General features: G+C 38.9%; 5 protein-coding genes across 5 annotated transcripts in view; 3 read left to right on the top strand and 2 right to left on the bottom strand.

Moving 5' to 3' along the window:
• LOC115750045 (coiled-coil domain-containing protein 93) overlaps positions 1–5,815 on the top strand; it is a 16,766-nt gene extending 10,951 nt beyond the window's left edge. Inside the window, exon 9 of the mRNA XM_048277905.1 lies at positions 5,398–5,815. Within this exon, the coding sequence (XP_048133862.1) occupies positions 5,398–5,505 (108 nt within the window). The 3' untranslated portion in view covers positions 5,506–5,815. The remainder of the gene's footprint in view (positions 1–5,397) is intronic.
• Positions 5,816–12,645: 6,830 nt separating this feature from the next.
• LOC115750076 (gibberellin 3-beta-dioxygenase 1-like) lies at positions 12,646–38,487 on the bottom strand. The gene is made up of 3 exons (XM_048277902.1): positions 37,973–38,487; positions 36,663–37,317; positions 12,646–12,737 (listed from the first exon to the last, which is right to left on the bottom strand). The coding sequence occupies exons 1-2, from the start codon at positions 38,458–38,460 to the stop codon at positions 36,738–36,740; spliced, it is 1,068 nt and encodes a 355-aa protein (XP_048133859.1). The 5' UTR covers positions 38,461–38,487; the 3' UTR covers positions 12,646–12,737; positions 36,663–36,737.
• Positions 12,774–14,664, bottom strand: LOC115732516 (gibberellin 3-beta-dioxygenase 1-like). Its single transcript, XM_048277903.1, has 2 exons — positions 14,117–14,664; positions 12,774–13,416 (listed from the first exon to the last, which is right to left on the bottom strand). Exons 1-2 carry the CDS (start codon positions 14,602–14,604, stop codon positions 12,837–12,839), a joined length of 1,068 nt encoding a protein of 355 aa, XP_048133860.1. The 5' UTR covers positions 14,605–14,664; the 3' UTR covers positions 12,774–12,836.
• Positions 26,217–46,286, top strand: LOC115750044 (photosynthetic NDH subunit of subcomplex B 3, chloroplastic). Its single transcript, XM_030687180.2, has 7 exons — positions 26,217–26,253; positions 44,023–44,246; positions 44,378–44,491; positions 44,694–44,747; positions 45,221–45,283; positions 45,382–45,444; positions 45,863–46,286. Exons 2-7 carry the CDS (start codon positions 44,058–44,060, stop codon positions 45,896–45,898), a joined length of 519 nt encoding a protein of 172 aa, XP_030543040.1. The 5' UTR covers positions 26,217–26,253; positions 44,023–44,057; the 3' UTR covers positions 45,899–46,286.
• Positions 46,287–52,464: 6,178 nt separating this feature from the next.
• The window catches only part of LOC115750074, a 23,584-nt gene continuing 3,959 nt past the window's right edge, over positions 52,465–72,089 (top strand). Inside the window, exons 1-3 of the mRNA XM_030687223.2 lie at positions 52,465–52,470; positions 53,112–53,393; positions 59,794–60,699. Of these exons, the coding sequence (XP_030543083.2) occupies positions 52,465–52,470; positions 53,112–53,393; positions 59,794–60,699 (1,194 nt within the window). The remainder of the gene's footprint in view (positions 52,471–53,111; positions 53,394–59,793; positions 60,700–72,089) is intronic.

A 72,089-nucleotide genomic window follows, 5' to 3' on the forward strand; every position in this document is an offset into this window, starting at 1 on the left:
CCTCACGGGCTGTCGCACAATCCATGATAAGATGGCGGATAGATTCAGTCATATTTCCCCATAAAAGTGTACGCAACGCAACATTAGTGACATTCCATTCTAGATTAGTTGGATCTATAGGTGGTTCTTCTTCAAGCCATCTAGACTGACGATTAGCATAAATAAAAGTAGAAAGAGCCATTAACCTAGTAGGATAATAAGTACCATCCAACTTGGTCAAAGTAGTCTGCCATACCACCATGATAGGTACTAAAAGATCCTGAATTAGGAGTAGCATTAGGGGGAATCACCCCCGAAACAACAGAAGAAGAGCTTGTCGGATTAGTAGACATATCCACAAAAAGAGAAAAAAACATCACAAGCTACCACAATATCATTGAGAGCACTGTAGGGCAAGATTTAAGATTCAAAGAAACTTTTGCTTTGCAAACTTACTGTTAATATACTATAAGTGTCTAGTCGACAACGTGGAATATAGTTGACTAATCGGGAACCACAAGACCAAAAACACCACGAACATAAACGAATGTCATCCAAACCACCACAACTTTGTGATTCAATTATCGCATCACTGCATACAACTCAACACCAATTAAGACACACCTTGAAGAAACAAACTCAAGGGAACGGTGACCGAGGCTAGATAAATCGCTTGGAGGTTGTGGACGCGATTGCAAGAGTAATAGCTATGGGAGACAGCACGGTTCGAGACGTGAGATAAAATCATGATCGAGCCAAAATACTCTCTTCTTACTTGCCGGCGATTGCAACAAGGGAAGGAACCCTAGTGGCGATGATGTGGTCATACGTCTTCTCTCACATAGCAATGTTGTGTTGGTAAAAGAGAATTATTACTATTGAGATCAAAAGAAGTATTTATAGGATTAAGGTTAAGCCTTTTACAATTACATAAATAACCCCAACTTTCTAACACTATAGAGTAATAAGCTTAAACCCAACGGGAAGATTAGAAGCAACCTCACCTAGAACGGTAGAATCGGGATTCGGAGTTGATGACCGAATAAGCAATATGAGTGGTCCTAACGTGCATGTTGGTAGTGGGATCCCTACACGATTTGTTTTCGATGTCTTACTACTATCAATAGTTTGCGTAATAGGTGTGGGAGTGGTCTCCCCTTGAGGTGGTTGCTTTGTTATCTTCCCTATAATGTGCTATCTTCGTGTTGCATTTTTCTCCTCTTGGGAAGGAGGAGAACCATTAGAGACTATCGGTGAGTAATATCATCAAGAACATCTAGAATGGGCAACACTTCTACACTAGGACACTCCTCCCGAGAGGTGGAGCATAATAATAGGAATTAGACTCCTGAAAAACCACATTCATAGATACGGTGCGCCTAGGAGAATGATAACACTTACAACATTTTTGAGCAACCGAACATCCAAGAAAAATGCAGCATATATCACAAGGTTCTAACTTACTCTTAGAAATGATGTTATGAACATAACAAACACAACAAAAATTTTTTGGAGGAAGAGTAAAAGTCAATCCCTCTAAAACATCAATAGATGTGCAAAAATCAAGAATTCTAGTTAGCATCCGATTGATTAAATAGGTAGTGGTTAAGATAGCATCACTCCAATGCTGAAATGGGACATGACGGGCAAACATAAGAGACCTAGTGACCTCTAACTAATATCAGTTTTTTGTTTTGGCAACACCCTTTTGTCTTGAGTATCAACACAACCGGTCCGATGAATAATGCCATGATGAGAGAGATCTTGTTGAAACTAATCATTGCTCGGTGCCATTATCATTACGAAGAATTTTCACGTTGGTGTTGAATCGAGTCCGAACCATTTTGTGAAAGATTAGCAAATGGTGAAAAACGTCACTTTTATGTATAAAACCAAGTTGTACAAAAATGACAATTGATAAAAGTGGCAAACCTTCGATCAGTGAAATAGAAGTATGTTGAGAGGGACCCTACACATCGGTATGAATCACGGGAAAATGGAAACGACTTTTGTTATTTGAAGATGGATATGTTGAACGAGTTTGTGTCGCCAAAGCACAGGCATCACAAAAAAAAAAAAAAAAAAAATTCATCTTCATTACAAGTTGAAACGAGATTAGGAAAAACTTTTTTTAAAGTTTCTAAAGGGGATGACCTAATCTGTGCCATTGATGGAGATCCGTAAATGTCGAATTAACTTGATGAGGTGTAGAAGACAAAATAGAAGTAGAAACCCCACTACTCTCACATAGATAAATACCACCATTTAATTTGCCACATCCAATCTCCTCTGTTACCGGATCTTGGATAAGGCTTATGTTATAGAGTATATACCTTCTATCATAGGGATCAATCTCTGGTCGCATAACTTCATAATAATTACGTAAAGCTGCCGCATAATTTTCTTCGAATTGAGGTGACATCCATTATGGTATAGTTTAAGTCTCAAGTCGGACTACTGATAGAAAGGAGATTGGTAGACTGTAAAAAAGAAGACAAGGGAAGAGTGGAGGAACAATTGATAGATGCTTTTTCAGTAATGGAACAAAGGGTTCAATCGGCTACATGAATTTTGTCTCTGCCGAAAGTAGGGGTATATTGATGAAAGAGACTAGAAGAACCTGTCTTGTGATTAGTAGCCCCTATATCAATGATCCAAGGGCTAGAAACAACAAGTGTTCAAACACCCTAAACTACCCGAAGTGGCTAGGTTTGAAGCAAAATAGAAGACGAATTGGCAACCGTGGAGGAGACAATATCAGTAGAAGCTTTGAATAACCGTTGAAATGCCTGAAGTTCTTCCTGGGATAAACCCATATCGGTAGTGGGTGTAGCGAGAACAGTTTTAATAAGGTTTGCCTTGTTTTTTTTTCCCTTTCTTTGTCCCTTTTTCCCGCAAAATTTGTTGATTTTCTATGTAATTTCTAGCAGGTAGATTTAGTATGGTACTCAATGTTCGCACTTCACAACCTCCTTAGAGGTATCATCGGATCAAAAGGACAAATCAGATTTGGCAACAATGCCAGCATGGGTTTGTAGAGGAGATCAATCAATAGTAGAGGGATGAAGCATTGTTGTCCTATGTCTTTCTTCAGAGTGAACTAGGGCATAGGCTGTTCCAGAGTAGGGAATGAAGATTGGCTAAGGATTTGAACACATATTTGATCATATTCAACGTTTAATCCTATTAAGAAATCATTAACACCGATCTTGTCCACATGCCTCTTGTAGACAGCAGTATCTGCATCATTGGTTGAGTGATAAGGCATAATGATCTAGCTCTTGCCACAAACTTCGAAGCTTGGCATAGTAGTGAGATATTGTCATCTCCTTTTGAGTGATGTCAATGACCTTTTTTCGAAGTTCATTCACTTGTGCATCATTCCTGAGTTGATCGTAAGTATATCTTGTAGCTGACCAAATCTATGACGCAGTATCAAGAAGAAGAGATCCTTTTGAAATATGTGGCTGCATTGAGTAAAGCAAAAAAGACATTATCAAAGTCATTCTAGATTAATTTGTCTTGAGTAGTACTTGATGTAATCGGCGTCGGAGAAGTGCCGTTGCTATGTCCTATAAGCCCATGGCCTACAATGGTCAATAATGCATATCGAGACCATATCAAATAATTTGTGCTGTCAAGCATCACAAGAATCATAGCAAAAGGAACATAATCTTTACGACCATCTCTTTCGGGTGTACGGTTCACGGATGAAACCTATACATTGTGTGTTAGAAATCGGCTCAAAAGTGTGAAAGTAGCGATCGAACCACCCAAACTTGCCGGAAAAGGCCAAAAATTGGCTGTAAGTCCTTTGGTAGTAGGCTGAAGTTGTCCTCCAAAAAATTAGCCAATTCAGATCAAGAGAAGGCAAAAATCGTTTTTTTGTCGGGTTTTGAAAACCTAAGTATCGGGTAATTCTGTTTTTTCCCAAAGAATCTGAAAGAAAAATATAGTGGTCCATGAACTGCAGTACTTTGGTCTTCACACATGAGAGAATTGTAGGTTAGCGGTAAGACGGAAACAATCTCAAACAAGAAGATCCAAACAATCGCAGAAGAGGTCGAACCACCTATCATAGACTGCAAAGAAGCTTTAATTTATCTCATACATGTGAGGTTTAGGGTAGGCGATGGATTCAAAGAATCATCTCATTAGTGCTGCTCTACACTATGAAAGAGAGCAAAGAAAAAGGTGAGACACACTGTGGTGGGGGGGAGAGGGGGGGATGATTTGGCAAAGAAGAGACTGCGATTAGGGTTATGATTTCAGTTCAATCCTTGCTCTAATACCATATTGACAGACAAACAAAATAAATTGAATGCTTGGTTAGGTCAATGTCATCCCAAGCTATCTATTTATATGAAGTCAAGATGCCAAAATTACAATATCATTTTTGTTGCTGCCAACGTAAAATAATAAAGGAATTTGGTCAAATACTCTCAACATTTATCATTGCCTTTTAGTTTTTATGAGGTCTTTGTCTATGGTGGCAGAAATTATAAATGAACCCTCTTTCTACGGATGGACCCTTTTATACCATGGTTTTGCCCTATCTTGGGACCTCTTTGTGAAATTGACATCATAAAATCACTTAGTCCTTCCTTGTAGTTAACAATAAAATAAGAAAAGGGTCTTGGCCTAGTGGCGGTTGAGGATAATTTGATTTGTATATAGGAAAGAGCTTTTCATTTGAAAAGAGGGATGCAGATCCTCCGTTTTCTAGGGAGTGTTAGTTGAGGAACGAATGTTCAGGGCGCAATTAAGTTATGTATTAACACTTGTTTGGTAATCCTCTAGCAATCAGGTAATTTTTGGCATTGACTAATTTAAGTAAGGGCCAAAGCCACCAGAAATCTCAAACTATGCTCACTGTCACACATTTATCATTCGTTAAGTTTCTGTCATAAGCAAATGGTATTGACATGGCACCCATGTGGCATAAATAATATAAAAATGACGTTTTGGTTGAAAATCATCCGGCGAAGCCTACATGTGGGGTAAATGTGTCACATAGGCACAAGTTTGGGGTTTTTTATGTTACAAGAAAAATTTAGGATAAATGTGTCACAATAGATATAGTTTGGGATTTTTGGTGGCTTCTTCCCTTTAAATAGCAATCTGATCTCTTACTTCTTATTGCTGTTTTAGAGAAACCATAGAAGAAATGGCATATGTTAGAAAAAATAGTAGTATCTTTCTGCAGGGAGCAATGACAAGCAACCTAACGGCTATGAGGAAATTTCATATCTTGTATGAGTGTTACTATTTAAAGTATTATAGCCAATCAATGACAATCCATTGTGCATGTCTTGTTTATGTTAGTTATGTTCCATTCTAGTTCCTTAATCCTTAGCTATACATTAGCTTAGTTTATTACATTCCTTCAAGATCTTGCGATGGTTGGTTCACTTGAAGCTTAAATTAAGACATCCAATTTCCAGGAGGAAATCACGAGAAACCAGAGACTTAAAAGTGAACTTATGTCCAGAACTGCTGCTCCACTATATGAAGCTGAGGCGATAGGAAGTTTGTGAAGTTGTGGAACTATGAGGGTGCATCTTTGGTAAAGATGATTCACATAACCCATGTACCACATGCCTGTGTACAAAACTTGTCTATATGCAGTGCGGGATCGAGGCTACATGAATTTGGTCATCCTGATAATCCTGAATGTAGGGGCATCGTGGAACGAGTTTCCTAGTTAGAATATTCAGGTAAACGATTGCAGATTATATGGAGTGACATATCCTTTAGTTACTTTTGATGTTTCCTGATGGTCTTGAATTGTTTTTTTTATGATTTTCAGAGCCAATACAAATGTCAATTATCTGAGTCTGATTGTCTTGAATTGTTTTTTTTTAATGATTTTCAGAGCCAATACAAATGTCAATTATTTGAGTCTGATTGATGTAAAATCATCTTGATACAACCTTTCTTACCTTCGATAATAATAATATGATTATTTTAAGACATTTTTATTTTCTTTTCCTAATTTTTATGTTATAATTCGTCGAAGATGATAAGCTATGGGTCATCATTTTCCCAGTCATCCCTTCAACCATTGGTCAACATGAATCTTTCGGGTCTTTCCAATAGTCATATCTTAAATTCCAAACTGAACTAGAAGATAAGAATATCTTTACTTGTGACCTCTTTTATGAATCTTCCAGGTCTTTCCATTTGTCAGTTTATGCATGACCCAAGAGAATCACACTTAAACCGTCAATCGAGTGCTGCATTACTTAAAAGGAAGTCCCAGAAAAAGGAGTTTTATTCAGAAGAAATAAAACATTAGTGCTACAAGCTTATACCGATTCTGACTATGTAGGATCCACGGTGGACAGAAGGTCATTATTTGGTTATTGCACATTTCTTGGTGGACATTTAGTGACTTGGAGGAGTGGACACAGAATGTAGTTGCAAGATCAAGTGCTGAATCAGAATTTCGAGCAATGGCCTAAGGAATATGCGAGCTATTATAGCTCAAAATCTTCCAAGAAGATTTGAAAATTGAGTGGAGGGTCCTATGAAGCTATATTGTGATAATAAATCAGCAATTAACATTGCTCATAACCCTGTGCAGAATGATAGGATGAAGCATATTGAAATTGACAGATACTTCATCAAAGAAAAGCTAGAAGAGGGGTTGATCTGCATGTCCTACATACTTTCTGGAAATCAACTCGAGGATGTGTTGATCAAATGACTTAATGGTAGGATTTTTCATCAAATAATTTCCAAGCTGGGGAATAGATGAGGGGGAGTGTTGAATTATCCTGATTTTAGGTTCTGATTATTAAGAAAATAGCTGTAAATAATTAGTTAGGAAATGATTTTTTAGTATCCATTAATTTTTGGGATTGGGCCCTTAATTTGTGGGCTTATAGCTGTATTTTTAAGATCTTTTTTTCTTAGTTTGTACTTAAAATAATCCTTTAAATAGCTTTGTAATTGTGTTACATGATAAAATGAGAATTATCACATTTCTTTTCTTTAAATTCCTCATTCCTCATTACATGCCTACACTGAAATGTGTTCGTAGAGAAACCACTTCACATCTTATATGTAAAGAAGCCAAATCTGTTCTGTTTTCATATGTATAGAGTCAGATCCCGCCCTCGGTGGTTCTTGTGATGATGCTGTGAAAGGTTATCACTGCCTTTTAGTCTTCATGGTCATGGTCTACAGTGGCAGAAACTAACCATCTTTCTGCGTACGGATGCTTTTATACCATGGTTTAGCCCTATATTGGGACCTCTTGGTGAAGTTGACATCATAAAATCACTTAGTTCCTTCCTCGTGGTTAATTCACCTGTTTTTAGTGAGACTAAGTAACATTGTAGCCCCAAATAAACTAGGAATCTAGTGGCGGTCGAGGATAATTTGATTTGTATATAGGAAAGAACTTTAATGTATAGAAAGAGGGATGTAGATCCTCCGTTTTGAGAGACTAATGTTCAAGGCACAATCAAGTTATATTACCATTTGTTTAATAATCCTCTATCGATTGGGTAAATTGGCATTGACTAATTTATATAACGGCAAAAGCAATCAAAATTCCTAAATTATAGCCACCGTGACACATTTATCTTCCGTCAATGCGCATCGTTAAAAGTCTGCCTATATGGACGCCATAAAACAAATGGTATTGACATGGCGCTCGGTGATGTAAGTGAAATAAAAACGACGTTTTGGCTGAAAAATGATATGAAGAAACCTTGATGGGAGTAAATGTGTCACATAGGTAGAAGTTTGGGGTTCTTTTTATCACAAGAAAAAGTTTAAGGCAAATATTTCACAATAGGCATAATTTGGGATTTTTCATATCACAAAAAGAAGTTTAGGGCAAAATATTACAATAGGCATAGTTTGAGATTTTGATGTCACAAAAAGAAGTCGAGGGTTAAATGTCACAGTGGGCATAGTTTGGGATTTTTGATGCCACAAAAAGAAGTTAAGGGCAAAATAGCATAGTGAGCATAATTTGAAATTTTGATGGCTTTTTCCCTTTGAATAGCAATCTGATCTGTTATTTCTTACTGCTTACTCAGAGAAACCATAGAAGAAATGGCAAATGTTGGAAAAAATAGTAATATCTTTATGGAGGGAGCAATGACAAACAACCCAATGGCCACGAGGAAATTTCATTTCTCGTACGAGTTTACTATTTAAACTACTACAATCAATCAATACCAATCCATTGTATCTTGTCTATATTTGTTTTGTTCCGTTCTGGTTTCCTAGTCCTTAGCTATACATTAGCTTAGTTTATTACATTGCTTCATCTTGCGATGGTTCTTTCACTTGAAACCTAAATTATGACATCCAATTTTCAGGAGGAAATCACGAGAAACCGGAGACTTAAAAGTGAACTCCGGTCCGAAAATGCTGCTACACCACGTGAAGTTGAGGTGATAGGAGGTTTGTGAAGTTGTGGAACTGATACGAGGGTGCAACTTTGGTAAACATGATTCACGTAACCTATTATGTACCACATGCCTGCGTACAAAATTAGTCTCTATGCAGTGCGGGACATGCTTGCATTCAAAACTAGTCTCTATGCGGTGCGGGATCGAGGTTACATGAAGATGATTCACATAACTTGTGTACCACATGCCTGCATACAAAACTAGTCTCTATGCAATGCAGGATCAAGGCTACATGAATCTAGTTATCCTGAGAATCCTGAATATTCAGGTAAATGAATGCAGATGGTATGGAGTGACATAGCCTTTAGTTACTCTTGATGTTCCCTGAAGGTCTTAAATTGTTTTTTTATGGTTTTGAGAGCCAAAAATTATCTGGATACAACATTTCTTACCTTAGATTACAATAATATGATTATTTTAGGATTTTTTTTTTCGCTTCTTGTAATCTTTATGTTACAATTCGTCCAAGATGATTAGCTTTGGATCATCATTTTCCTAGTGACCCCTTCAATCATTGGTCAACATGAATATTCGGACTCTTTCCAATACTCATATCTTAAATTCCAAATAGAGCTAGATGATAAGAATATCTTTACTTGTGACCTCCTCTTTTAGTTTATGGGTTTTCAATCTTCGTGGATAAGCATTAATCTGACATTATATGATTGAATTTCTCATGTCAAGATGGGGTGATTTGTCCTATTCTGAAAAGAAAAATACCTAACTGCAAAAGGGTTAAAGAGGTTGTCGTTCACTTGTCTTTGTACTAGAATATTTTAAGCCTGTTACATCTGTCACCTTTTGGCATCAGGACAAAAGGGGCAACACTAACGACACTTAGCCTGACATCCCATCATACACCTGTGTTTTCTTCTGTGGACACACTTGCGACTTGTGTGAGGGGACTTGCAAGTGCCATGTTGTACACCCAGCAAGACAAATGGAAAGAGAGCTTTCCTTTGCATTGTTAATTTACTTCTTTTGGCTGCATGTTATTTACTTAATTCCGCTCAGAAGAACCGCAATCCCTGTCGAGATTGGTTCTTTTATTTGCACATCGTCCTTTGCAATGGTCCTTGATTGAAGGAGCAAAGTGTTTTGTCCATCATGTACCAATCAAGACATTAAGACATTAGAATCCACCGTGCTCAACACTAATGGAGGTGGTATTAGGGACAATGAAATCATCCATATCTGAGCATGCCAATCATGGGTGAAAGGATTGCACCTTCTGTAGATGCTGCCTTTTGATGCTCTTGGAACTCTTTTTACAAAGGACAAAATTTTGGTGGGCCACAGAATTAGGCGAAAAGAAATATTTATGGCATTTTCCCCTGTCTTAGGGCGGACACATGGCCAACTGGAGTCCTTTTCTTAATGACATGGCCTTTTTTAAGGTCTCCTTAGTTGTCAGAAGTTAAAACTTTGGAAATCCCCAGAAGAGGACAAAATACTATCACCTCTCATTCCCACATTAAAATAAATGACATGTAGAAGGGGGCACAGAGTCACTGTCCCTTCCAAACTCCCCAGGAAGGACAAGAAAGAGGAAAGTACAAAGAAGAGCAAACCTCTCAGGTCTTGGAAGGGGGGCTAGTAAACAAGAACAGTGCTAAGACAAAAGAATGAGGAGTTAGTCGTCTTTACCTGACAATAGTTTATTACATCACTTAGTATATCGATTCACGAATCTGTGCTGATATGCTTGGGTGTTATTCTTGTCCTAATGGTTTTTCTGATCAAGAAAGAGTGATGTTGTGGTTTCACAGGATAGTCTCAATTTCGGTATTACTTGATTAAAGGATATCTTTGAATTTACTCGCTTGAGATGGAGCAAAAGGCACGGTTGAGGAATAAACACACGCAATCATAGAATGAAGAGAAAAGAGTCATGATTTTGAATCTCATTTCATTTCTTATTCCACTCAATAGGAGTGCTTAGTCCATCTCCTAAAGATTAGATTAAGGCAATGATATTGTTAATTAATTTTCTCTGTCATACTTCATTAAAAACACAGTTTCAGAGTTTTGGCCCAAGTTCCAAACTCTTCCATGGTGCAAATGGTCCGGTCATCAAACACAACATTAAGATACCAATCATTCTATTCACACAATACACATGCTTCTCTTTTCATTCAGCGTACCAAAAACTTGTCACTTTAATTCTTGAACTTGCACGAAATTCAGCCAAGAGATAAGCTTGCCATAGCATGGAATTCCATATAAAGTGAGAAACTCCATTTTTTTGAATATTCGTTTGGACTGATGCTAAAGTTGGTCTATTTTGGATGTATTCTACTTTCTGATTCAAGCCTTCGGGGTGTTCATGGAGCCCTGAACCCAATTATTAGTGTTTAGCTATCAAAGACATGTCAAGAAAAATAAGATAAGGTCATAAAAACTACTACTATCTTCATCATTACTTCCCAAAGAAGATTGGACTGCCTTACTGTTCAATGAACTTCACGCAAACCCTTGTACATTAGATATATAGTAAGACTCACTTTGATCCGCTAATACGATCATTAGAAGAGAGCTTTTGGTATGAAATTTAATCGAATTATTTTGATTTATTTGTCATAATCTTTTGCCTCTGGAAATTGAATCAAACATCGACTAGAGACTTATCTTTCTCATTAGCTTTTTACATTATTAACTATTATAACCATCGAATGCTAATCATATACATTAAGTTGAAGTGCATATTTAATCTTTGTATGATTATCTAAGTAAATACTTGTTAGAAAGTTAGGTAGATTTCACGTTGAAATTTTGGTTGTTTCACCATACATAATTCATTTAACCAAACAAAAGAAGAATTATACCTTGCGTAAGTTGACCCATGATCGCTACAAAGTCGTATGAAAGGACTTGTAGCCAGAGGACGGTGAAGACAAGTTTGACTCTGCACTCTTGTCTGGTTTCAAATTTAATGATTTTGACTTGTTCGTGACAACTTATTCTCCTCCTTTCTATGCCCCTCGTATGTTATCCTCTCTCTTTTCTTTTTCAGAATAAAAAGGTACTTTGGCCGCTAAATTTGAAGGTTAATAAATAATTTACTATAACAAATAGAAGTCTTGAACCTTAATTAACCTCGACTAATTCTAATAAAATATAGCACACCATAGCGTCATGCACCATTGACTAAGGTTAGTTCATAGAAATGCTGGGACAGACCCAAAATTCCTCTGGTTGAGGATAAACCGATTTGAATATATGTCATTCTTGATTTTAGTTAATCTTGTTGTTTTTTTTTTTTTTTTGGTAAGGAGTTAATCTTGTTGTTTGTCTTTCATAAGATCAAGAAAAAGATGTGTGTGATATGGGTGAGCGCCGGATCCAATTCAACCGGACTAACCAGATCGAACCGACATGGAACCACCTGTTCAAGGCCTAATCTAGGGCGAACCGGTTCCATTCCACTCCGTGAACCTAGAACCAACCTAGGACAGGTTTGGTTTTCGGTCCCAAGGAGGGAATTATCGGTTCTACAGGAAACCAGTTCAACCAGTCGGGTTTCTGGGTTGAACCAATTCTAAACCAATTTTAAAGTTTCTTCTAGAAAAAAGAAAGTACACGAAACCCATCTCGAATTGAGTCATGGTTTTTAACATGAACAAACAAGATAACCACTTCGACCAATGCATGCTTTGTAATAAAATGGTACAACTTGTATATTTATCATACGAATTTTCTTTTTTACGTTAAATGGGTCGGTTCCCAGATAGGAACTGGGAATCGGACCGGGAACCAGACCTTAAAGGGCGGTTCAATCTGATTGGAACAAACACACGTTTGTCTGAAAATATCTAAGGTGTGGCAATCGCATTCTGTCATCATAAGCTTGTGCTCGAGAACACAAAAATGTGCTGGTAACAGTGACGTTGGAGAAATTCCTATCGGTGAACAAGAGGCTCTTTTTGTCCCATCTTCACATGGGTAAGGAAAGATCCAAGCCCCAGCATTTTATCAAAACGTGTCTAACTGTTTCTTCTTTGTCCTGACCTTTCCCCTTTCATTTGTAAATGCTGGGCGGACATAGTTGACAAAAGAGTTTTTCTATCGGATCGTTTAGATAATCATAATTCCAACAAGCAGTCTCAGGACAAGAATTCACACCTTAATTGCTTCATTTAGGTTACGGCAACTTTGATCTCCACCTGTTGAAGCTTTGCAAATTAACTTTGATATATACGCAATCATTAGTTTTAATTTCGGACCTTCTTAAATGCACAAACATAGAACTTTTGTCTTTTCACAAGCGGCTTTTCCTCAAGACCCGTGTGCGTTTAAAAAGTTATGGAATAATCCTGCGTCATGCACCTGACTAGGAAGTAGGAACTAATAACAAAGACCAAACCTTACAAAGAAGACGACGGGAGGGAAAAAAAAGAAAGAGCAAAAACAAGAGCTGATTCTACATTATCTTATTCTAATCATCGAGAGTGCCTTGTCAAGATTCTTGGCCTTCATCTGAACGTAATCCTTCACCGTGATGGACCGGAACCGAGCGGCGACCTCCTGGCCTGAGGTCTGCATGAGTCTGTGAATCGGGCCAACACGAAAATCCATCGGGGGTCCGTAAAAGTAACCCATGGATAGCCGGTGCCTTTTCTCGTTCGTGATGACCCGGTGAACAACACTGGGGAACATGGCATTAGACATGATGTGGAGCATGTCACCCACGTTCACCACAAGTGCACCGTCCATGGGAAACACGGGTACCCAACCTCGGCCTTCCCTGTGGAATTGGAGCCCATGTGCGCTGTCTTTTTGGTGAAGTATTGTCAAGAAGAAGGTGTCGGTGTGCGGCGCGAGCCCCATGACCTGGCCCGGATCAGGACACTGCGGGTATGAGTTCAGCTGCAGCGCCGAGCATGGGTTGCTCCGGAGTCGCGGCCAGTCGATGTCGTGCTCGGATATGCCGAGGTACTTCAGGATCATGGCGAGTAGTCGCTCGGAGAGCGCCTTCATTTTGTCCTGATAGTCTTCCATGGCTTCACTGATGTACGTGACCACAAACAAACACGAGAGGACAAAAACATTAATTATGCCCAGTATAGGAAAGATCAATAATGATAACGATACGAAGACAAGTTTTAAAAATTTTACTTACCGATGGCACATATTCAAGTCGTCAAAAGAGTCTTTTCTATCACTTTAAAACCAAAATTTGTAAATACATTTTTGTGCTTCCATTATTCATCATCGGAAATCACTCTTTCCCCTAAGAAGTGATTACATGCGATGGAGTTTTTCAGCTTCACTTACTAGTAAGCTCGAATAACAAGTTTCAATGTCTCTAATCTTTACTAAATATGCAGCTCTCTCCTCTCTTTTAGCTCTTTGATATTGATGTTCACTACAATCTCAAAGGGACTGTTCAAATGAGTAATCATGCAAGTAATAATCTAGTGAAAAAGGGAAGATAATCTTTTTAATTTGCCTTTGGTCCCAATATGGTATTGAACTGGGGTGGGGAGTGAAGTAGAAACACCATATTCCTCACACTCAAAGAAAAGTACTTTCATCTATTAACTGTTTATGTATTTATATGGACTTTCTTAATTATTAACAAACTTTAATGAAAGATTTCTCCAGCCAAACCCTAGCTCTACCTAGTCATGCCTAAATACACCATCTACCTAATCATCACCTTCTCTACGTGCATGAATTGTCCATGCATGGAAGTTATCACTCACCAAAACTTGCCATACCCATGAGGCCAAACCTCCCTAGCATGCTCCAGTGGCGATCCCATCATGGTAAACCCTTCATGCCACATGAACTTGTTGAAGAACGGTGTCATCCGAGCGACGCCATAGCCCGTAGCTCCGCCGGGGGACCTTACGGCCCTTACCTTGGCTATCGCAGGGAGCGAGAAAAACTGCCAAGCTTGCGACTCCACCTCCCTCAGAAGACTTGAAGGGATTCCGTGATTAGTAACCTGGAATATGCCCATAACTTTGCATGCATGACCCACCATTTTGATCGCGTCTGGGCTATCGAGATCGATGGCGGGAAGTGAGAAGTGATCGCCATCTAAACTGAGAATCCTCCTCGGAGACTCATCACCGGATCGAGGCCACGAATGCGATTCCGGCACTTCTTTAACAGAATCAAAGTCTATGGGGATGATGTGCTGAAGATGGAGAGGTGTTTCTGTGTAGGCTTCAGAGAGAGTAGCCATGAAAAGCTGGAATTTGAAAGGACAATAGAAGCTAACAAGGAAAGATAGGGGTTCTTTATATGTATATATCTACACACACTAATTAAGCGAGTACATTAACGTAAAACATCTGGCTTAAATTTTAATAGGGTGGAGATGGGGCCGGCTGGCGGACAGAAGTGGTGTCTGGATATGGTTTGGGAAGGATGTTGGGGATGGTTGAGTAAGACAAAACAGGGAACAACAAAATCTGTAGAAATTTTGGCATCTCAATAAGACTCCAAACTTGACCAAAAAAGAAAAAGAAAAAAATAAGACTCCAAACAGTTTTTAGTGATTACATGACAAGGCTGTTTTTTCCTTTCTTTCCCTTCTTCTTTCTTCGTGCTCTCGTGTGGACAATAAACACATACTTTGTCCTCTAGTGGGAAAATGAAAGTGGACCCACTTAAAGGGGCAAATTGGATAGAAATATAGTATGAACTTGTTATCTGGATGGTATGTGGTGGAAATTGGTAAGAACTAATCATACTACATAAACTAACGTATTGGACAGTGCACTTTCCCTAACAAAATCCAACACTGACTTGATTGCTATATATTGACTTGTGATTGGAATTAATTCAGTGAAATTGAATTTAGGTAATGATTTTTTTTCATATGTAGAGACATAGCGTATGCATAAGATTGTAATTGCTATGGGTGACATGCAACTTTGTGAGAGTAGCATCGGAGTGTTCGTGTTAGGGATTTAGGGATGGAATACCTACTATTTTAGAGGATCTTTGAAGGCAGAGTTAGTTCCTATGCACAATTGATCGGAAGTTGATGTTGTTATCCTAATGATGGGTACAATAGGTTGACACCACTTATTATACTTAAGTGATATGTATATCTCGCTTATGCCCAAGCTAAATTGTGCAAGGGACGGTGAATTATGAGGATGTTATTCGACCTATTGTTCTTGAAAATGATCTATTGAGGGAAGGTTGACCTGGAAATCCAAGTCACCAAGCACTGCGCGGGCTCGTCATCGACTAGGAAACTTTCGGCCCGACCGATGGTATTAGAGCAGGTTTCCCAAATTATACGAGTGGATTTCAGATAAATAGTATTTTGTCATTTTTCCACCAAGAGGAGAAACTTCTTTTGGTTTGCTAAGATAAAGAGAAACCTAATAGGCGAAAGAAAGCATTGCCGAAAGAGTGGTGATGGCTTGAGATGCCACTGTATTCAAAGAGAGAACAAGTGGCTGGAGATTCAGGAATAACTTTGATCGAGGGAAGCGACTAATGTAGTGGAGTAGCCGGTTTTATTGCGCAAGCATTTACCATTCACATAAGTTTCAAGGAAGTGGCAGTGATGGTTGAAGAATGTAAGGAGGTGACTGAATAGCTTGCAATGTGGATGTTGTAAAAATTAAGTGGGGAAGAGTGCCACGTCCCGAAGTCTCCCATACCCCGTGTGAGATGAAAGAGGGGTTTTGTAGCATTAGGTTGAAGTATGAGAAATGCAGAAGGGTTGATACAATTGGTTTGCGGGAGTGGGATCAGATTGTTTGTTTTTGGAACCCAAGGATGTGATGGCCATCATCTTAGAGGATCTCCAAAGGTGGAGTCTCCCCTCGTTCTCAAACTGGTATAAGCTAATGTCACGCTCGTGATGATGGCCATGGCAAGTTGAAACAATATTGTGTTGAAGTGTTCTGTATCTCGCTTGAGAGACTGGATACCCAATGTAAATTAGCACGGTACAGTCAATTATCAGGATGTGATTTGCCAAATTATCCTTGACAACGATATGTTGAGGGAACATTGACCTGGTGTTCCCGCTCATCGGGCATTGCACGGGCTTGTCCTCAACCATGATACTTTGGCTAGGGGTGAGCATGGTTGCAAGGTCGAACCTAAAACAAAACTGATCGGGGATCAATTCAATTCCAGGTTTCAAGATAGGCAAGATAGGTTTCGGGTTTCAAAAAGTGGGATCTTGGTTCCTACAAAAAAGCTCCAAGTAAGTGAAACCTGGAAGCTAAATCAGGAGCATGTGTTTTGTTGTTCTCGGTATATGTCTTCGTGCGATTTTGCGGTATTCCATGGCATCCGATGATGAGTGTGTAATCTAGAACCACTAGTCTAAGCTTCCTTTCCAGCAATATTTATAACTAATATTTTTGCTTCGTTAATGTTTCATATTTATTTGCGTGTCTAAATATGAGTCATGGTTAGTAAGTTATAGCAGCAAGTGGTAGTCATTAAATATGATTATTCACTGCAATCGTTTAATTAAGAATATAGATGGAACCTGGATAGACCTTAAAACCGATCATAGGACCTATGATGGGTAGGTTTTAGGTTCCGGGGTATGCATGGTAGGTTCTAAGTTTTAAAAAATGAGGAATTTATTCCGATGGGTAGGTTTGAGGTTCCATGTGGAACCCGTATACCGCTCATCCCTACTTTTCTCCCAATGACACAAGTGTCAGAAAAGGACAATTGGCGATGGATTAAGAGTACTCTCTTGGTTTTATGTTATGGATTAGCAACTCAATCAAGGGATAATGACACCACAAGCTCTATAAATTTTGGACGGCGCTCACTCGAGTACCATAATTTATCTTTTGATCACTTGAGTGTCATGACTTTTAAAATACGTTCACTTGAGTGTCATTAGTTTCCATTGATCACTTGTGCCAAAAATTTTAAAAAAACATTCACCCAAGTAAGGAAAGTCCGACATGGCTTATCGAAATGTCTTTAAAAATTACAGCATTTAAGTGATTAATTGAAAAGTTAAATGGAACTCAAGTAATCGGAAAGAGAGTTATGATACTCAAGTGACTGAAACAAATAGTTATGATATTCAAGTGAGCGTCGTACACAAGTTATGACAGTTATGGTGTTTTTTATATTTACATAATCCATAATAATTTGAGATCAATATTTAACTTAGATTGTCAACCGTCAGCGAAGTACACACTCCATGTAGGTTATATGGGAGGTAAGAGATTACTTTATCACTCATAGTTTTGATGGTCCCTTTAAATTTTAAAAACGAGAAGAAAAATGGTCAGTTCTGAAAATCTACGAGGAAATAATTTATGGTACAAATTTTTTATATATTTTATGTTTTGAATGGTTTCGGATGTTTTGTATTGGAAAAAAGTTAAATTGCGAGAGTAGTGGTAGGAGTCGTTCGACTAAACAACACATAAACAGGGCTATCTTCGCAGTTCTAGAGGTCGGCCGATTATTGTCGGTATAAACTGAGACCAAATGAACAATTCTCTCCTGTTGAAGGTACTTAGAAGGCACGTTTGGGACAGTTCTATTTTTATGACTCTGTATCTAGACAAAGTTCTTTGACTCAAGGTGTTTCCAAAAAAAGAAAATGGTGTTTGAACAATAGACTTTTAGTACACTTCCGTAAAACAGCTTTATAATGTAGTAAAATTACAGCAAAAAGGAAAAAAAAAAAAAACAAAGAGAGACGCGGCAAGGCTTGTTGGGGGTTGCACCACCCTCGCGCAAGGAGGCACCAAGTTTGCTTGAACCAAGGCGAGATTATTCTCACCTTGGACGAAGTTTGCCGGCCTCGAGAAACCCTTGGCAAAACTTGCTGGCTCTCGGCGAGGGTCAAATAAAGGTCGTGAAACCTCGGCAAGGCTCATTGAGGTTGTGCGACCCTAGCCAAAGATACAACCGACGTTGTTTGACCAAAGGTGAAACACGTCTTGCTTGGGCGAAGCTTGTTGGCATTGTGCGACCATTGGCAAGCTAGATCAGGAGCCCGACGAGCATCGACTACAGGGCGCGAGACCTCGTGGATGTCTCGTTGGGGTTGGCAACCCCCAGCTGAGGCGGCGCTGAGGTCACTTGACCAAAGGTCAGGTGGGTCTCATCTACATGAAGTTTGTCGGCATTGAGCTACCGTCGACGAAGCTACGTCGACATCCCTCGGCCTTTGCTGCGAAGCTTCCTAGCTATGATCGTCTTTGTCTCTATCCAAGCGGCATGAGTAAAAAAGGAATATCAATTTATTAGCGAGGACAAAGTTGAAAAAACAAAAAGTTGATTAAACCCTCGGAACTAACATTCGGAGAATAATGAAAAAGAATGAACTTTGTATTACCAAGTACAAAAACTTACGCTTAGCGCCTCAAGAAGTCAAAAGCTACTTGTAAATGCCGCGCCAAACGTGTGCACAGAAATGGACTTTTCGGAGGCATGAATGAACCAAAAAGGAGAAGGTTAGGACTCGTCGGCTCCCTTGGAAATTTAAGAGTTGTAGGTGATTGGCCAAACGTCAAGCCGGCTCATCATGATCTGACAAAGCATCACAAAAATTTTCGTGGAAGATTTTGCTTTTCCCCAAGCCTTTTTCCTTTCGTGATATGTTCAATAACTTGATGATTGTAAATCGCTCACTTATTCTACGAAGATTGGGGATCGCCGTCAAGGGTAGAATTTTGTCCTTTTACATTACTTAAGAGGCCTCCTAGGTATGATGATCATTCGATTGCGGTAGGACGAGGGTACTGCCGCGATACAAAGAGATTCGTTTAGTGCTCTAGAAGAACTAAACAACCGACGTTATAAAGGAAAAAAAAAGTAGAGAAAATTTTCTTTTTAACCACAATCGTGATAGAATTTGTTTTTAGTTTTTGAGTTTGCTCCTAGAGGCCTACCAATTGTGGAACCAGTTGAGACCGAGGAACGGAGTCGGTTAAGTTAACCGAACGATGGTTATCAGTCGATATGATGAAAGAACTGCTACGCCCTAAAAAAATTAGTCGGATGCTCCAAAAACCCAACAACCGACGTTACAAAAAAACGAAGTCGAGGTTTTTTTATTCGCCGACATTAAACCTAATGTAGATCCTCTCGTTGTGGCTTTCCACCCCAAGCATAGACCCATCCACGCACTGCCTCCCTGCATCAGAAATTCCTTTCCACATAGGTTACGATGACCAAGCAAATTCCTTTCCACATACAATGAGGGCCACAATGACCAAAATCCAAGTCCTTCTTGGAAGGACTTTCCAAATCCTTCTTGATATATCAACAATGCGACAAGTTCATCTGGTTCTCTATTATTGCGTTTCCATCCCTCGATCAATCATTGTCATGGTCATCAATTTTTACTAATAAGGATTAAAGTAAGGTTGGGTACGAAAATAAGAAAGACTCGGAGTTGTAGAGAGAACAAATTGTTGAAATTTCTTGGACATTCAATTGCACCAAATAGATAATAACATTTCCTAGGCTCGTTTTAATAGATTAAATCAAATGGACTACGAGATATATAACACTTCAAGATGTAGGGATGATGTGGCCAAAAGGCTTTGTATTAACTTTAAAGTAATAGAGCAAGAAACAAACTCACATTACAGAGTGATAATCGACTTGTACATGGGAACGAAGTGATATTCAACCTAGTTACGGAAGTCGGCAACGGAGTGGTAAAAGACATCAAGGAAACATTGATTGTACATGTTGGTTTGTTGGTCTAGCTACCCATAGTCTAACACCATGGTCTAATGAGGGTGGCGAGTGATCGTCGGGGCGAGTGGAACCGGACAAGGGGCGGTTCTTGACAAGCTTCTAGGATAGTGAAGGGTACAAGAATGATCGGATTTCACATCAAACATTGGGCGAGAATTCTTGAAATATAAATGTGAAATTACAATTAACTCATGAGAGGCGCTTTTCAATGCAATGAAAACATTTAGCATTGGAACTCTAATGTTAAGTGTGCTCGGGCGAGAGCATTGATATCCTCGGAAAGTGCATTTGTTTAATAAAGGGATATGTGCACTTGAAGTCCTTAGACTTGTCAAGAAAGTGTAATTGAGTTTTAAAATTTGCAAAAAGTGCAATTAAGTCCTAAAATTTGTTAAATTTGTGTGATTCAGTCCTTCTATTAACTCCGTCCAACTTGGGCGATAGAAAATGTTGATGTAACTTTTTTCTTAACATTTTCTCTCTCCTACGTGGCGATGGCATGGCTAAAACATGAAACATAAGGTTAAAACTCATTTTGGTTAAAATATAATTTTTTATACAAATCTTTTTAAATTAAATAAAAATAAACAAAGTTAAAATAAGAAAAAGAAAAGAAAAGGGAGAGTTGGAATCTAGGCAGCGAGGGCTGCAAAGCATTCACCGCTGCAACCTTACCATGGTTGGGAAGGGTCAACGATGGTGGGGTAATGGTCAGTGGAGATCGCTGGCCTTGCCCAATTTTGGTTGAGGGCCTCCATTGGTGGTCGAACCCACGAGTAGCAGCCCTCAACCAGAGTTGGGCGAGGGACGATGACCCCGGCCTACGGTCGTAGGGGTCACTGGTCCCTAGCTTGGTCCGGCAACCCTCGCAACCATTCCCCCACCATTACCGACGGTAAGGGCTTGGTAGCCCCGCTGCCTGGTTTCCAATTTTTTCTGCTTTTTTCTTCTTTTTGCTTTTTTTTTTACATTTATTATTTAATCTAAATAAAATTTGTATAAAAATCATATTTAGATCAAAATGACGTTGGTTTGTCCAACTCATCGCCATGTACGGGAGAGAAGATATTAAAAAAGCCACGTTAGTATTTTTTTGTTAGCTAAATTGGACAAAATCAACGGAACGGCTTGATTTCATCAATTTGACAAATTTTAGAGCGTAAGTGCACTTTTTGTAAGTTTTAAGACTTACTTGCACTTTCTTGACAAGTTTTAGGATTTTAGTGCACATATCCCTTTATTTAAATAAGAAAGAACTCATGTAAACTCTCAAAGTCTCACATTATCTCAGCAACTCAAAATTAAATTATCTCTTTTCTTCTGGTGGCTTAACTTAAGTATCGAAAGGTCTTTACAAGGAATCCTTGAAAGCTTACGTGCAGGTCATCGAAAGTTCTTTAGACGATCAAGAAGCTTCAGAGGACCGAAATTTAATCTCCAATAATATCGAGTGAATGCGGAATCCACATCGAATACCAATTAAAGATAAGAGGCAACACATTATACTATAGTAATGAATTTATAGTTTACCTTAACACAGTTAGCATAAACAATAACTTCTCCTAGTGAATTTGAAGGCAGATGATGGCAAAAATGCTTTTGGGTGGCAATTTTCAATGTCGGCATAAACCCAACTAATGCAAAAACCTCAAGGAAAGGTGTGGAAACTCTTCAGTCATATATCAGCTTGACTTTAAGGACAATTGACTTCATCCCAAATGTGCTCTAGGATCATAGACCTAATCAAGAGCTAGTCCTTGATTTTTTGTATTTAAGAGTTGGATCTACATCCCTTCTTTTTCATTTTGGTAAAGATTCAAATTTCCGACAATTACCTTTCTGAAAAAGAGTTAATCAAAGCCACTTCTGTCACAAAACTTCTACTCCTACATCATTTCACGTAACCCCACCCAGCAAAAAGCAAAGAAAGATGAGATCGTGAAATGAGGGGAAAATTATATAAAAAAAGTCTTACATCTATTGTAATTATGTGAATTCAGTCCTGAATCTTTTGTATTCGTACCAATTCAGTTCTAAATATTTTGCACTTATGTCAATTCAGTCATTCCGATCAATTTTGATCATAAATCGCTAACGTGGTACGATCGACTTTGACGTGAAATTTTTTTTAATAACATTTTAATTTTTTTGAATTATTTTATTTTATTTTCTTTCCAAGAGGGTCGCTCAACGACGGGAAGAGCTTCGAATTCGTCTTCGTCCCAAAAATCAAAGCCCGTGGAAGAGGGCTTGAGAGGATCCTGAGAGCAAGTTGGGAGGTTCAAGTCATGAATCGGCTTCGGAACTGGAGTCGGGACATCTCCGGGTCCGGATTGAGTCGAGGGAGGAGAAGGAGGAGGCGATTGGGTTGAGTCAGAAGAGGGCATTGGAGAACTGCAGGGACTTGAACGGTTCGTCTTCGTCGTCGGCATTGAAACCCTTGAAGTGGGAATCAGAGGCAGCGAGAGGGACGAGGCAAATGGTGGTTTTGCCAATGGAGACGGGAGAGAGAGAGAGAGAGAGAGAGAGAGAGAGATGATTGTAGCAATGGCGGAACAAGAAAAGTCGTCCAAGGACATTGACAGGCGGAGAAGTGAGATTGTCAAATTGGCATGCGCAAAGAGAGCTTTGCAGGAAGAAGAAGAAAAAAGAAAATAAAATGAAAGAAAAAAAAAGGAAAAAAGAAATAAAAAATTAAAATTCGAAAAATACTAAAATATTATTAAAAATTTGCCATATTAGGACTGGTCACGCTACATCAACGTTGGCCATGCCACGTCGGCTCCGCTAAAATTGACTGGAAGGATTGCATTGGCACAAATACGAAATGTTTAGGACTGAATTGATACAAAAAAATGTTTAGAACTGAATTAATACAATTACAACAGGTTCAGAATTTTTTTTGGTAATTTTCCCGAGAAATGAGTGGTTCTTGAATGCGTTAGACACTGAAAAATTGATTAAATATAAGAATCCGAGCCTATGAAATCATTCAAATTGGGCTCTCTTGCTCCAGTTAATTGTTAAGTTTTGTTCATGCAGATCTCAAGCTCCTTAGATAGTTCCAGGGATTGGGCCGATCGAAGGTTGCTTGAAGTCCAAAAATGTGAATGTGATCATGAGAAGAACGACTTTGAGAAACATTTTGGGAGTTGACGATGAATTCCACTTTAAGAACTCGGCACTTTTCTTTTTCGGGGTTATGTCAGCTTTTGCGCACATCAATTGGTTTACGTCCCATTAATAATCACCCATCGAAGTTTTTTCTTTGCTAAAACGTGGAGTGGTGGTTCACCATTTTGAGCTCAGTTTACCATGCGACCTCGTAATATTTTGGGGTTGAGTTTCGCATGCTACATACATAATCCGCAATTTCTCAGTTGCAAATTTATATTCGGAGTGTAGCGACGGAGACGTCATATTCAAATTTGAGACAACCACGCCTAGATCTTACTTGTGATGTTCTCATGTCTTAAGCCAACGCTTACTAAGGAGTTCCCATTTCTAATGTCATTTTCCCCGTTAAGTAATCATCTTGTCATGCACGTTTTAAAAGCAAAATCACTACTTTACGTACTTCTTGAGCTATTAAATTGATGGGTTGGGTCACGTTGAAAATGATCAGATTTAAATTGATGCATTTAACCCGTTTTGACTCATTATCATACAATACAAATGTGGGGACCCATATCCAATCAAATCCATATTGTTAAGACACTTAAATATTTTATCCAATTTAGAAAAAAAAGTTTTCTTATACATTCTTCAAAAGAATAAATTCCTAAAATATTATGGATAATTTCTTTTTTTTTTAAAATTCCCTTTTCCTTTCCTTTCCTTTCCCTTTTTTTCTTTTTATTTTTGTTTCTTTTTTCCTTTTTTTTTTATTTTTTCTTTCTTCCTACTTCATTCGTCGGTCGTTGGGCCCGGACGACGGCTCGTAGCCCAAAAATAGACCACAAACATGGCCGATCTCGCTGAGCTCGAGCTCAATCCATCCTGGCGAGCTTGAGGCTCGCTAGCGGTTGTCAGTAGCCAGTTGTCTTGAAGGATAGGAGGAAAAAGAAAAAGGAAGAAAATAAGAAAAAAAAGAAACACAAAAATATAATAGAATAATAAATTATTAAAAAATGATTTTTTTTTAAATATTCTGAAAACATATTTATGAATCACTTAAGAGAGTTATTTTAGCTACCCCATTTATAACCCACTAAAAACTTATTTGGGCCCCATTAAGTTAACAAGTAACTCATTTATGACCCACTTTCTTTGTTTTTAAAACTTAAGGTAACCCACCACCATTAAATATGGTTAAAATATAGGTACTAAACTCATTTTGCCACCTCTACATACTTGATACATGTAAAGATTACCGTATTTAATCTGATCATAGATAATTAAAGTGGTTATCCTCCTATTTCTTGCATTAGGTAGAAATTTACGATTATCCTCTCTCCTGCTCAAAGCTTACATGAAAAACAAAAGGCATAAATATGGTCAGTCCTATCGAACTATTCAAACATAGAAATGTCCAATGAGAATGATTGTGCGTTATTGTGAATTAGGTTTTTCGCACTAATTCGACTACTAACTACCACAATCAATTAGGAGACAAGAATAATGGCTCTAATACCAATTAGGGGAACCAATCCCTAATTTTATACATACCATTGAGGATTTAACATGCCCAAGAAGCCTTGAATCACTGACTCAAAGTGAATGTTATTATTACCAAACATACCTTGTTAATCCACAGATTAAGTGTTCCCAATGGAGAGAGAGAGAGTCACCGAATTGACGTTAACGGAGAGAAGCATTCCTTCATTGCTTTTGGAAGAGTTAGAGAGAAAGCGACGTCTTTTTCTCTTGTTTTCTATAGGATAGAAGAACTGTCGTTCGTCGTTCTTCTTCTTTTCTTATTGACAAGATAAGAATGTAACTAACTTTGGCAGTTACTTCACATTTTAAACAAAAGTGATTGCTAGACAGTTACTTGTACAGATTGGGTTAACCCACTCATGGGCGGCTTATCTATAATCCATCTATAAATCCATCACTCCCTCTCTACATGTGACCTGTCGAATCTTTAACGACATCGTTAGAATGGAACTTGACATTTCTCAAATTTGGATACGAATAAAATAGGCTTATGTTATTTTATAAGATGAGTAAACACTCGAGTAAAGTTGGTGTTTTTTCACGAAAGAAATTTGACTCAGAGTTGAAACTTGACTTAAATTTGTGTTTTTCAAAGAAATTGGGTCATCTGTCTCATTCTAGTTTACTTCGGTTAGGGTCCTTTGCAGAAAGCAATGCGTGTTAGAAATTAAATCAAATTCATGTGATACTACTTTGATGTGGTCTTCAAAGAAGCAATCCAGTGTTACTCTATCGAGATGTAAAGCTGAATATGTTGTAGCATCCTCATGCGTTTGTCATGCAATATGGTTGAGAAGACTGCTCAAAGAAATTCATGTGGAGCAATTGAAATGGACAGAGATTTTTGTTGATAATGTTTCTACCATTGCTTTGGCAAAAAATCCAGTCTTATTACTTCATCCGAGAGCAAGTGAGAGAAAAGGAGATTGAAGTCTCACATGTGAAAACGAGAGACCAAGTAGCATACATTTTTACAAAGCCCTCAAAATTGATGCATTTCGAAAGTTCAATAGTCTGCTTGGAATGATTGACGTAAGAGAATTTGGTTTAAGGGAGAGTGTTAGAAATTAAACCAAATTCATTTTTTTTTTTGGTTCAAATGTTCGTGCAGTGCTTGTTTGACTCCCCAGATGAATGCACGAATCAAGGCCAGCATTCATTGTAAGCGTTGCTTTTAAGAGTCTTTTATTATAGAGTCATTATTAGGCGAGTTTATCAAGAGTGATGTTATGTATGTGCATTATGACTGTTCGTATTTCTACGAATCTATTTATGAGTCTATCAAGGGTCTCTTTTTTTTTTCTTAAATATTTATCTCAAGAGTCATGTATCAAGTCTATAAAAAAGTGTGTTTTGTAACCACTTTTGTATGGCTAAATCAAGGTGACAGAAAAGCCATCTCCTCATTCATCAGTGTTTTGCAAGCTCTGAATGTTTGTTAGTGCCTCATCTTTGATTTATCCCATCAAATGAACTAGAAACATCCCATGTACAAAATTTCACAGGAAACGTAAAAGCCACAAGGAAGGAGGAACGGTCTGGTCACCATGGCTTCCCTGAGCCTTGCCACCGTACACCTCCGGCAATTGGACGTTGCCTCCAATTGCAGAAATCACCAGGAACCTTCGAAGCTCAGCAAGATGAGGTGACTTGCTCTGTCGTTGAGTGCAGCGCGTTGAACAGAATCTTCTTTATCCGCACCAGAAAAGCCAGAGATCGAGCTTGAGTTCATCATTGTAATCACTTCGCGACCGCTGATTGTCATGCGTTTCTCTAACAATGTAGTTTCTAGATGTAACTTCCGCGAAAAGTCATCATGTTAGTTAGATAAAATGCTGATTTCGTGCGTGAAGAAATTTGTATTGCTGCTGATGAAGAGGTTCTAATGGCAGCCGAAGCCAGCGGCTGATGGTTCGTGTCGGGCTTTATGCCACGTATGTAAGTTCGTTTGTCGCACAAATTTCTCAATGATTGACGAGTTCTGGATACCGTGATTGGTTTCTGGATGTATTCCGAAATTCGACTACTTTCTCTGTTCAAGCGTGGTGGTGAGTTCTGGAAGGCATTAGAAGTGTTTGATGATATTCTTTCTCCCAGCAGGGAAACGTAATGAATTGTGGAGGTGGTGGAAGCTGGGGAACTTGCATTGTGGAGGTACGTATGTATGGCTCGCCAGTTTGCTGGGTAACTCTCGTACGGCACCATTTTCAGGTTTTTCATTGGGATTGTGGGATGCCGGATGAGTAGATTCCTAGTACATAAAAGTGCATTTAAGCATCTCTTGTGCAATGGGGATGCATAACACGTGCAAGTCTGTCCTGTGATCCAACCCTCGAGAGTAGGTACATGTGCACAGCATTTGATAGTATTTGTCTAAACAAAAGCTCTTTCTGCTTCGAATGTTGAATTAATTATGTCCTAACTAATCTTCATTTGTCTTTGTTGGGTAGACTTCCAAGTCTAGTTCTTCATTATATCATAACTAATTCTCGTTTCTCTTTTCGAGTAGACTTTAAAATATGGCATGGTCGTGTGAATTTCGAGAGCCAGGGGCATTTAAAATACTCATGGTGGGTATTTTATAAGCCCATTCGCGCCAGTTACACCTAAACCGTTACTACTCCAAATGGAGTTACTGCTGCATCTACTGCAGGATTCAAGGCATGCACTTCGTAAGTTCGTATCGTGATAATCAATAAACAAAAGCAGTCACAACATCCGAGGTCGCAAGTATAAAATAACCATCGCTTGATGTTGGAGCTCGATGCTCGAATCGACACATCGTCTTTTGCCTTCAAGCTTCAACTCTCGGGAAAATTCATGACGTTGGATCATCTACAGAGTGGCCTTTTTCGAGTCTCTCATAAGTTGTTGATATCTTTACTGATAGGTTGTTGATCTTAGCACCCATCTTTGTTTACTTTTTTTGAGGGGAAAAGTATCCTAAAAGTCCTAAAACTATGTCGATGATATCAATTCAAATCTAAACCTTATAATTAGACCAATTTAAAATTTTCTAATGTGAGTTGATATATATGTTATTTCTTAATATTAGTTCATACAGATTTTCTAACATTTACTGTAATTGCTCTTCTAATTCACAGCAAGGCATGGATTGTCCTTTAGTGATACGATGTTGCGAAAGAAAAGGATTTGGATTAGTGTTGACAAAGTTTATGTGATATTGTAGGTGAAACTGGAGGTGATCGAAGAAGACGACTTTATAAGACTAAAAGAAGACATTCAAGGGCGAGAAGCAACTATTACACTTGCTCAAGAACAAGCGGACGCGAAAGCAATGAGTTTGAGGCCACTGATGGCGGAATTGGAGTTAATGAGAACAAAAGTGGATTCACAGAGGGCAGAGCTAAAGGAACTGAAGACTGAACGTGCAAAATGGACAAACATGGAGAAGATAAGTTTATAAGAAGAGAAAACAGCCACGATACCACCGGATGACGACATTTGGAGACACTGAGGGAGAAGCAGACACGGCTACCACGGATGGCGAAACTGGAGACACTGTTGACAAAACTAGAGGAATTGGAGACTAAACTAGCAAATTGGATTGTTTAAGCAGATCATTTCTCATGTAATATAAGAGACCACCTAATGCTTACTGAAATGTCATTTGCCAGCTGCTGTGCACGAATTTGACGAATTATAGCTAATACATGATGGGCAGAAAGAAATTTGTGGCTAATACATTATGGAGTCTCTCCTTTTCACTGTGTACTCACCACGTAGAAACCTTAGGCACTAGACCGGATACGAAGGGGACTCTATGATGCTCAGATTTTACAGTCAGCAGGTTGGGGAGGGACAAGCAAGTATTGCATAGGCTAAGCCTATTTGACCTAGAGCTGTTAACATTCGAACTTTCCCTTGGCGCGAAACGAACACGTAGCGAGATAAAACACGAATTATAGAAGAAAAACCTGAATAAGACTAGTTGAATTCGTAAAATGCACGTTGAATCCCGTTAAAATATGGGGATTCGCATACAGTTCCCACACACGATGATCACAGCACAAAAACTAAAAATTAATTTACTCTCTTAAGAATTGTCATGAGTCTGATGTGGGAAAGGCAGAGCTCATCTAGAACATCTTAAATATTATTGGCACACCCTATGTAGTAGCCTCTTGTACAATGATTTGTTTTTCACAATACTAGTGCCAACTTAGCTAATTGATTAATTGTAAAACAACATTGCAAAACGGGCAGAAAAGGAAATACGGGACTCAAAAAATATATGATGATCACCTTACAAGGGAAAGTAATAAGACTGGTTTTCAGAAAGTTTTGAAAAGTCAAACGCAAGTTGTTTTGCATTATAAAGAGAGAGCTTGAGCTCTTATTTTCAGTGTAACATCACTATAAAAATCATATGATGAATCTAAATTTCCTTTAACACGATTGAAAGTTGAACATAGCCAAAGGAATGGATAGATTCATCACAAGTCTAGGGGAATCAAAGCTTTATTACATATCCTAAAAGTGAACTTGAGAGAGATTGAGTGAATGGATTTCTGGTTCACGAACTCTACATCGTGGCAAAAATCCTTTACTTTCAATTTTAAATAACTTGTCAACATAAAAAGGGGGAAAAGCAGATAAAAGGTGGATCTTGTCAACCATAACATTCCGGTTCCATTCATCTTCCTCGTTATCTTTCGCTAGATATCCTGGGTGACGGAAGACCTTCGGGTTGGGTGAGCCTGAGATATGTTAGTCTTAGATGCTTAAACCATGTGTTGTAAACTGAGGCCTATAACAAACTTTCCCGAAAAAATGCAGAAGCTATGCACCAGTTTTCGTCTCTTTCTTCTTTTAGCAGTAGTCTTTGGACCGTTCGAGATGGGATTATTCCGTTGATTTGTACAAGTAGTTTGGTTTCACTAATGACTACTATTTTAGATACGTCTTGGTATGGGATTATGTGGACGACAAAGTCAAACCAGGTTATCGAGCAAGATTTGATAGGTAATATCTAGTCTGTTGAAAGCTCTTCAGGTAACCATCAGCAGCGGAGCAGCAACCAACTAAAGTACACTGTTCTTCCTCATCTACGCGCCTATCAATGGAATGTGTTGCTAGAGAAACCGCTCACTCCACACGTTAAATATAAATAAGCCAAATGTGTTCTGTTTTCATATGCATCGAGTCGGATCCCGTAGTCAATGGTTCTCGTGATGATGTTGTGAGACGTTATTACAACCTTCCAGTTGTTATTGTTAAGATTTGACGCGCAGTCACAACGAAATAAAGCGTAAAAAACGAGAAAGATAAATCGAGACACAAGGTTTTATCCTGGTTCATCCTTAATCTAGGATAATGTCCCATAGAAGATTCCACTATAATTATCATATTGCGCTCTCGTCATATCCCTCAATCATTAGAGAAAAATATATTATACAACAATAACTATTCAAGGGCTCGAGTCCAAATTATTAATGAAAAATATGGGCACAAACTATAAAAGCCCTTTTTTTCCCCCCAAAAAAAAAAAAAAACTATAAAAGTCCTTTAGTGTTCGGAGGGCGCTGCCCTCTTGAGACCACCGCCAGAGTGGCTCACCCGGACTCCAGCCCACTCATCGGGGAGCGGGACCCCTGTACTTTCCTATCGATAAAGTGTATGAACTACACTCTAATATTTATGATGTGATTGTCTACAGTGGCATAAACTGCAAAAATAGATAGAGCCTTTCATACCATGTATATGTCCTATCTTGGGACCTCTCTTTGAAGTCAACATTACTTAGTCTCTTCTTTGTAGTTAATGATGAAAATATTATGGAATTCAAGGTGTCAAGATGATATAAGTAAGAGCAAGTAAAACAAGTGTGAATATGATAGGTGTTCCGACAATATTCAACTGTGCCAAAGCTTCTATCAAGTAATAAGTGATTGTGAGTATAGAGATAGAAGACTTTGCACACCGAGCTTATTGGTGGTTCAGTTTAGTGTAACCCTATGTCCACTCTCCCAAGCTAACAGCGTCTTGATTGGATTTCATTAAAAATATTCTGGAAGTTATAGTAGTATGTTTCGCTTATAAAAAAGCATCCCCAAGGCCGGTGCTACTTATACCCAAACTTATAGATCTCACTATCTCACACCTAAGCACAAACTATGATAATGCCAACACTTCTCAAAAAATTACAATTTGAAGCTCTCGGAAGACTATGTAAAGAATGTAAAGCTCTCTCTAAATTTGGATTTTGAGCTCTTGATCGATAGAGAGCTCATCACCTTTAGAAGTCCTATTAGGGCATCGTCTACATGACAGTTTGCGCATCTTTCACCTGGATTACTCAATTATTAAACACATGAGTAACCTTTGATTATTTTTCCATCTTCAAAAATCATAAGGGATTTTCCTAAAAGTTAATTCACCTCTTTTTAGTGGGACCAAGTAACATTGTAGCTCCAAGCAAAATAGGAAAAGGGTCTTGGCCTGGTGGTAGTCGAGGATAATTTGATTTATATAAAGCAAGGAGCCTTTAATGTATTATTTTTTGGTCATATACTTTAATATATTGAAAGAGGGGAAAAGTACTAAAAAAAAGTCCTAAACATATTATATTGATATCAATTCGGTCATAAACCTTTTAATTAAAGGTCACCCTGGCAGCAGGATCGAGGCAACATGCATCTAGTCAACCCGAGAATTCTCAATGCGGGGGCATCATGGATCGAGTCTATCGGTTAGCATGTTTAGGTGAATGATTGTGGATTATATGAAGCAACATATTCTTTAGTTACTCTTGGTGTTCCCTCGAGGCCTTAAATGGTTGTTCATGGTTTTCAAAGCCAACACAAAAGTCAATTATCAGGTTCTGAATAATGCAAAATCATCTGGATACAACTTTCTACGTTTGATAATTATGATATTATTACTAGGCCATTTTTTGAGTCTGATTGATGCAAAATCATCTGGATATTACCTTTCGTACTGTTAATAATAATAGCATGATTATTTTAGGACATTGTCCTTTGCTTCTACTAATCTTTATTTTATTATTCGTCCAAGATGATTAGCTTTCGATCATCATTTTCCTAGTCATCCCTACTCTGAAGACATTTAAAATATGTAAAGCTCTCTTGTTCAACTATTGGTCAACATGAATTCTCCTGGTCTTTCCAATAGTCATATAGTTTATTCCAAACCCAGCTAAAAAATAAAATATCTTTACTTGTGGCTTCTTTCAGTTTATGTGACTTCTTTCAATTATGCATTAATCTGATATTATACGATTGAATAGGGTGCTAACTAGTAATTGAAATTCTCATGTCATGATGGGGTGATTTGTCCTATCCTGAAAGAAAGTATCTTATCGCAAAAGGGTTAAAGAGATTGTTGTTCACTTGTCTTTGTACTAGAATAATTTAAGCCTGTTACAACTGTTACCTTTTGGCATCAGGACAAAAGAGGCAACACTAACGACACTTAGCCTGACATCCCATCATATTCTCGTGTTTTCTTCTGTAGACACACTTGTGAATTGTGTGAGGGGACTTGCCAGTGCCATGTTGTGCACCCAACAAGACAAATGGAAAGAGAGCTTTCCTTTGCATTGTTACTTTACTTCTTTTGGCTGCATGTTCTTTACTTAATTCAGCTCAGAAGAACCACAATCCATGCCAAGATTGGTTCTTGTATTTGTACATCATCCCTTTGAAATGGTCCTTGATTGAAGGAGCAAATTGTTTTGCCCCTCATGTCCCAATCAAGACATTATAACATCATAATCCATTGTGTTCGACACTTATGGAGGAGGTATTAGGGACAATGAAATCATCCATATCTGAGCTTGCCAATCATGGATGAAAGGGTTGCACCTTCTCTAGATGCTGCTTTTTTATTCTCTTGGAACTCTTTTTACAAAGGACAAATATTGGTTGGGCCACAGAATTAGGCAAAAAGAAATATTTATAGCATTTTCCCCTGTCTCAGGGCGGACACATGGGCAACTGGAGTCCTTTTCTTAATGACATGTCTTTTATAAAGGTCTCCTTAGTTGTCAGCAAGTTAAAACTTTGAAAATCTCCAGAAAAGGACAAAATACTATCACCTCTCCTCCCCCACCTAAAATAAAAGAGATGTAAAAGGGGGCACAGAGCCACAGACTTCCAAACTCTACAGAAAAGGACAAGAAAGAGGAAAGTACAAAGAAGAGCAAACCTCTCAGGGCTTGGGAGGTGGGTTAGTAAACAAGAACAATGCCAAGAAAAAAGAATGAGAGGAGTTAGTCATCTTGACTTGACAATAATTCATTACGTCGCTTAGTATATCGATTCGCGAATCTGTGTTGATATGCTCGGGCGTTATTCTTGTCCCTAATGATTTTTCTGATCAAGAAAGAGTGATATTGCAGTTTCATGAGATAGTCTCAATTTAGGTACTACTCGATTCAATGATATCTTTGAATTTACTCGCTTGAGATAGAGCAAAACGCATGGCAGAGGAATAAACACATGCAATCATAGAATGAAGAGAATGTTAGGAATGTCACCAATGTGGTGATTGTTAAAAAATCCATAATCTTGTTTTGATGATAACAAAAACAATCATAGGCTACTAATGTGTCTCTTGGTTGAGTTATACCAAGTTATTTATGCACAAGTCGAAATGCAGATGATGTTATAAAGTGCACCAGATATTCCTACGTCAAAGATCTGCTCTGCCAATGTTTAGAGTGTTCTGCCCATCTTTGGGGTTAGTAGCCAATCTCCGAGGTGAACAAGATATTGGGTAATGAAGATGTCTACAAGTTAGAAGGATCTCTATAAGGTAAACATCCGAAAGGACCTAGATTAAGAGTGTACGAGCTGAAAAAAAGAGGATATTTGTGATGGCTTGAAGTTATGAAGATCAAGTGAATAGTTGGATGGACTAGGTGATGGTGAAAAAGTATAGAAATGTGTTGTTTGTTAAAGTTTGGAATGACCACATTTGTGAAGGTGAACAACTTGGAGGAGTCGCAATTGCGAATATGCTGGGAAGGACTAGAAAAAAGATTGAATGCACTGAATTGTTGTTTGAGCAGCAGATCTTGGTAAAGAGTAGCTGCCTTATATAAATTAGGTGGAAGATTGGGTGAATAACATCAACGGTCTAGTAAAGATACGAATGTCCTGATTATAAGGGATCATGCATATGTTTACTCTTAACGGGTGATAGTCACTTGATCAAGCGACCAAATCTTTGATTAAGAAGAATATAACTGCTATAAAGATTATGATGATATCAATGACTTGAGTTCAACGAAGACTAGAAATAAAGATGAAGATCTTGACAAGGAGGAGAACAAATCAAAGATGACAGGATGTTCATGATGACTTGGAGGTACCATGGTCAATCTTTCATCGGGGTGATGTCTTTGGGAGCTAGGATACTCAAGGGAATCATCGGATAATAGACCACAAGTCATTCCCAAGTTTTCCTATAAATAGATCCAATGGACTAAAAGATCATCTGTGATAATGTTTACGTTGATATCGAGTTTCGTGATGTTTGAATCACGAACATGTGCTGATGTTTCGTTATAAGAAAATATAGGCATTTGCGAGTGAAAGATTCGTAGAGAAAAATCACGAAGTCTATCGGGTAGGTTATAGCTGTTAGCATTTGTCAACTTTTTTAGAATAGTGTTAGAACAACAAATCTTTCGGAATGCTGTGAGAAACTGTAGTTGCAGCAGTTCCAACGGATCTCTAATGACTAGTGTGACTTCTCAAGCCCTTCCACCGGGAAGAATGAAGTTGTCTTTATAATGGAAGACCATCTAGGCCAAAATATTAGAGACAACACAACGTAAAATGCATTTACTTGTTGTGAGTTACTTCTCTCTCGTTGTTACTTGGCTCTCCCGAAAAATCTTCTTTGGTAATCTCTTTGTGTTGTAATTGTGTGCAAGTTCAAGTGTACAATAGTGAGAGCAGCACATGAGTCTTGATAGTATGATTTATTGGAAAGACGGTACTTGATGTTTGTAACTTATTTTGAAGATTACTAGTGAATTCCAGCCCAAGTTGTGGCTGTTAGTCTTGAGAGTAGATGTAGGCTTGAGGATAAAATCGAACCACTATATATATCTTGTGTGCTTGCATTTTACTTAATCTTTTACTTAGTCTTGTACACGTTCAGATATGTTTTGTGAACATATACTCACTACATCTTTTTATATCACCTACTGTTTTGTGCGTTCTTATTTCTCGTGATCTTCACACACTTCAGCACACAATCTTTTCACGATATTTCAAACATCTGTTGACCCGATCTCTACAATAACTCTGCAAATATTTGACCTGTTGTTTGAAGTTGAACTTATTTTATGCCGTAAATATTTTTCATAGTTCTTCAAACAACCTATTCACCCTCTCTAAGTTGTATTGTTAGGCCCAATAGAGAAAAGAGTTATGATTTTGAATCTCATTTTGTTTCTTATTCCACTCAATAGGAATGCTCAGTCCATCTCCTAAAGGTTAGATTAAGGCAATGATATTGTTAATTAATTTTATGTCATACTTCATTAAAAACGCAGTTTCAGAGTTTTGGCCCAAGTTCCAAACTCTTCCATGGTTCAAATGGTCCGGTCATCAGACACAACATTCAGAGACAAATCATTCTATTCACACGATACACATGCTTTTCTTTTAATTCAGCGTACCAGAAAATTGTCACTTCACTTTGTACCTTGAAATCACAATGAATTCTTGAACTTGCACGAAATTCAGCCAAGCGATAAGCTTACCATAGCATGGAATTCCATATAAAGTGAGCAACTCCAATTTTTATGAATATTCGTTTGGACTGATGCTGAAGTTCAATTTTGGATGTATTCTACTTTCTGATTCAAGCCTTCCGGGTGTTAACGAAGCTCTCAACCCTATTATCGGTGTTTAGCTATCAATGACATGTCAAGAAAATAAGATAAGGTCATAAAAACTACTATTATCTTCATCATTACATCCCTAAGAAAGATTGCACTGCCTTACTGTTCAATGAACTTCATGTGAAACCTTCTACATAAATTTTTAGTAAGATCCACTTTGATCCGCTAATCCAATCAGAATTAAAAGAGAGCGTCTGGAACAAAATTAATTGGATCAATTTGATTTATTTTGTTATAATCTTTTGGCTAGATAAAGTGAATCAAACATTGATTCGGGATTTATTTTTTTATGAGCTTTTTAGGTTATTAATTATTATAACCATCAAATGTTAAATCCCATACATTAAGACTTCTCTAACACAACTCACTCATATATCTTAACACAACTCGTATGTTTGTCATAAAAATTTACTTTTTCTTTTATGCAAAAAATGGTTGGGTTCCTATGTAGGAAGTAGGAACCCGAAATATGCGGTTCAATCTGATTGGAACGGACACACATCTGTCTGAAAATATCTGAAGTGTGGCAATAGAGTTTTGTCATCACATGCTGATGCTCGAGAACACAAAAATGTGCTGATAACAGTGACGTCGGAGAAATTCGTATCGCTGAACGAGAGGCTCTTTTTGTCTCATCTTCACATTGGTAAAGAAAGATCCTAGCCCCAGCATATTATCAAAACGTGTCTAACTGTTTCTTCTTTGTTCTGATCCTTTCCTTTTATTTTGTAAATATGAGGCTGACAAAGTTGATAAAGAATTTCAACAAGCAGGCTCAGGACAATAATTCACACCTTAGTTGCTTCATTGAGGTTACGGCGACTTTGATCTCCACCTGTTGAAGTTCGCAAATTAACTTTGACATGTACGTAATCATAAGTTTTAATTTCGGACCTTCTTAAATGCACAAACGTGGAACTTTTGTCTTTTCACAAACGGCTTTTCATCGAGACCCGTGTGCGTTTTTAAGAGTTATGGAATAAGACGACGTCATGCACCAGACTAGGAACTAATAACAAAGACCAAACTTCACAAAGAAGACGACGGGAGGGGGAAAAAAAGGAACAAAAACTAGAGTTGATTCTACATCATCCGATCCTAATCATTGAGAGTGCCTTGTCAAGATTCTTGGCCTTCATCTGAACGTAATCCTTCACCATGATGGACTGGAACCGAGCGGCGACCTCCTGGCCTGAGGCCTGCGTGAGTCCGTGGATCGGACCGATGCGAAAATCCATCGGGGGTCTGTAAAAGTAACCTATGGATAGCCGGTGCCTTTTCCCGTTCGCGATAACCCGGTGAACCACACTGGGGAACATGGCATTAGACATGATGTGGAGCATGTCACCCACGTTCACCACAAGTGCACCGTCCATGGGTAACACGGGTACCCAACCTCGGCCTTCCCTGTGGAATTGGAGCCCATGTGCGCTGTCGTTTTGGTGAAGTATTGTCAAGAAGGAGGTGTCAGTGTGCGGCGCGAGCCCCATGGCCAGGCCCGGATCGGGGCACTGCGGGTAGGAGTTCAGCTGCAACGCTGAGCTCGGGTTGCTCCGGAGTCGTGGCCAGTCGATGTCGTGCTCGGATATGCCGAGGTACTTCAGGATCATGGCAAGTAGTCGCTCGGAGAGCGCCTTCATTTTGTCCTGATAGTCTTCCATTACTTTACTAATGTACGTGACCCCAAGAAAGCACGAGAGGACAAAAACATTAATAATGCCCAGAATAAGAGACATTAATAAGGATAACGAAACTAAGACTAGTTTTAAAATTTTGCTTACCACTGGGACATACTTAAGTAGTCAAAAGAGACTTCTCTACCATTATTGATTACAGAAATAACACTTCCACATAAAATAAGAAATATTAAAAGCTCTCGCTAGAAGTGGTTTATCAGATCTGTATAAACCATTAAAAGCTAAGAAGTGGTTACATGCGATGGACTTTTTCAGCATCACTTAATAGTTAGCTTGAAAAGAATTATCACTTGAATCTTTAATAAACATGCGATGAACTTTGATGTTCACTACCCTTACCAAAAAAAAAAAAAAACTTTGATGTTCACTAGAATCACAAAGTTGGCTACTTTTGGGAGGAGTATGTAAATTTCTAGAGAGAAGAAAGAGGGACTGTTCATTGAGTCATCATGCAAGTAATAATTTAGTGAAAAATAGGAAGAAATTTCTTAATTATTACCAAACTTGAATGAAAAATTTCTCCAGCCAAACCCTAGCTCTACCTAGTCATGCATAAATAAACCATCCACCTAATCATCACCTTCTCTACGTGCATGAATTGTCCATGCATGGAAGTTATCACTCACCAAAACTTGCGATACCCATGAGGCCAAACCTCCCTAGCATGCTCCAGTGGCGATCCCATCATGGTAAACCCTTCATGCCACATGAACTTGTTGAAGAATGGTGTGATCCGAGCGACACCGTAGCCCGTAGCTCCGCCGGGGGACCTCGCGGCCCTTACCTTGGCTCTCGCCGGGAGCGAGAAAAACTGCCAAGCTTGCGACTCGACCTCCCTCAGAAGACTTGAAGGGATTCCGTGCCTAGTGACCTGGAATATGCCCAAATTTTTGCATGCATGACCCACCATTTCGATTGCATCCGGGCTTTCAAGATCAATGGCTGGAACTGAGAAGTGATCTCCCTCGAAATTTAGCATCCTCCTTGGAGACTCATCGCCAGATCGAGGCCACGAATGCGATTGCGGCACTTCTTTAAAAGAATCAAAGTCTATGGGGATGATGTGCTCAAGAAGGAGAGGTGTTTCTGTGTAGGCTTCAGAGAGAGTAGCCATGAAAAGCTGGAATTTGAAAGGAAAACAGAAGCTAACAAGGAAAGACAGGGGTTCTTTATATATATTGGGCGAGTATAGTAATGTAAAACATCCGTTTCAAATGTTAGATGGGGCCAGCTGGTGGACAGAAGTGGTGTCTGGATGTGGTTTTGGAAGGATGCTGGGGATGAGACAAAATAGGGAACGAAAAAATTTGTAGAAATTGTGGCATCTCAATAAGACTCCAAATTTGACCACAAAAAAAAAAAAAAAGGACTCCCAACAGTTTTTAGTGTTTGCATGACAAGGCTGTTTTTTCCTTTCTTTTCTTTCTTCTTTCTATAAAAGCTTAAAACTGTACTGTATTTCTAAAAATTTATCTCTCTTTATAGGACGAGGGAACTGCCGTAGCACAAAGAGATTATTTAAATGCTCTAAAAAAACCCAACAACCGATGTTATAAAGAGAAAAAAAGATAGAGAAAAATTCCCTTTCATTGACAATTGGTGATAGAACTTTTTTTTTTTTTTGAATTCCTTCCTAGAAGTCCCACTAACTCTATTAATTATCAAATTTCGATACGATGAAAGAATTGTCATGCTCCAAAAACATTAGTCGAATGTTCCGAAAAACCCAACAATCGGCGTTACAGAAAACAAAGTCGAGAATGATTCATTCGTCGACATTAAAAGTGGTAGAAGTTAAATCACAAAGTTTGAAGCGTAGACCCATCCACCCACTTCCTCCCTATATTAGAAATTGCTTTCCATATGGGTCACGATGACTAAGCAATTGCTTTCCACATACAATAAGGGCCACAATGACCAAATTACCAGTCCTTCTTGGAAGGATCTTCCAAATCCTTCTTGATATATCACCACTTGTGAAGACTTTATTTAAACTTATAGTCATTGTTCCAATCTGATCGGATTCAAAGAGATTTTCTACTTTTGAAGACTACTTCTAAATTATTTTCAAATTTTGCAATACTTTTTGTCCTAATTTCGAAGACCCACGCTTGACAGATTTTCGATTTGGCTCTGTTATTTATGGAAGTTTGAAATCTTTGATTGACGGGATTATTTTCTAAGCATATTGGGAGAATATCCTTGATTGAAAATTATGTTTCATGGGACAAGAAAGCTTCCATAATTGAATAAACTCTACTTATGAAAATCGAGGATTTATTTGTATGGGCTACTAAATCTGAAGGGTTCGGACACTATTCCAACGGCTACCAAATCTCTCTAGATACGGTATCTTCTAGTCAAGATCGATGGCCTCCAATTAGTGATTGAAGAGCGTTCCTTTGAAGACTTGTCCAACTGCTAGTTTTGAGGTGAAGGAGTATAAAAGGGATATCCATGGTGACCGATTTAAGAGAGATCAGAACTTAGAATTCTAAAGTGCTTGAGTTTTTCAAATTCATATACTTATTCTCGAGAGCAATACACTTTATCTTTGAGAGGTTTTGTAAGAATGAAAAGTGTGATATCACTTATAACCCTTCAACAATTCATCTAATGAAATTCATCCAAACAATTGTCAACGTGAGAAAGTGGACGTGGGCTTATTTAAGCTGAACTACTATAAACTTTGCATGCAATTCTCTCTTACTCTAAACTCTCTTTCTTGTGTTTAGACAATTGCACGTATTGTTCTGAATTCGTTACTAAATATATTCGGATCCAACTTTAACTTGTTTAAATTTCGCATAGAGTTTCAAAACTGTTCAGAAGCACCTATTCACCCATGTCTATATGATATTGCTAGACACAATAGGGAATGCGAAATTCCCTCAATCTCACGAAGGAATTAGCACAAATCTTACCACAAGATTTAATCAGCTTTAACACTTGAATACTTGATGTAATTCCATTAGCAGAAGCTCCTCTTTGATACTCGTTATAAAGAAAATTAGCTTCTGATTTATAGGCAATGGTTAATTCCAAAATAGGAAATCTTCTCCAAGTAGGATTAGGAAACCTATTCAAAATAGGAATTATCACATCGATTCCATCAAAGATAGATTTTCGTGAGATTCAAAACAAATGTTATCCAATGTAGAATTCAAATTTGGCCAACCTACTTCCATATTAGATTTTCTTTGATTTTCTTGATTGACTTCAAATGCCAAAAGAAGATTGCATGCTCGTTTCTCTTATCTTTAATTTCACGATCAAGATATACTTATTTTCATATTTTTGCTTCTGGCTCAAACTAGAGAAACAATTTTAACAATTTCCACATTTGCTCGATGTTTGACCAAGCCACAATTGCTTCGGTGAAAATACGAACTTCGTTGCTTGTCCCCCACAGCCCCAATGAGTTCAACCGCAACGGAAATCTTCCAAGTCCAAGCTGCGCTTGAACTTCGCCATATCCGAGGACCTAATCAGAATACCAACTGCACATGCACCTTTAATTGCTCTACAAGGACTTTCTGACATAATCTCTTCAGCTATAGATAAAGCAAAACCACCGTTGCATTCATATCCGTGAGGAGACCGAATACATACCTTGTCAATCTCAGCAATTATAGCGACCATTGGTTCTATAGGCTCCACCTCGCTACAAGCGCCATCTGCATTTATTACTCCGATAATACCCACTACCTCGGGAGTTTCTAGTTGCAACTCCACCTCAAGCTAAACAATGTTCAGATTCATGTGAACATTGCTATAATCACTCATAGTCGGAAATCTTGGAGACTCGTCAAATGTAACTTCTATGCTAATAACAAGTGAATTAAATTCCGGTCCGGACACCACAATCAATAACCCTGCTCACCTTGTGCATAGCCTTGAGAATCCCGAATGCGGGGGCATCATTGATCGAGTGTCCCAGTTAGAATGTTCGGGTAAACGATTGCAAATTATATGGAGTGCCATATCCTTTAGTTCCTCTTGATGTTCCCTCAAGGTCATAAATTGTTTTTATTTTTATTTTTATTTTTATTTTTATTTTTAGAGCCAACACAAAATTCAATTATCTGAGTCTGATTGATGTAAAATCATCTGGATGCAACCTGTGTTACCTTTGCTAATAGTACTATGACTATTTTTTAGGACATATTTCTTTGCTTCTCCTAATCTTTTTGCTATAATTCGTCCAAGATGATTAGCTTTGGACCATCATGTTCCTAGGCATCCCTTCGACCATCAGTCAACATGAATGTCCCTGATCTTTCCAACAGTCATACATTTGATTCCAAACCGAGTTAAAGGATAAGAACATCTTTACCCGGGACTTCTTTGAGTTTATGAGTTTTAAATCTTTGTGGATATGCATTAATCAGATATTATTCGATTGAAAAACAGTGCCAGCTAGTAATTGAAATTCTCACGTCATGATGGGGGTGATTTGTCCTTATCCTGAAAGAAAATATTTTGTTGCAAAAGGGTTAAAGAGATTGCTGTTCCCTTGTCTTGGGACTAGAATTATTTAAGCCTGTCACATCCGTTGCCTTTTGGCATCAGGACAAAAGGGGCAACGCCAACGACGCTTAGCCTGACATCCCAGCATATGCATGTAGACACGCTTGTGATTCGTGCGAGGGGACATGCAAGAGCCATGTTGTGAACTCAACAGGACAAATGGCGCGGCTGCGACTCGCTCGAGGCCACATTCGGCGAGGCGAGCCTGGCGAGAGCTCGAGGGTCGAGCGAGGCGCCTTGCTGACTTCGAGCGAGGCCTGGCCTAGTCCGTTACCGACGACCAATAGGGTAAGAAAAAAAATGAAAGTAAAAAAAATAAGAAATTCGAAAATAAAAAATAAAAAAATAGATTAAAAATGCAGAGGAGTGGAGAGAGAAAAAATGAGGGTAATTTGAAAATATTTTCCCCATTTTTGTAGGTGATTTTCCCATGTTGGAAGACGTTTTCCTTAATAAGCTTATTTTTCGCGAACTAAATATTAAAAAATTCAATTTTTTTTTAAAAATTATTTTTTGCAAAACAAATAGAGCACAAACCTTTCCCAAAAGATTTGCCAAGTCCTGTGTGCCTTGCCAATGTCAATTAGAGAGGTTGAACAATCAGTTAGTGTCCTGCTGCTAGACATGGCCATATGGAACCGTGGGTTCAAAACCGGCCCGTTGACCGGGCCCACGGTTCCAACCTGGAATAGGAACCGGCCTTCAAGGGCCGGTTCTAGTTTCTAAATTTTCGGAATCGGCCCGGAACAGGCGCCATCCCGGCTTTAAAAAAAAAAAAAGGAGGAGGCTTGAGGGAAAAAAGTTATTGGGCATAGGAACCGGCGGTTCCGAACCGAAACTGTAACCGGCGGTTCCACCTTTTTTAGGAACCGGAACCGGCGGTTCCGTGGAACTGGCCACGTCTACCTGCAGCAACCCAACAACCTATGTAATTTGCACCCCACGATCATGATACGATTGGTGACTCCATTTTATAGCATCTGCACTTTTTCTTTTTGGTCTGAAAGTCTGAAAGTCCACTGCCATTGCTTCAAGTGATTGCACGAGAACGAGATAAATGGGCCTTGGACCGCAGCGGATCCCATACAATTCGAGAAGGATTTGCAAACTAATTTCGAGGAAAGGTTTAGCGCGGACGGGCCTTCACAAATTACACAATCTAATGTGTTATTTTTACTTTTAAGTAATTGCATGAGAACAAGGTAAATGGGCCTTGAAGCATAGTGGGCCCCATAAAATTCGACCGGCCCGGAATGGGGTTATATATTTTCTCATTATGAGAAGGGGTCATTTGAGTGTGTCGAAATAGATGGATTTATTCAAAGCCGAACAATTATTTACCTGAATCTCTCCTTGAGTAAAAAAAAAAAAAAAACTTGAATCAAGGGACGAGCCCTTTTTGCCTTCTCTTCTAGCTCATTTGATTCCCTATAGGGCTAGGACTAGGCAAAGAGAACTGGGCTAATCGCTTTGGTCCCATTCCCTAAGATACAACTTACCGCGTTCCGAATCCTTTTCAAGTCGTCAATTTACCTACTAAAACATCACCTGCCTCTACTTAGAATCTCAAAATCACAATTTCATTTTTTTCATGTCCAGCCACCGTACCAGGTATATATCCCGCTCCTTGGTGGAATAATCGGTACTAGATTCTTGGTGTCCGTCCGTGAGTTTCTTTACTCTTGTAGAATCAACCTAGGTTCGTGCTGCTCTCTCGAGGCGTATTTGCAAGCTAATTTAGAGGAAAGGTGTAGCGTCGACGGGTTTTTACAGATTATGCGATTCAATCTGTTTTTCGGTCAAGTCTCTCTAAGATAGCCGAATGCTTGAATATTTTTAAAATAAGCTAATGCGTTCGGGGTGATAAGAGGTCCTGCATCTTGAGCTCGCAGATCACAATCTGTAAGTGCAATTATCAAGGCCCGATCATCAGATTCCAACACAACCTTCAGATCGGTTCGTGAGCCAAGGAGTTCGCCTTGCTTCCCATCTGCTCGAAATTGGCACATGACTGTCACGTGCTCCTCGGACGCTGGATTTTACTATGGATACCCCATCGAGTTGATGCCGTTAAAGATCTGATTGGTCATTTCTCTCTCTCTCTTTTTTCCCCTCACTACACGTGGCACGTCGAATCTTCAACGTTATCGTTAAAGCCACAAGGAAGGAGGAGCGGTCGCCATGGCTTCCCTCAGCCTCGCCGCCGTACACCTCCGGCCATCGGACGTCGCCTCCAAGTTGGGAAATCACCAGAAACCTTCAATCCTCATCCACCGGAAGAGACTCGCTCTGTCGTTGAATGCAGCGTGTGCGACAGAATCTTCGTCGGCCGCGCCAGAAAAGCCGGAGATCGAGCTCGAGTTCATCGGTGTAATCACTTCGCACCCACTGATTATCATGCGTTTCGCGAATTCTGTGGTTTCTGAATGTGATAGACAAAATGCTGATCTCGTGCGTGAAGAAATTCGTATGGGCTGATGATGAAGCGGTCTTAATGGCAGCCGAAGCCGGCGGCTGATGGTTCGTATCCGGTAGATAAGGCTAAAGCTATAAGCGGAGAGAAGCTGCTGAGGAACATCATGAACGAGAACAAGATCGAGCTCTATGCCACGTATGTAAGTCCGTTCTTCGTGCAAAATTTCTCGCTGATTGATGAGTTCTGGATATAGATCAAGATTCGGTGTCACTTACCATCAATTCGATAGCGTGATTGGTTTCTCAATGCATTCTGAAATTTGAGTACTTTTTTTCTGGTGATGCGTGGTGGTGAGTTTTGGCACGCACGAGAAGTGTTTGATGATTTTCTCTTCTCTGCAGGGGAAAGTGATGAATTGTGGAGGTGGTGGGAGCTGTGGAACTTGCATTGTGGAGGTATGTATGTTTGGGTCGGCAGTTTGCCGTGTAGCTTTCGCATCTAAGACAGGGAATTAGGACGCCACAGTATGTCGGCATTGAAGTGATTTGTGAAGCTCATTTAAGTAAGAGCACAGATGTTTCTGGTTTCTTGAGATGGAAAAATAAAAGTTCAATGTAGTGTTTGAGCTGAGAATTCTCTGAGTGGATGCTTTGAACAAACCCATGTTTAAAGCACTTTAATGAGATAAAACTTTGAAGGATGAAGGGTTCTTGAGGTCTGGGTATGACATGGATGTGCGCTCTTAGAGCATGAACTTTCAGGGGATTGAAGATGTTAAGAGTGCTTTCTTCATGGAAATGGTTTTCTTTCTATTGCTGACGCCTGCAGTCATGTTTAGAGCTTAGAGACCAACATGAGCTGCTTAAGTATCCTACAATTTGAAGATTGTGTCCATTATTGGATGATTGAAACTTGTCCTGTTGGGCAGATTATTGATGGGAAGGATCTTCTAAATGAGAGAACCGACACTGAGCTTCGATATTTGAAGAAAGTAACCTCTCTCTCTCTCTCTCTCTTCCGATGTTAGTCTAACGAATACAGGTTATAACCTTGATAATCAATTTTTCTAACAATGGCTCCAACTGCCAGAAACCTGAATCCTGGAGACTTGCTTGTCAAACTATTGTGGGGAATAAAGAAAACTCTGGAAAGGTAAAGCACGTGGACTTGTACCATCCCTTTGTTGCTAGAAAGCATTTTCGCAAGTTAATTGAAATCTGGAAGAAAGTAAGTTGTGGTTGTCATGGAGTACGGTTCATTTATTTGAAGGAAAACTGTTTCTCAGACATTATTTGTTGGTTTTGTGTTTGAATGACGGAAAACTAATCAATTTATGGAGAACGTTTTTTATTGATTGAAAACAACAAGCTTAGGTTGGGGGAAAACTGCTTCCTTCTAGCAAGAAGGAAATCACTTGTTCAAAACCGCCAAACAAATCAAATCACTTGGAAAATATTTTTCTTTGTAATGAAGTTTTCGGTGAAACAAACACACCCTTAGTTGACAATTACTTTTGTTTCTTGGGGACACAGGTCTAACAAACATCTCTGCTTGTGGGTTTAAATCGCAGGTTGTGGTGCAAAGATTGCCCCAATGGAAGAAGTGATGAAGAACCGGACCTTGCTCATTGAATCAGTCGAAAGTTTGCTTTCTCTGTAAAGGGAGATGAGTCAGGATCGATGATAACTGCTCAACTGCACTTGCATGCCCTTGATTTTTCATGTCAAAAGTGACCTTGATCCTGCAAGCGTAGTTTGTCACTGGTGCAAACTTTTAGTTTTGTGTAGAGTTAGATGCATGAATAGATCGTGATTAATGGCTATGATAGGCAGCTTGTAGATGATCATTCCGATGAATTCGGAACAGTTGACATGGCATCGAACGGAACTCCGGTCGGCTATCATATCTCATACCCTCTCCATAAGCCTCACCTCTGATACGAGACTTGGCTGTCTACATAAAACTGGTTTCCCTAGGATATAACTCTTTTTCTTTGGACTTCTCTTATCCACTTGAGTGTCGGATTCCTGGTCATAACCACACGCGTCTTGTAGAAACTCCAATACTGGCTATATCTCATGATCGATGAGTTTGAGTAGCTGTTTTTTTTTTGCCCCCAGAAAATATCAAATGCCATTTTCACCGTTTAATCCGTATTTAATATTACGTTTCTAAATGCCGAGCTTACATCTTCAGTATCAATTTTCATTCGACAATCATTTATAAGATCGTGTCTTTTCCTCCTAGAATGCCCTTGTCTCGGTTCTGAATCTTTCCCAACCCGGGAAGCACAAGAGCCCGTGCTAAACCTGGCCACCCTTACATAGTTAAGGTCGTCATGATCGGCCACCACAACCGCTGTCGAACCAGCCGCCATACTGGGCTCCTCTTGATTCCGAGCCACCCTTCATCTGTCTCTCTCCTTGTTATTTGCAATGCTAGTGCCGCACCATGCTCGACGGCTTAAAGCCTCCACACCACGGACCAATGATCAAGCCTAGATAATCACAGGGGCTTTGGGGTCAAAGGCGATCCGAGGGAGGGAGAACCCAAAAAAAAAAAAAAAAACTAGATAGTCAACTGGCAGAAAATTGTTCAAAAACTCCTAAATTTTACAGTGGCCAATTTAATCCTAAACTTCTTAATTTTGTCAATTTAGTCCAATTCAGTTCTAAACCTTCTGGCTTAATGCTAAATCTTTTAATGATTTGTCAATGTAGTTCTTCCAGCCAATTTTGACCACGAAATCGCTAATTTGGTGGCCCAGTCAATGCCAACCGTCCTACGTGACATGATTGGCGCTAACATTGATGATTTCTACATTTTTAAATTGTATGAATTATTTCTTTTCTTTTCTTTTCTTTTCTTTTCTTTTCTCTGTTATTTCTTTTTTTGTTTCCTTCTTTCTCTGGCTACCTAGTGATGCCACTGGTTGGGCAAGCCTCACCATGGCTGGCGAGGGCAAACCTCGTCTAAGGTTGGCGAGGTCAACCTCTTCGACCTTCATCGAGGTTCGACGATCGACTAGAAGAAGAAGGCAAAAAATAAAAGAAAAAGAAAAATAATAAAATAATAAAAAAATTCAAAAAATTCAGTTTTCATATTTGGTGAGCCATATTTTGTGAATAATGCCTTTTTTTGGGGATGGTTCCAAGAAAAGTAGGCTCCTCATGGTTCGACGATATAGGTTCAATAATTTCAATCTTCTTTTTGTTTTTTCGGTTATATAACACAACTGACATAAAAGAAAAGGAAGCTCTTCCAAAATAGCTTTCGAGAGAGTGTGAAGTGTCTTGAGCTCCGTTTGTTTTGCGAAAAATGAATCATTTTTGGAAAATGTTTTCCAGGAAGTCAATTTTCAAGAAAATGACCATATTTTTCGGTGTTTGATTGAAATATGAAAAAGATTAGGAAAATATTTTCTATTGTTTGGTATGGAAAATTAGATTTAATTTTTCTCTATGCACTTCATTCAATAAGCGCTCATGCTAAACCTGGCCTATTCAAGGCCGACAATCGCTGGCCTAGACTCACGCAAGGCCAACGACCGTTCACCTAGCCTCACTAGATCTAGCGAGGCCCGGCCTCGATTGGGGCCGGCGACGCCTAGCTTGGCCTCGATCTAGGCTGGTGAAGGTTTGTCTGTCTCGCTCGCTCGAGGCCGAGCCCGGCTAAACCAAATCTAGCAAGCTTGGCCTCCCTTAGGGCTCGCGTCGCCGAGTCTCGGGTTTGCATTGCTAGGCGGCCGTTGTTGCCGAGGTTAGTCATCGGTGGAGGAAGGAGCGATAGTAGGCGGAGGAAGCGGGCGAAGGAAGGAGGAAGGAGGAGGAAGGATAAAAGAAAAGAAGAAAAGAAGAAAAAAGAAAATACAAAAATACAAAAATATAAAATATAAAATATAAAATATAAAAATAAAAAATAATTTTTTAAAAAAATAATTGAATAATGAAAAATAATTTTAAAGAAAAGAAGTGTGAAAGAAAGGAGAAAGAAAATATGAGGAAAATGTATTCCTTTTCTCAAAATGAGGAAACCATTTTCCTTAGCTTTAGAAGGTTTTTTCTGTTGACCAAAAAATATTTTCCGTTGACCACTCATTTTCCGCCCCTCAAACACCGAAAATTAAGAAAAATATTTTTTTAAAAATTATTTTTTGTGAAATATACAGAGCCGTCTTGAAAATATCTCTCTCGACAACTACCAATTCTCGGGACTTAGCGCCTGATGGGCTATGGTGTTATGCTGCTTATTGCTTAGTTAATTTATTAATTCAGTGGATATCATTTATTGAGCAGATGAAATTAGCGATATTACTTTTACAAGCTATAGTTCAGAATTTGCTATAATGTCCAAGAGTATAACTTGATTTTTTTTTTCATTGTATCCGATTTTTAAGCTGAAAATAAAGCTACATAAGTTGTTTTATTAAAAATATTGGATTTAGGCCATCAAGAAACAAAATATGTCAAATATATGGGAAAAAAGACATCTGGAGTATCAATATTTATGTATGGCACTCAATTTGGTGCCAATATTTTTTTTTTGGATCACTTAAGTGTCAAATAGGAGAAAAAAGATCACTTTAGTGCCAACGACAAGAAATTCCGACCAACTAATTTTGTGTCATTGATTTTTAATTTTTTTAACATTACGTGGCAATTTTTTTCCATGTGTTGTTTGCATGGACTTTTAAACTTAAGAATAAGTTACTTTTTTTTAAAAAAATTAAACAGAAAATAAGGTAAAAAAAAGTAAACAAGTGAAAAAAAGGTTGTTTGTAGCGGTGAGGGTGGGGAATGGCCAAGGGGGGCCATCGAGCCCCGGCGATCCCCACCAAGGCTTGGCCGGGGTCGACGAGGCTCGGCCAAGGCCTCGTAGACCTCCGGCAAGATCGACTTCGCAAATCCGGGTGAGGTTGAGCCTTGTTGTAGCTGGGTGAGGCTGACCTTGCCTAGAGACGGGTCGGTGAGGCCCGACCTTCGCTGGGTGAGACCTCGTAGATTTGGGTGATGTCGGCCTTGTTGCGGGTCTGCGAAGCCTTAGCTAGCCACGACCAAGTCTCGGCCTAGCGACCCCCCCTTGGCTGTCTGCGCCATCGCTAGCCATTGCCAGCAATGGTGGGGCAGCTGTAGCCAAGGTTGTGCAAGCCCTCGCCGCTGCAACTTCTCTATTTTTTTTTTATTCTTTTGATTTTTAGCTTATTTTTAAATTTTTTAACATTGCGTGGAATTTTTAATAACTTTTAGCCTTCTTAATTTCTAACTAGGATTATTTGACAAGTCACGTAGATGCAACATAAGATTTCCGACGAAACTCATCGAGTTGGCACTTGAAATAATCGTTTTTCAAAAAAATTGGCACTTAGTTAATAAAAAAAATATTAATACTCAATCGGGCGCTTTACACAAATATTGACACTCTAAATGTCCTTTTATCGGGATATATGCCATCGAGACCTCTATAAATTTATCGGTCTTCAAGACTTTGGTAAAAGTGTCCAAAAAAAATTCTAAACTTATTGCACTTTTGCTAATTCAGTTTTAAACATTTTTAATTTTACCAATTGAATCCTAAATCTTTTCATATTTTTTTTCATTTGAGTGCATCCGGCTGATTTTGGGTGAAAGTTGTTGACTTGGACACCTGTAGGGTCATGTAGGACGAAGGCATTGACGGGGATAGGTTTTAATATTTTATGAAAAAAAAATTTTTTTTTTCCTTTTCTTTTAACCAAGTCGAGCGAGAATCGGGGTGAGGTCTGCATTGAGAAATACCAAAATAATAATAATAATTGGTCATGTCAGCATTGACCATGCCACGTTGGCCAATTTTAGCCAAAATTAGCAGGAAAGACTGGATTGGCACAAATGCAAAAGACTTAGGATTGAATTTGCCAAAAAAAGTTTAGGATTAAAATGACAAAATTTTAATAGATTGAGGAATTTTTTTGGAAACTTTCCCGATATCTATGGTCTATTGTATTTTGTGAATCTTACATGTGACCAACATAGTTCGACAGACATTGTGCATTTTAAACTCGTGAAATCTGGGTGCACTTAAAAAGTGCTCTAGCTCCCAAATCACATGTCACTTCCTCGATCTTTTGGATTAGCCATGCCCCACGGCACAGATCCAATGCATGGTCCGTTCACCATGATATTTTAGAATATAAAAGTAACGCCAATGGAAATTGTGAGCCCCTTTACCGGCTTTTTAATTGGGCTAATGGGATGCATCGTGAGGAGATTGGCAATATTTAACAGGGCATATAAGCATCGGGGCACATGGCAAAAACTCATTTTTATTTGTATTTTATGTGCTCCGGAAAGTTGACTTTATAGGTTTCTATTATGTATAGTAATTATATGGCTTTTTAAAGTATGTTACTTTTCTACAAAACTATAAAGTAAATCATAGAAATCTATTTTTTTTTCTTGGGTGTCACCTCATATTAATGGGTCATATAGCAAACCTGGTTTGTTAAGTGCTGAGGTAATTTTAGGGGTAAGATTGACATTTAAGAAAAGTAAGTTGAAAGTCGGTACTTTTGACTTGAAAGATTTATTGAATTATGTGAATCTCACATGAAACCAATATAATTTTGTAGATCATGTGCGTTACGACCTTGTGTGATTGGGATACATGTGAAAATTGCGCCACCTCCTAGTCACATGTCAGTCGATCTCTTGGATTAGCTGTGAGCCACCGCACAAATTATGATGCATAGTCATTAAATATTAAGCTGCCCATTTTCGTTTTTTTTATTGGGCTCATGGGATGGAAGATTTAGCATTTAAGAGTGCATTTAAGCATATGCTATGCAATGCGGAAGGATAACATGTGCAAGTGTGGGCTGTAAGTCAACTCTTGAGAATTTGTAGTGGAAGCTAGGGGTGAGCGATTCTAAATTCCTTACGGGTTTCACCTGAAACTTAGAATCTACTCGTCAGAACAAGTTCCTCATTTTTGGAACATGTAACCTCCCCGTCATATCCCGAAACCCGAAACTTGGAACTTACCCCACCACAGGCTTTGGGGTCGGTTTTAGGGTACTCGGGAACTTGCCAACTTCCATCTTATTCTTTTCTTTTTTTCATTTTTAGTTAAGCAAAATGTAAGTGAATGCTACAATAGTTAAAGGGAAGTAGAGGTGATCGGTTTCATGTTCCGTACAAGTTATATTTAGAACTTGAAACCAACCATTGAAACTGGTTCCTCATTTTTGAAACACTGAAACACGAAACCTAAACATTTATATGACTCCGGATTATATACTTATCATCGGACGCCATAGAATATTGTAAGATTGTGCGAAGACATATACCCAGAAAAACACAGAGATTTATTTCAAGATCCAGGATCCAAGATATATGTAATGAAACTTAAAACCTATCCTGTGGAACAGGTTCTTCAATTTTTGAAACATGGAACCTATCCTATATGTCTTGAAACTTGAAACCGGACCGGTTCTCACAAGTTCTGATTTCAGGTTCTCGGTTCTATCTTGAAACCATGCTCACCCCAATGGAAGCTAGATCATCCATGTACCCTTCAAGATCGTCATCGGGAAAGAAGCATTTTTCATTCTAGAGTTTTGTTTCACGCATTGATCGACGCCATAAAAAGTAACATTGTACATATCCACATAGCTACTTAATTCATGATTGTTGCCACGAACCATATTTTCCATTAAGAGTGCTTTCGTTAAAAATCTTTGACTTTATTTGGTTAGAACCATTCTAGAAAAAGAATCCTATGACAATTCTGATTATTAGATATATCTTCTAGTATATTATAAAGCAACTCAAATGCTATTATAACACGGCCAAACGCTAGTCGTCTCATTTCTTGTGAATATTCACTTATCTTAAATTCTTAATAGGCTAACATTGCACTTATTCTCGCACAACGTTTGAATATAGCTAGGTCAGACAAGAGGGCTGGATTTTCTACTACTACGTTTCTCGCAAGTTTGTCGGCCGCCCTATTGCGTGTCGTTGACCACGTTACTCAAGGTGGAGTAAATGCAATCCGAATTACATGTACAAGCTTATCACCATCTAACATGATAAACTTTTAGATGAAAATTTTCGATAATCATGAAGAAGTTTTTACCATAAAATTGTTCTTTTTTGTAAACTAAGATTTTTCTAGTGAATCAATAATGGATCGATGGCTGTAAATGAACCGAAATGGCACCATTACTTGTATTATCTTCTAATTTTTCCTAAGTTAGTTTTTTCTAGATCACATAGTGGGGTATACAAATAACGCCATTATATTATTAATAAATAGGTGGATTTATCTGGCACGGCACATCACCTCCATCGTTCATGCACACAAAATAGATTAGATGAACCCTTCAACTTCAAGGCGTTTACTAAAAAAAAATAAAAATTGGAAGAGTTCCCCTTATTTAATGCGAGAAATTATAAGAAGTGGCGACCGATGCATGTTCCCATTAACTATCATAAACAAATGAACGACATGCCTGGGGTTGTTTAATGGGAAATTGGAAGAGGAGGAGGTCTGCATAAGGTTTGTTGCTGCACCACCATATTGCCCGTGTTCATCTTCTCTCCCCGAAAATGAGTTACTTCCAAAGTCCCTTACATTCTCACATCCTCTACCTACGAAATGTTAGCCAACACTTCCAAACCTACCTAGAGCAAAGCCGATCTACAGAGAAAACCATCTTTCAGGATGATTTTCGGTGTGATTTTTGCAAAGACGATATCGATGGTAGCGCTTCCATATATTGTTGTGAAAAATGCCAGTTTTATGTTCACAAATCATGTGCTGTATCACCACTTCGTCAGATCCAACATCCTCGTCACGAGCACCCCCTCGACCTTCAAGTGTATAAGGGGTCTAAGGAATTCGGGTATCATTGTGTCAAGTTCTACCGAGGGTGCTGCTACAAGCTCGATGCTGGCACTGCGATGAAAACTCTCTTGGTTGAGAAGTACTATTGTTCGATGCTGCAAGAGGCCGGAGATGGACAATCTCGACTGCAATTTGCTCATGAACATCCATTAACTTCCTTCCCTGCGACAAGGAAAGTTTTCTGCAGAGGTTGCAAGATGGAGATCTCGGAGGAGGTATACGGATGCAGCGAGTGTAAGTTCTTCCTCCACGAGTCATGTGCAAAGGCACCCCTAGTGGTGGAACACCACCCTTTCCATCCCGAGCACCCTCTTTATCTCTTTTGCGATCCATCAAATTGCCAAATATGTCAGGCATGTCGAGAATTGAGCTCCTTAGGATACTTCTGTGAGGAATGCAGATTAATCTTCGATCTGTCTTGTGTGATTTCAACTATGCCTTGTGAAGACGACGATGAGAGAGAGGAAATCAACAGACGGTCATCAGTGATCGATCACCCTCTCCATCCGCATCAGCTGTCCCCCTACCATTCGAAAACCCAGACAAAGCTAAATTGCCATGTCTGCAAATACCAAATTCCGTCGGGCGACTTCTTTGGCTGTTCAGGTTGCGCATTCTTCCTCGACAAATCATGTGCCCAACCATCCATAGATGCGATCCAACGCTTCCTTCACCCTGAGCACACTCTGACCCTTGCTCGATTTTGCGAAAAGGAGAAACACTATTGTCTGATCTGTGAATCTCGAGTAAGCAGTGATTCCTATTGCTACACTTGCCAAGAGTGCGACTTGTTTATCGATTCGACTTGTGCTTCTGCAAGACTCTCAGATCTTGAGAAAGGAGTAGGCATGACAGTTCGATGTTCTTTACATGAGCATGAGCTGACGCGTTATTACAATAAATATCGCTCTGTATGTTGCACAGCTTGTGAGGGTACTATAGGGATGAAAACTCTGGCATACAGATGCCTTTCCCTAGGATGCGAGTTTAAGCTCCATGAATCTTGTTCGCAGCTACCCTCCAGCTTGGAACACCCCTCTCACTCGTTACATTCGCTCTCCCTCTGCTGCGAACCTCCATATGAAGATGAAGATGAAGACACTGAAGATGAAGATGAAGACGCTGAAGATGAAGATGAAGACGCTGTGTGTCGCCGTTGCAATGGGGGAATCGACGACTCCTGCGCTTACTCGTGTGCTGAGTGCAACTACTATCTCCATGTCGAATGTGCTAAAGTGTCAACTCTGAAACATCCTTTGCATGAGCACCATCTTTTCCATCTTTGGAAGATCTGGGGGACACATCCGGAGTGCAGCGCCTGCCGTAAGAGTTGCGATTTGGACCTCTATTGCTGTGTGCAGTGTCAACTTTATCTCCACTATGAATGTTCTCAGTTACCGTCGAGTGTAAAATCTGAGCATCATTGGGAGCCATTGCTCCTCCACAAATCGTTTAAAGAAGATGAATTCGGAGAGTACTACTGCGACATCTGCGAGCGGAGGAGGGATCCGGACAAATGGGTCTACTTTTGCGAGATCGACGATCACGATTACTACGTTGCTCATATCGAATGTGCCTTGTCCTCGGTAAGTCACTATTCTGAAGCTCATTTTCTATTTTTTGGAATCTCATGCATCATCTAAATTGATAATAATGTATTTCCTCTCCACTTCTTTGATTTTTCGTTGATATGTTTCCGTTTCTTTAATTCTTTATTGAATTTTCTTGAGCTCATACTTTGGATTGATACCTTGTAATCGCAGCATTTAATGTGCATTCACATAATCTCGTAATCTTTGGTAATTATTTTATAGACATTATCTCGAAACAGTCATACAAAGTAAAATTCGAGATTTTTTAATGTGAGTTGATATGGATGTTATTATTCAATATTAGTAAATTCGGGTTTTCCAACATTTGCTGTAATTGTTCTTCTACTTCACAGCAAGTCATTTGATTTTCTTTAGTGATGCCATGCTGCAAAAGAAAAGGACTTCGACAAGTGTTGATAAATTTTACCTAGTATTGTAGGTGAAACTGGAGGTGATCGAAGAAGATGATTTCATAAGACGAGGACAAGACATTCAAAAGCGAGAAGGAAAAATTAAGTTCACGCAAGAGCAAGTGGACATAAAAGAAATGAGTTTGAGGCCACTGACGGCGGAATTGGAGTCCATGATAGCAAGATTGGAGTCACAGAGGGCAGAGCTGGAAGAATTGAAAACTGAGCATGCAAAATGGATTGACATGGAGTCTATATGAGGAGAAGCAGACGTTGCCTTGATGCCACTGATGGCGAATTTGCAGACATAATAATCACACTGGTTTAACAAAGCTGATCAATCTCTCATGCAATAAAACGACATGGATGAGAAGACCCTTTGCCAACTTCGTTCTTCTCCCAGTGGTTGTTCATTTTGTTTCTTTACCGGTGGTAACTGCTACTATACACGAACTTGATGGATTCACATGTAACATGATGGCCAGAAAGAACTGTTGAGCTAATACATGGGCTCTTCTTTTCAGGGAAAATGACATAATTGGTCCCTGAACTTTAGTCCAATATGCGATGTGGAAAGAGTAAAAAATTGTGCTACCCTTTTTTACCATTTCCCAATTTTGAATATAGCTGAATTACATGCATCTAAAATATATGATCCGTTGGATCCCATGAATCTCACAAGAGACCAACATGGTTCGTCGGATCATGCGCATTTTAAACTCATGTGGTCTAGATGCATGTAAAAATTGCTCTAGCTACGAAATCACATGTCACTCTCTCGATCCCTTAGATTAGCCAAGAGCCACGACACAAATATAATGTTGTATTGTCTGTTGACTATAATATTTGATAATATCGAAGTAACTTTAAGTATCAAGCAACTCGTTTTCTGACTTTTTATTGGGCTACTGGGATGCGCGATAATAATATTCCTAGCTTGTAAGAGTGCATTTAAGCATATCATGGGCAATGTGGATGCAGAGCATGGGCAGTGTGTGTCCGGTGATCCAATCCTTGAGACTTCGCACATGGGATATGAATGTGCAAAAGGAAGATACGCTAAAAATTTTTAAAAATAGTCATTGACCATCAAAGCTACGACTTTGGTGCAACATGGTGCCATCACAGATCTCGTAGCACCTTTCATTTTACAAGGTCAATAAGTAATTTGCCCTAACGGGGTCTTGCATAGACCGGGTCTTTTGGAAGATGGAAGTTGCATGAACGATAGCACTCTTGGGGGCGTTGGTTTCACGGAGTGCTCAAGACTTGAAAAATATTTTTTGAACGATGATCGATTATATCTTTCAGAAAAGCTAGTCTAACGGAAAACGTTGTAATTATTTACCGCAATTTATATGTAACTATTTTTGTGGATGGTGAAAATATTTTATTCAATAATCCTACAATTATTAATATAGTGTGTTACTCTTCTACGAAACTATAAAACAATTGATACGATATCTCATCTTTTCCTCTTATATCGCATCCTAGATTTATGAAGCACTTTGCTAGCATAACAGTTTTTGGGTGACTGTGAGAATAACAATATGTTATGTATCACAAATTCTTGAAGGAGTCGATCTCATAACAAATTTGGATTAATTGTTAGTTATTTTTTGTTGTCCAAAATGAGCTGTCAATCTTTATAGTCATCCAAAGCTTGTTACATAAATAATTCTCATTAATAGATGACGAATAATTCCGAAATATGCATTTAGACATGTTCGTGCAAAGCGCATGGCTACTAACTTAGTCACTATAGTATTCCTAATTATGGCTCTTGCGGTAGTTTCTGGGATAAGATTAGCATTTTTGAAAAGTGAGACGGGAGTGAGTACTTTTGGCTTAAAAATACAGGTAGTGATTTCTTATTAAACTATGTGCTCCAAGACCACGGTAATATGAAAGAGTAAAAAATTGTGCTACCCTTTTTGTTCCCACTTCCTAATTTTGAGTGCAGCTAAATTACATGCATCTCAAATATGTAATCCATTGGATCTCGTGAATTTCACATGAGATCAACATGGTCCGTTGGATAATGTGCATTTTAAACTTGTGTGATATGGATGCATGTAAAAAAATGCTCTAGCTACAAAATCACATGTCATTCCCTCGATCCCTTGGATTAGCCAAGGGCCATGGCACAGATCTAATGTTGTATCGTCGGTTGACTATAATATTTGCGAATATGGAAGTAAGTTTAAGTATTAAGCAACCCATTTTCTGATTTTTTTTATTATTGGGGTACAGGGATGCACGATAATAATACTCCCAGCGTGTAAGAGTGCATTTAAGCATATCATGTGCAATGTGGACGCATAAATTGTGCAAGTGTGTCCTGTGATCCAATCTTTGAGACTTTGCACACGGGACTTGAATGCGCAAAACGAAGAAACGCCTAAAAAGTTTAAAAAATAGTCATTGACCATCAAACTTACGACTTTGCAACATGGTGCCATCATAGATCTCGTAGCACCATTCATTTTATAATCCCAATAAATGAATTGATAAGTTAGTTGATTACTGTCTGGTCCACCAATGCCGAGCGACATCAATCGTCCATCACAAATTTGCCATATCGAAGTCTTCCATAGACCGGGTCTAGTGGAAGATGAATGTTGAATGAACGATACCACTCATGGGGGAGTTGGTTTCACCGAACTCTCAAGATTTGAAAAACGGTGTTTGAAAGATGATCGGTTATATCGTTTAAAAAAATTAGTCTAACATAGAATGCTGTCAACATCAACGACAATTTATTCCTAACTATTTGGAGGAAGGCGAAATAATTTTTGTTCATTCATATTCGTAAACGATGCAAGTGATCGTTCTTAGGAAAACATTTTTCAAATCTTAGGTTTTTCGTGAAATAAGCAGACCGAGATGTACTTTGCTATCTTTATCTTTTAAGTCTTTTAGGTTTAATCTATGGTGTTTGAGTACATTGGAGGTGATGAGTTTCGTGAAATCACGATTGTTGCTTCTTTATTGATCAAACAGGAAAGTCAAAAGTTCGCAGTGAAGGAACATTTTTGAAACATGAAAAATAAATAATCAATCAAGTGGTGATTAGTGTGCGTGCAAGTGATTCGGCTCGGATTCACTCCACCATAAGTGTGGTAACTAGAAAATCTTTTGGGTGTAAGCACGTGCAAATTTTAACCTATTAGGAATTTAGCATATATGTGAATATTTATGAGGAATTCTATGAATAGAGGTTGGACCGGGTTATAGTAGCATGTTGAAAATTTCATGCAAAAATATAAAGGTTTTCTAACCAATTGAGTTTTAAACTTTTTGTATTTTTGCCAATTCAGTCCATCCTATAAATTTTGACCCGAAATCACTGACATGGATACTAGCCGTTCTACGTAGCGTGGCCGGTCTTGACATGGACTTTTTAAAAAAATATTTTTGGAATATATGTTTGAAACTTTTTATCTACTTTCTTTTTCCTTTATACTTTTCTTTTTGTTTCTTTGTTTTCTTCCCTCCTCCTTCCTCTAATCGGTCGCCAGACCTTGGCAACCGGCCAAAGGCGAGGGCTGGCGAAGTTCACCATCGCCAGGCTGGGGAGGTTAGCCTTGCCCAACCACATAGAATGCAAAATTTGAAAAATTATTAGAAAATAATTGAAAATGGTTCACGTCACCATCAACTACACCGTGTAAAATGTCCGATGTCCATGTCTGCGATTTCAGGCCAAAATTGGCCGTTGGACTGATTTGACACAAGATGAAAAGGTTTATGATTTAATTGGTCAAAAAAATCGGGACTAGATTTACACAATTGCAATAGGATTAAGACTCTTTTAGTAATTTTCTCCATAAACAAATGAACAACATGCTTTGGTATTAAGCCAAGAAAAGGAAAATTAAGGATGCCTTGGCACACATTCGAAATTAGTGCTTTATGCAAAATAGGCGGTGACGGTATGTGAATCTACAGTAAGAAATAACTGACAGTCTTGTTAGACTGTCAAGAAAGCATTTCCCTTGATAATCTATTAAGCATGGCTATTGTTTAATGGGAAATTGGAAGAGGAGGAGATCTATATAAAGGTTTGATGCTGCCCTGCCACATTGTCGTGTTCACCCCTTCTCTCTCCCAGAATGCGTTATTTCCAAAGTCCCATACATCCTCACATCCTCTCCCTACGGAATTTTAGCCAACACTTCCAAGCCTACCTAGAACAAAAGCGATCTCATGATGAAACCATCTTTCAGTGTGATTTCTGCAGAGACGATATCGATGGTAGCACTTCCGTCTACTGTTGTGAAAGATGCCGCTTTTACATTCACACGTCGTGTGCTACGCCACCTCGTAAGATCCAACATCCTCGTCACCAGCAGCACCCCCTCCACCTTCAAGTGCCTGATAACTGGACTAAGCATTTCAAGTACCGATGCGTCGAGTCCGACGACCCCTGGTGCGACGTCAAGCTCCGCCCTGGCATTGCGATGAAAACTCTCTGGGTTGAGAAGTACTATTCGATGCTGGAAGACGTCGGCCATGGATCTCGACTGCAATTCGCTCATGAACATCCTTTAACCTCCTTCCCCGTGAGAACGAGAATTCCCTGCGGAGGTTGCGAGAAGCCGATCTCGGAGGAGGCATACGGATGCAGGGAGTGTAATTTCTTCCTCCACGAGGCATGTGCCAAGGCGCCGCAAGTGGTGGAAAACCACCCTTTCCACCCTGAGCACCGTCTTCATCTCCGTTGCCGTCCAGGTGATCTCTTTCGCAAAACCGAGGACCCTGCGTGCCGCATATGTGAAACTCGGTCCTCCATAGGCTACAGCTGTCACAATTGCAAATTTTTCTTAGATCTGTCATGTGTGATTTCGATTATGGCTTGTGAAGACGATGAAGAGAGAGAGGACAGCAGGAAACGATCACCATCATCGATGAATCGTTCGCTAGAATCTCTGCATCGGCATCAGCTCTCCTCCTACCATTCGAAAACCCAGACAAAGATCAAGTGCGATATCTGTGACGGCCACATTCCGTCTGGCGACTTCTTCGGTTGTTCGGATTGCACACTCTTTCTTCACGCATCATGTGCCCAACCACCCATGGAGATTCAACACTACCTTCACCCTGAGCACACTCTTACCTTCGCTAAATGTCCCGGTGAGAAGGAACACCAATGTCCAATCTGTGAATATCCAGTAAGAAGTGAGTATCATTGCTACACTTGTGAAATGTGCGACTTCTTCATCCATCAGACTTGCGCTTCTGCAACTCTCTCAGATCTCGAGAAAGAAGTGGGCAGGACGGTTCAGTGTTCTTTCCACGAGCATGTTGAGCTGAAGCTTTATTACAACGATGGATTCTTTGAAAATTGCGCAGTTTGTGAAAGGACTATAGAGGGGAAAACTCTGGCGTACAGATGCTTTTCCCAAGGTTGCTCCTTTAAGATCCATAAACCATGTGCGAATCTGCCGTCCAACTTGGCACACCCCTCCCACTTGCTGCATCCCCTCACCCTCCGCTTCAAACCTCCAAATGAAGATCTTGTGTGCCGCCATTGCTCTGCGGGCATCAGAGACCCCTTCGCTTTCTCGTGTGGAGAGTGCAACTTCTACCTCCATCTCGACTGTGCTCAAACGCCGACTCTGAAACATCCTTTGCACGAGCACATTCTCTTCTATCTTGGCAATGCCACACGCGACGTCTTCGAATGCAGCGCCTGCTGCAAGAACTGCAATTTCGACCTCTTTCGTTGTGTGGAGTGCGATTTCGCTCTTCACTACGAATGTTCTCAGTTGCCGCCAAGCGTAAAATCTGAGCGTCATTGTGAGCCATTGGTCCTCCGCAAATCATTCAGAGAAGATGAATTCGGAGAGTACTACTGCGATATCTGCGAGCGGAGGAGGGGTCCGAATAAATGGATCTACTTTTGTGATATGGACAACTACAAGTTAGCTGCTCATATTGAATGTGCCTTGTCTCCGGTACGTCACTATTCTAAAGCTCATCCTTCACTTTTTGGAATCTCGCGCGTTATCTAAATTGATGATAATAGAGTTTCTCCACACTTTCTTTCTTTCTTTTTCTTGATGATTTGCTTCCTTTTCTTTTATTCTTTTTTTAGTTTTTCTTGAGCCTATACTTTCAATTCATACCTTGTAATCGTAGCATTTAATGTACACTTATATAATCTCGTATTCTTCGGTGTGCTTAATTTTTTGTTTTTTTGAATATCATCTCGAAAGAGTGATTCATAGAAAAATTCAAAATTTTTAAATGTGAGTTTATATGGATGCTATTACTTAATATAAGTAAATTATGGCTTTCTAACATTTATAGTAATTGTTCTTCTATTTCACAACAAGATATTTGTTTTCCTTTAGTGGTACGAAGTTACGAAAAAAGAAGAAGAAGGATTTTGATAAGCGTTGACAAAATTTAGCTAACAATTTGTAGGTGAAACTGGAGGTGATTGAAGAAGATGATTTCATACGACGAAAGGAAGACATTCAAAAACGAGAAAGAGAAATTAATGCTGCGCAAGAACAAGTGGACGCAAAAGAAATGAGTGTGAGGCCACTGAGGGCGGAATTGGAGTCAATGATAGCAGACTTGGAGTCACAGAGGGCAGAGCTGGAGGAATTGAAGACTGAACAAGCGAACAAGATTAACCTAAGCTGATCGATTTCTTATGTAATGAAACAACATGGATGAGAAGACCCTTTACTCATAACGCTAACTCAAAATGTCATTTGCCAACTGCTGTGCACGAATTCGACGAATTCATATATAGCTAATACAGCAATACATGATGGTGGACTCTTCTTGTTGCTATGTCCATCGTATACTGACGACATGAGACCGCATTGTAACATAGATTGGGCCCAAAAGAGTTCTGACCGGTACGATTCAATTTGTAGACGACTGTTCTGATGAATCCTGGATAATTGACATGACATCAAAGACAACTCCCAGTTGGCTATTTTATCTAATACTAATACCATGTCCATAAGCCTTGCCTTCGATGTGAAATTGGCTGTCTACATAAAACCACTTCTCCCCATAAAACCGGCTTCCCTTAGACTTTTAAATTTACCCCTTTGCATCCGGAGTTTCCTAAATACCAATTTGCACCTTAAATCTGTTATCATTCGATAGTACTTTACAAGATTGCGGCATTTCTTCCGAAATTGCCATTGTCTCGATTAAGTTATTCCCAATCTGGATACACAAACCTCCCTGCTCAACCTAGTCTCCCTAACCTAATTTCAGCCGTCACCATCTGCCACCGCAACCACCTTCGGACCAACCACCGCCTTGAGCGCCCAGTGAAATGGTATCGCCATGTGCGCAGCTTCGAAATTGAAAAATAATGTCTAAATTCGTGTCTTATCTAATTTGTGAAAAAAATGTGAGTTAAGGTGGAGTTTGAATGCATTTGCCCACACCTTAATGGCACAATCACAATAGTTATAAATCAATGAACTCACCAATAATTCTTTAGAGCCTTGGTGAAGAAATTTCCGGCTCTGGTCATTCCGATTCCATGAGAAACCAAACGACTTGTCCACGTTGACCTGAGTGAAGTGAAAAGGCAAGAAAAGTTGAAACCCCCGACCCACTCCCTATCCCAAAATCATGTCCTAGTTCACATTATTTACTTTATTAAATATATTTTTCGATAAATTATAAGCGCTCAAGCCACTCAAAAACTCAACAATTCATGAGATACAGATATTACAGTTTAGAATTTGGACAATTTGGAAAAAGCTATGGAAAAAAATGTTCCCTACATATGAAATTGAACATGTGATTTATCCATAAAAGAATATTTTGGAGTAAAATAAGGAAGTATTGACGTGATTTAAAGTTTAAGCTTGCTTTACGCATTTAACGCTTTAATGAGTTAGGTGTTGTTTTTTCAGTTCCGGATGTTGCCCATGATGAATGTTCGCACTGATTTTACTTTAATAGCAAAGCCTTTTACTTCTTGGTTAAATTTTGTAATGAATTAGGAAGAACAAAATTCAGGTATTGATGACATGCAGACGATGTTAGAAATCTGGAAAATCGGCACATAACAACTCGATCCGATTGCTTCATTCATTGACCTGGATTTATCAAGAAAAGTCGTCACCACAATGCTCAATACCCTCTCGTGGAATGCAGTAAGTGTTAGAATCCTGAAGAGGGAGTATTGATAGAAGGTCATGTAAAACTCGAGGGCTTAATCCAGCATTAGTGTTCTTACACGAGATGCCACAGTAGGGAAATTAGCCCTTATAGAGGCACTTGGTCGAGCTAGAATTACTAAAAGATGCTGCTGAATAGTTCTCACTAAATGGTGTTCATAATTTTCACGACCTTAGACAAAGACGGTGGTGAAGGACTTGATGGAGAGGAGACAACCTAGGGCTCTTTTGTGCTATGAGGGAAAGAGAGAATGAGTCATATTCGTTTTCAAATTAGGGCTACTTGAACGAATAAAGAGAGAGTATTATGAATTTCCATGTGGACTTGCCACGTCAACTAAGTTATTGTCATGTATCATCCAACTCAGTAATTTGACTATAAATTAACGGATGCTAATAGAGGGTAAATGTATCACAATTTTAGGTTTTTAGTAACTAGAAAATTAGCTTAGGGATAAATTTAGGGCCGCACTATTTTCACTCCTCACATGGCTCAAGCACTCCCTTTCACATTGTAGTAACCATATTACCCCTCAATGTGGGTTCCATTTGGGGTCTTTTTTTTTTATTTGTTTCTTCTTTTTCTTCCACTTTCCTTCTTCTTGTTCCTACACTTGTGCTGAAGCGTCGCTTCTTCCTCTAAAATATTACTTAAAAAAAAAGGAAAAATTCGATAAAAATGCTAAAATATTCTTAAAATTGTCACGTTAGGGCCAACCGACTCAAATTGGCTGGATTGACTAAATTGGAAAAAAAATGTAAAATGTTTATTGACTCAATTGGCCAAAAAAAAATAGTTTAGGATTGAACTAACACAATTATAATAAGTTTAGGAATTTTTTGGTAATTTTTTTTATATTAATGGTAACAATGAACATTAGAAGAGGACAAATGGGGACTCGTTGGGAAATATTATAAATTGACAACTGCTTTAAAAAATCATTACAAAAGTTACGAATTAATTGTGGCCGAAATTTCTCAATGGAAGCACTCAAGTGATTTTTTTTTCCCTCTGATTTGGTATATAGTGTTTTGCCGAAAATATTTAACATTACAGTGAGTGCCGTATACAGCTTTTGGTACTTCTAGTGTCATTTTCCCATTACATGTAGAATAAGTTATGTTACTTAAGAATGTATTTTAGGTTTTTTTGTTTTTTCTTTCTACCTGTTATTAAGGGTAATCAAAATCCACGGTCTACCAGAAGAGGACAAATTGGGATTAGTCGGGGAATATTATAACATTCAAATCCTGTCCGTCGAGGACGAATGGAACATAGTTAATGGGCTGAAGATAAGTGAGGATTATTAGGTAGACAGCAACGAACATTCAAAGTCTACCAAAAGGGAATAATAGTGGATTCGTGCTTTGAGATAAGCGAGGAAAAGGGAGCGTAGCTTTTCATACTGTCCAAATGCAAAGCTCCTTCACCACATTGTCTAATGAGAAATTGGAAGAGGTTGTCTATATAAGGTTTAAGGAGGCCCAATAGATTGTCCCTGTCTGCCTTCTCACTCCTAAAATGAGTTACTTCCGATATCTCTTACATTCTCACATCCCGTGCCTGCGAAATTTGAGTCCAAACAATCACAACTTGTATACGATACTCACTTTAATATATCATTCTAGTGTATCATCAAGTAGTTCAAATGCTATTATCACACGATTCAAATGCTATTTATCTGATGCCTCATCAGTATAGGCTAACATTGCACTTGTTTACACAAGTTTGTCGGCCCGATAGCGTGTCGTTGACCACATTACCCGAGGTGGAGTAAATCCAAGACGAACCCCATGTACGCTCTTTATACAATACTGAAAGATGCTTCTCACTAAAAGACAAGCAGAGAACACACAAGTGGGTCTTGATTAAAGAAAGACTGTCGAGGGTGGATATCAAAAATCTTTGACCATCAGACCCTCGACATTGGTGCACGACTTTGCCACAGCATCATTCGTTTTATAATGTTAACAAATGAATAAAAATCTACTGATTAGTGTCTGGTCCACCAATATCGAGGTACTTCCATCATCACTCATAAATTTGCCATGTAAGAGTTGGCACAGCTGGATACAACCCCGATGGCCAAATTCAAAGCATCTTTCGTTTTATAATGTTTTAGATGAACCGTTCAACTTCAAGGGCTTCTAAAATAAAATTGTAAGGGTTCCCGTCATTTATTGATTATAACAAGTGGTGAGCAATGCATGTTCACATTATTTATTAATACGTGTTTATCAAAGAAATAAATGACAATCTTGACCTGGAATGAAAGAAAAGTCAATGCACATTCATAATCAAATGCTTTTGGCCTTCTTTCTTTTTAGTTCCTTACAACGCCATATTTCCTTTCTTCTGGTTGTTTTTTTTTTTTTCCGTCTTTTTAATTAGACCTCTTCTAGGTATATTAGAGAAATTAGTCTTCTTCCGGAACATCATTTAATTAAAATTCGAACTAGCAGAGTAGGTGAATTATTATAAGTGGATCTATCTTACACGGCTCATCACCTCCATTATACGCACGCGATAATAGATTAGATGGACCCCTCAACTTGAAGCCTTTGCTAAAAAGCTTTTGAAGGGTTCTTGTCATTTATTAAGATAAATTAGAATAAGTGGTGATCAAAGCATGTTCACATTATTCATAAGAAATATATGATATCCGGATAAATAATAAAGGAACATATGACAGCTTACCACTGAAAGAGAAGTTAATTTACATTCATAATCATATGCTTTTGTCTTTTCTTTCGTTCCTCTTTTGTAGTATTAGTTCTTAACAACTCCATATATGTCTTCTTCCGGGTGGCTTCTTCATATTTTTAAGTAGCCTTTTCTGGGTTTATTAGTTGCATCTTGCTAATCAGTCTTCTTCTAGGTTTATTAAGAAAATTAGTCTTATTCTAGAAGACCATTTAACTATATCCTACCTAATAGTTACATAAATCGGGATAAGTGGAATTATCTTATATGGTACATCATCTCCGCTGTTCACACCCATAATAAAATAGATGATCCCTTCAACTTCAAGAGCTTAATGAAAAATTTTAAGAGTCCCATTATTGTTTTAAGATAAATTATCTTAAGTGATGATCAGCGCATATTCGCAATACTCATTACAATAAATTATAAAAAAAGATATAGAAGATAGCGATAGCCTATTAAAGAAAAAATTAGTTTTCTTCTTGCAGACTTTGAATGTCCATTTTGTTATATCCTAACTAAATTCCATTTGTCTGCTTTAGGAAACAGAATTAGAGAATTTGAGAGTCAGATTCATTTAGATTACCAAATAGGTTTCTCATCTTTTTCTGTTACTGTGAATAAAATCGGAGAATCAGAACCATTACCAAACATGCCCTTAAATTCTAGGTTTTTCATTGTTTCAATGGATTGATGATGAGACGATGAGTCAGCCATTGCATCTCGGTCCTAAGCTGAAGAAATTGCAATTCAAAGCATCTTTGAGCACCTAGGAGAAAAAACAGACTTTTTAAGATTGACAAAAACTTTAAACTTATAACAAACTCCCGAAAAATTTGTCATTCAAGACCATTCCTCTCGTTAAACAATGGGACAGTCATTTTATGGCCACAAATTAGATTTGTGGAAATCGGTCACTTGTTGATCCGGTTTCATAATTTTGATTCCACATTTTTCTTTTTTTTTCTTTTTTTTACTTTATTTATTTTTATTGCAAGCTAAAATTGAAAAACAAAATTATAAGAGGGCCCACACAATCAAGATTCCGATGAAACATATCTAATTGATGATATTCAAATAATAAGTTGCAACTTTTAAAAAAGTAGATATTATTCTACAGCAAAATAAAAAGATTACGTGGATATTGCTTTCAAAATTACGAAAAATTCTTTAGACTTTGCTTGGGTGACAATACTGTCAATGAATGGTGCAACTTGAACCATATATGTTGGATGTGGACTTTTGGTTAACGGGCACATCATGCGGATATGTGGTGTGTGTGGATAAGCACTCTCATGAATTGTCATCTTAGCATTTTTCAATTCTTAGTAACTAAAAAAAAATGTAATTATTTTGTATGCTTTGTCTTCTAATTTTAATTTACAATAAAAATACATAAAAGTAAAAAAAAAAAAGGAAATGGGGAGTAAAAATACTGAAACCAGTTCAAGTGATCCGATTTCAACAAATCAATTTTATGTGGCAATATAGTGATCGTCCCACCGTTTGACTTAGGGGGATGGTCGGACAAGCAAATTCGATTTTGTTAAGCACGTCCATTGTTTAATGTGAAATTGAAAGAGGTAAAAAGGAAAAGGAAGCACAACAAATTTGTTAAGCACGTCCATTGTACAATGTGAAATTGGAAGAGGTGGTCCTTATAAGGTTGGTTGCGCACCACCATGTTGCCCGTCTTCACCCTCCCTCTCCCAAAATGAGTTACTTCCAAAACTACCTACAAAAAGCACAATATGAGGACAAAATTATCGCTTTTCCGTGTGATTTTTGTGGAAAACAAATCAATGGTAGCACTTCCATATACTCTTGTGCAAAATGTGGGTTTTACATTCACGCATCATGGGCTACACCACCTCGTCAAATCCGACATCCTTGTCACCGGCACCCCCTCGACCTTTAAATTCCAGACAATGATGGGATTGGGTGTTACAATTACCGATGTGTAGGTGCAACTTTGAGCTCGATGCTGACATTGTAACGGAAACACTGTGGGTTGAGAAGTACCATTGTTGGATGCTGCAAGAGGCCGAACATGGAGAATCTCGACTGCAATTCGCTTGTGAACACGTTGATGTTGTCTTGAATTTCAAACCAAGTCAAGAAAGGCTTGGAAATATGTCCAGATATTTCAAAAGATTTGAGGGATAATCACTAAAGATTTATTAGTTAGTTTCTTAAAGCGATAAGATCTTTAGGGATACCAATCTGATGATCTTTATTATTCAGCACTTGTACCTTATATCTTTTTTTTTTATGCTCGGAAATAAGAAACCGTCTCTATCTCCTGTGAATGTAGGCGGATTTTTCGCCAAACCACGTAAATCTTTGCGTTCTTGATTATTCTTATTTTTCATCTCATATAGTTAGAGGAGCTCTTCCGCACAACAATTGGTATCAAAGCAATCCGGGTTCTTCGTTCCTGTTTTGCGACTTTTGACTAGATGGCTGGAAAAGGTTCGACCGTTCGATTCAATATCGAACGATTCACCGAGGAAGAATAATTTTACACTATGGCGAAGAAGGATGAAGGATCTATTGATTCAATAGGGTTTATCAAAGGTTCTTTTGGGAAGTTCGAACAAGCCGGCCACCATAAGCGATGATGCCCGGGCCGACATGGAGGAGAGGGCGTGCGGCGCGATCCGATTGAATCTATCGGACGACGCCCTTCAATACGTAGCCGAAATCGATTCCGCTCCAGAGGTATGGCTCAAACTCGAAAGCATCTACATAACAAAATCTCTTACGAACAAGTTATTCTTGAAAAATAGATTGTATTCTCTTCGGATGAGTGAAGGAGAAGATTCGTTGGAACACCTCGGCTTGTTCAATCGGATGATCAGTGAACTTACAAGCTTGGAGGTAAAGTTCGAGGATGAAAACATAGCGCTTCTACTATTGGTGTCGTTGCTAGATTCGTTTGACCACTTGGTGACTACGTTCCTTTATAGCAAGAAAACCCTGGAGATCGGAGAGGTGATTGTTGCTCTAATTTCTAACGATACTCGGAAAAGGGAAAGTAGTTCAAAATCTTCGGGAGAGGGACTCTTTGGGAAGGAGAAAAGTAGTCAAGGAAGAGGAAGATCAACGGATTGAGGATCAAGCCGTAGGGATCGATCAAAATCCAAGTGAAGGTTTAAAGGAAGATGCTACGGGTGTAATGAGGAAGAGCATACCAAGAGATTCTGTCCAAATAAGAACGAGAAAAAGAAGAAGAGCTCATATGAAGCAAGTTTAGCCAACAGACTTGAGACTAATGATGGGGACGTCTTACCCATATAGCCGGCGAAGGACACCTTCGAAGATTCATGGATCTTGGACTCCGGATGCACTTATCATATGTGTCCTCATCGAGAAACCTTTGATGAGTACAAGGCATATGATGGTGGTTCGGTTCTCATGGGGAATAACACTTCGTGCAAGACTATGGGAGTTGGAACCGTGAAAATCGGGATGTTTGATGGCATGATCGGAACCCTAGCGGATATTCGTCACGTGCCAGGTCTAAGGAAGAATCTGATTTCATTGGGAGCACTTGAATCCAATGGGTGTAAGTACTTAGCTCAAGGTGGAGTATTGAAGGTGATAAAGGGAGCTCTGGTTGTTCTAAAGAGACAGAGGCACGAGAACCTATATCGACTTATAGGAACCACGGAGCAAGGTGGAGCATCTATGTCCATGGATGCTAACACGGAGACAGATAACACCTATCTATAGCATATGTGTGTTGAGCATATGGGGGAAAAAGGATTGATGGAGCTTCACAAGAGGAATGCACTCCAAGGTATAAAAACATGCAAATTAGATTTCTGCAAATTTTGTGTTCAAGGTTGCCACTCATATGAGCAAGGGCGTGCTTGAGTATGTACACACGGATGTATGGGGTCCTTCACTGGTAAAATCAAAAGGTGGGAAGGAATACTTCGTGACATTCATTGATGGTTTCTCTCGAAAAGTTTGGGTCTACTTCATGGACACAAAAGTAAGGTCTTTGATAACTTCAAAGAATGGAAAGCCAAAGTTGAGACTTTAATAGGGAAGAAGCTTAAGTGCTTGAGATCGGACAATGGAGGAGAGTACAAATCGACACCGTTCATGGAGTTTTACAAGAATGAAGGGATCAGACATCACTTCACAATTCCGAATACGCCCTAACAGAATGGCGTAGCGGAAAGGATGAACTAGACCTTATTAGAGAGAACTCGAAGCATGAGGCTAATTGAGCAAGGAATTTTTGACAAAAGTCGTTTGCATGGCATGTTATCTTGTGAATTGGTCTCCATCAACTGCAATTGAATGCAAATTTTCCAAAGAGTTATGGATTGATAAAATTGTCGATTATTCTAATTTAAGAATATTCGATTGTCTTGCTTTTGTACATGTGCAGAGTTCAAAGCGCTCGAAGTTGGATCCAAAGTCAAAAAGGAGTGAAATGCTACGAATTATGGGATCCAAGTGAGAAGAAAGTTCTGACAAGCAGCGATATTGTGTTCGATGAATCTGCAATGTTGAAGTCAAGCTGCGTGCCACACGCGGCTCCGAAAGAGGAGAGTGATAAATCTATCGTTAAGGTCGAGCTTGAAGCCGGAGAATTTGCAGAGAATGGCGAGTCATCTGATGGAGCTTCGAAAGTTAAAAAAAATGGTAGAAATTCCTCGTCTTGTTGCGACTAGTCAAGGAAGACGCACTCTCAAAGCACTGGAGAGGTATGGTTTTGAGGACATGGTTGCTTATGCTTTTCTTGTAGGCTCCGACGATCCAAGCTCCTGTCATGAAGCTTTGAGAAGTGATCACAAAGAAAAGTGAATGACTGCTATGATGGAGGAGATGGAATCGTTACAAAAGAATGAGACGTAGCAGCTTGTGAAGAAGCCCTAGGATTGGAAAGTCATTGGCTGCAAATGGGTTCTTCGAAAAAAGGATGTAGCGACAGACAAAGAGTAAGAGAGATACAAGGCCCGACTTGTTGCTAAGGGCTATGCACAAAAGGAGGGGATCGATTATAATGAAATATTTTCCCCAATTGTGAAACACACGTCAATTCGTGTTTTACTATCTATGGTGGCCATGTATGACTTGGAGCTTAAGCGGCTAGATGTGAAGACATCATTCCTCATGGAGACTTAGAGGAGAAAATTTACATGGAGCAGCCCAAAGGCTTCAAGGTGAAAGGGAAAGAGAATCACGTTTGTTTGCTGAAAAGATCACTTTACAATTTAAAGCAATCTTCAAGGCAATGGAATAAAAGGTTTGATCTTTTATGCTTCGTATTGGCTACATGAGGAGTGTGCTTGATCCTTGTGTCTATTACAGAGTTTTGGATGATAAGTCGCTTATTATGTTGATGCTCTATGTTGATTGTTGCAAGAAAAATGGGAGATATTATTTCACTAAAGTCTCGGTTAAGCAACGAGTTTGAAATGAAGGATCTTGGTGCTGCAACAAGGATCCTTGGCATGGAAATCTTTCGAGATAGACATGCAAGTAAACTTTGGGTAAATCGGAAGAAGTATGTTGAGAAGGTCTTAGAGAGGTTCAACATGGGAAAAGCGAAACCGGTTTGTATACCTTTAGCAAATCACTTCAGATTATCCAAGAAACAATGCCCTAGTTCACATGAGGATGTTGTAAAGATGTCTTGAGTATCCTATGCCGGTGCAATAGGGAGCCTCATGTATGCTATGGTTTGTAGCAAACCGGATTTGGCTCATGCGGTGAGTCTTGTTAGCCGATACATGAGCAATGCGGGTAAGGAGCATTGGGAAGCTATTAAGTGGATTTTTCGTTATTTGGCTGAAACTACCGAAATGGGTTTGATGTTCAGTTCAAAGGGAGAATCAATCAATTTAGAAGGTTATGTCGATTCGGACTTCGCTGGTGATTTGGACAAGCGAAGGTCCATCACAGGATATGTCTTTACTCTTGGAGGTGGAGCTATTTCGTGGAGGGCAATGCTTGAGTCTACTATAGCATTGTCTACAAGCGAAGTTGAGTATATGCCAGCAATCGAGGCTGCGAA

This window comes from Rhodamnia argentea, chromosome 4 (genome assembly GCF_020921035.1).
Source record: "Rhodamnia argentea isolate NSW1041297 chromosome 4, ASM2092103v1, whole genome shotgun sequence".
In the NCBI taxonomy this organism is placed as follows: domain Eukaryota; kingdom Viridiplantae; phylum Streptophyta; class Magnoliopsida; order Myrtales; family Myrtaceae; genus Rhodamnia; species Rhodamnia argentea.

What these genes read in the sequence shown, in the direction of transcription:
- LOC115732516 (XM_048277903.1), bottom strand. Translation starts at nt 14,604, where the DNA reads ATGGCTACTCTCTCTGAAGCCTACACAGAAACACCTCTCCATCTTCAG. An exon ending in CATGGGTATGGCAAGTTTTG is followed by an intron (nt 13,417 to 14,116) that starts GTGAGTGATAAC and finishes CACGTACATCAG; the next exon opens with TGAAGCCATGGAAGACTATC.
- LOC115750076 (XM_048277902.1), bottom strand. Translation starts at nt 38,460, where the DNA reads ATGGCTACTCTCTCTGAAGCCTACACAGAAACACCTCTCCTTCTTGAG. An exon ending in CATGGGTATCGCAAGTTTTG is followed by an intron (nt 37,318 to 37,972) that starts GTGAGTGATAAC and finishes CACGTACATTAG; the next exon opens with TAAAGTAATGGAAGACTATC.
- LOC115750044 (XM_030687180.2), top strand. Translation starts at nt 44,058, where the DNA reads ATGGCTTCCCTCAGCCTCGCCGCCGTACACCTCCGGCCATCGGACGTC. An exon ending in TCGAGCTCGAGTTCATCGGT is followed by an intron (nt 44,247 to 44,377) that starts GTAATCACTTCG and finishes TCTTAATGGCAG; the next exon opens with CCGAAGCCGGCGGCTGATGG. An exon ending in GTGGAACTTGCATTGTGGAG is followed by an intron (nt 44,748 to 45,220) that starts GTATGTATGTTT and finishes CCTGTTGGGCAG; the next exon opens with ATTATTGATGGGAAGGATCT.